Source organism: Camelus bactrianus, chromosome 13 (assembly GCF_048773025.1).
Source record: "Camelus bactrianus isolate YW-2024 breed Bactrian camel chromosome 13, ASM4877302v1, whole genome shotgun sequence".
Lineage (NCBI taxonomy): Eukaryota > Metazoa > Chordata > Mammalia > Artiodactyla > Camelidae > Camelus > Camelus bactrianus.
The window spans coordinates 60,760,450-60,818,818 of NC_133551.1; the positions used below are offsets into that span (position 1 = coordinate 60,760,450).

Below are 58,369 nucleotides of genomic sequence, written 5' to 3' on the forward strand. Positions count from 1 at the left end.
GAGTTGCTAGGAGTTGAACCCAGGCCTTGTGCATGCTAAGCACTGCACTGTACCCCTGAGCTATACCCAACCCCAGCCCACCACTGCAATGGTAGTTTTTTAGCTTTCCAATTATTCCAGTATACAGCCATGACCTCTTGAATCTTACCAATTCCAACCAATACCATATGTTCAAATCTTGGTTCCACAGAATATTGTCATTATTCTGCTGTGGGTTGAATTGTGTCATCCTCAAAGATGTTGAAGTTCTGTCAGTATCTGTGAATGTAGCCTTATTTGGAAATAGAGTTATTGAAGACGATCAGGTTAAGATGAGATCACTAGGGTGGGCCCTTAATCCAGTGTGACTAGTGACCTTATAAAAAGGGGAAATCTGGACCCAGAGACAGAGAAACTGGGAAATCACCACGTGAAGATTGGAATTACGCAGTCACAATCAAGGAACACCAAAGATCGTTGGCAAACCACCAGAAGCTAGGAGAGAAGCATGGAATAGATTCTTCCTCACAGCCCTCAGAAGGAACCAAATCTGATGATACCTTGATTTCAGACCTCTAGCCTCCAGAATATGAGACAATAAATTTCTGTTCTTTAAGTCATCCAGTTTGTGATTCTTTGTTACAGTAGCCCTAGCAAACTAATACAACTATTTACATACTAGCTAAGGAACTCTAGCTGTTTCCTCATCTGCAAAACTGGAACCATAATAATGGTCTATGTTTTGGGCTCCATTCTAAACACTTTAGATAGGTTATCTCATTTAATCATCACATATACTACACTACAATATATGAGCTAACGAGTACTTATATGTATTCTTGTTACCTCCACTTTTTCAGTTGAGAAGGCTGTGGAACAGAGAGGTTAAGTAATTTGCTCAAGGTCATATGGTAACTAAATATATAAGATAGTACATCCTCCACAAGAATATTAGGAAGTCTCCATGAGACTGTGGGTGGATGTGAAAGCCCTTTGTAAATAGCAGAGCATTTTACCCGTGTTATTAGAATCTTTGTAGATTCAGGGCTTTTTTGCCATCTCTGACTCTCCCTCCTCTTTCAACGCGATACTTCCTCCCCTCTGAGACAGGGGTCGCTGCACCGCGCGGGCGCTGACAGATCCTTCTAGCCCGCTGCACTGTCTGCTCGCTGGTGCCTATAAGTGGCAGCGCCGGGCTCAGCAAGGCATCAGTCAGCTGCCGCCGGTACTGGGGCCGGGGCTGGAGTTGGAGCTGGGGCTGGAGTTGGAGCTGGGGCTGGGGCTGGAGCTGGAGCTGGAGCTGGACGCGGAGGAGCTGAAGCTGGGCCAGGGCGCAACGCAGCGCCGCGCCGGGGCCGCAAGGAGGGGCGTTTTGCTGCTGGCCCACTGTGAGCCGCCCCCAGCCCGCGCCGAGGCATCCTCTCGCCAGGCCGCCTGCCTCCGCCTTCCGCCTCCCTCCATTTCCCCGGAATCTCAGCCCGGCGCGCCTGCACCCAGGTCCTTCTCTGGGTGGGGAAGCTCCCGGCCGCTTTCCGGCTTCACTCCTTCCTCGCAGCCTGGGCTCTCAGCCCCCTTTCTTCTTCTCCTAGACTGGATCCCACCTGCTTTGATCCCCTTCCTTTAGCTCAGGCTCCGTGAGTCCCAGCTCCTCAGTCACTTTCCTCAGCCGAGGGTCGCCGCCTTCCCTTTTCCTTTTCCTTGCCTGGGGTCCAACCCATCCTGTCCCTTCCTCTGTCCCTAGGGCGCAGTCTCTCCCCTCCCCCCACTCCCATTCCCAGGCCTGGAGTTCCAGATCTTTTAATCTCCTCCTATGATCCTGACAGGGTTCTTGTCCCTCTTCCCCAGTTTGGAGTTCTAGATCGTGAACCCCCAGCCTTCCTCCACCTCCAGAGGACTGCTTCCACAAAAACACATCTCTAAAACATGAACTTTGCCTAGAGACTACCCCAGTCTCTTCCTCCCTACTGACCCATTGCTACCTATGTCCCAGGTCTTATTCTCACTTTGCTAAGGGTTGAGGGAGCAGCAGGATGCTTCTGTGGTCTGGCGTCTGTGGCCTCTCTCCGCCGCGAATCTTCCCTTCGTTGCTCATGGTGGTAGCCTTGGTGGGGCTGCTACCCGTTCTCAGAAGCCATGGCCTCCAGCCCAGCCCTACTGCCAGCACCATCAGAGGCTCAGAGCCGCCACGGGAACGCTCTATTGGGGATGTCACCACTGCCCCACCGGAGGTTGCCCCTGAGAGCCGCCCTGTTAACCATTCTGTCACTGAACACAGCATGAAAGATCGAAAGGCCTTTCCAGTCCTGGGCATCGACTATACACATGTGCGCACACCCTTCGAAATCTCCCTCTGGATCCTGCTGGCCTGCCTCATGAAGATAGGTAAGTCCAGTCTCCCCTATGCTTCCGCTGCCCACAAACGGATGAGCTTCGTGCCCCATCCTCACCATTTGAGGCTGCCCAGGAATAAGGGTCTGGACTGCTTCCGTAACATAGGCAGCCCCCATCCTGCCATCTTGGTCCTTCTTAGACTTGAGCTCTGTGGCCTCTGTGGTCTGAGGCTTCCTAAGACTGGAGCCAGCATCGTTCTTGGGAGAGAGCAGGACTGGAGAATGGGATGCTTCTGATACTAGGTATCTTCAGCTAGGCTTCCAGGCCTGGCAAGTCTCCCCTGGCTGGGCCAGACCCCAAGGGGAGCCAGGCACCCAGCTGTGTGAGGCAGAAAGTGTCTTCAGTAAGTGGCATAATCTGCTCTGTCAACAGCGACCAGTGCAATTACACGCTTCATGGGAGGGTGTTCCAGAATGGAGTATATTTCTACTTGATCTGTCTAAGGAGTTTGAGTATAGTGAGGGACCTGTGTGCTGGAGACTTAGAAGTGTAGTAGAAGATGAGGCATCCCCATAGTCTCACCTTCCTTCTTTCCCAGAATGTTATCTGTCAGCTCTGCCTGTCCAGACTGGCCGGGAGCCCCTGAGTCAGTTTCCTGCCCGGGAATGCCATTCCTTATACAGTTTATGGGCCGGGGGCCTTGGAAATTTCTGAAGTCTGGTTTGGGGATGGAGGAAGAGTGGAGGAGGTCCAAGCTCGGTCGGGCCGCAGCTTACCTCCAGGTTGGCACCTAGCTGTGTCTCAAGGTGCTATCTGGGCCAGCCAGTCATGTTGGCCTGCTGGCTGCTCAACCAAGTGAGAGAGGGACAGGTAGAGGGGCTCAGGGAATGTTCTGGTCTGAAGAGACTTTGACACGTTCTTTTTGGGAGAAGGAAGCAGCAAAGTTGTTCCCTTCCAGAGTATCTTCCTGCTAGGCCTGAGCACTCTGTTCTGCTCGGTGATGGATGGGGCTCACCAGAGCCTGCACAGCCCAGAAGTCCCTGGAAGTGGTATCCAAGGGGGCTTTGAAAGCTGCCTTTGCTTTTTTAGTCCCCAGCTAGCTGTGGATGGTACAAGGGCCTGGGACTCTGCTGGTTTGGGTTTGGAGAGTTTGTGACTCTTGGCAGGAAGCCTTGCAGCTTTCCCAAGGACATGCAGGAGCTGAGTGGCGATGCCAGGCTGGTATGAGGCAGGCTCTGGGACATGCTGCAGGAGGGCACTGGTGACTCTGTTTTAACACATCCAGGAGGTGGTTTCCTGATATGGGGCTTTGGTGCTATGACAGTAGCAGGCCTGTGCATGGAGCTGGACTACCAGCACCTATCCCCTGGTGGCAGCCAGCTTCCTGGAAAAAATCAAGGACTGGGCAAGGGGAGCCAGGTGTAATGATTCTGACAAATACATGACCTTGAACAAGCCAGGGCCTTTTTCTGCAGGTCTTACCCACCTGTGAAACTGGCAAGAATCTCTAAATTTGACCAGATCAGTTGAATCATGAACCCTTGTGTCTTAATTTATTGTAAGAAGCTGAAGTGACTGATGTGTCATTTGTCTGTATGAGACCAGGAAGAGGCTTCACAAGCACTATTTATAAATTGCCCTTCTCTCTCTAACCCCCTCACCTCCCAGCCACACCTGGCATTGTGTTAGGGCACTGCAAGCACTATGGGTCTCAGTACCTACTGGTAGGTGGATAGCATAACCACCAAGATCTACAGTGGACAGTCAGTAGTGGGTCACTGCAGGCCTAATTATCTCTAATCCTAATGGGGTCAGGCTTGGCCTGCTTTGTCCCCACCAAAACCTGTGCCCGGGCCCCTGGGCAGCTGGAGAGCAGAGGTGGTGCCATAGCAAGGGTATCATCTAGAAGTTAGGAAACTTGGCCTCTTGTCCCACCTCCCTCTGTGACCTTGGGCCATTCACGCCTTTCCACTTGTCAGTTGATCTTTGTGGCCTCTTCCAAGTCTGACATTTCTGCCATTCCACTGACTTGGGTAACCCTGGCAAGTCACTCAGCCTTGGGCCACTATTTTCCCATCATAGAATGAGGAAGCTGGATATGGTCTCTGAGGGCCTTTGCAGTTCCAAAAGACTGTCTCTGGCATGATGGGGCATTTTTCTGCCTCTGAAACAGAGGTGCCCTAGCATCTGGCCTTCCTGGGGAAGAGAATAGAGAGAAAGGTGGCCAAAAGATCTTGAGGGTCCCTGTTCGGATAGGAAAAAGTGAAAGCCCACTATCCCCTTTACCTTTGCAGTGTTGGATCAAGGTTGGCCCCACTCTGCCATTTATCTTTCCTGAGCCTCAGTTTCCCCAAGTATAAAAAGGGGGAAATAATAGTATTTAGCTACAGTGCTGCTGATGTTATGATGACATAAATTCATGCACATAAAGCTGACTTTGTACCTACAGGAAACACTCAATGAGTTGCAGGTGCCCCTGTTGGGTATGTTAACCAGCTAAGGTAAATTCATCCATCCCTACATCAGCCTCCTACGGTTTTCCTCTGAGCCTGGAGGATTACAAATCTCTCAACTTAGGCTGCCACTGGGTGTCCTTCCTTAAGATTTCAGGGTGGAGGGTGTGTCCTACTGCCTTTGCTCTTCCTTTCACTTAAGCTGCCTCCAGAGCAGGTCCTGGGGGGAGGGGACATGGCACCAACCGACTTGGGGGAAAGGGGTGGGGGGCTGAGGCCATGCTCCCTTTGCACTATGAGATACTCAGGTGCCTGGGAGCTCATTTTAGGGTCTTGCCTCTTCTCTCAGCGCCCCAGCGTGGGTAGGAGCTGTGTTGGAGGCCTCATTCTGTCATCTGTGGCAGCTGCTTCCCTTTCAAGGTTCCCCTCCTTTAAGAATAGAAAGTGCTGTGTGCAATTCTCAATCCTGTCCTCATGGTTGAGCAGAGCCTCAGGTAGACTCTGTCAGAGATGGGTGTGGGAGGGGTGGGGTTACAGCTGAAGTTCTAGGGTAGATGCTTCTGGGTCCTTTTCTAACTGATTCAGTGGGTGACATTAGGCAAGTCACTTCCCTTCTCTGGGCCTTTTTTCTCTCTTCAACAGGCAGGGATTCTTGCCTTTTCCTTGGTAGGGAGGGGCCAGTGGCATGAGTGGGGGTCAGACTGTTGGGAGAAGTGTGAGAGTGACCCCAAGCCTTAGGTAATCCCATGCCCCCGCCCACATTGTGGTTTGGACGCTGCATGAATTCTGCTTTGTCCCTGTTCACCTGGCTCCTGGTCCAGAGCTTGTTTCAAGGAAGAGCCTCACCTTAACCCAGCTCACTACTGGCACCCCTGTGTTTGTTTACCCACATTCTTGACCCGGAACTCCTGGCGGCCCACGAAGCAGGTATTCATCTCTCCTCCTGACCAGAGACCAAAAAAGCCTTCCTTTGTCCCTTCACATCTTTTAGCTTTTTTTGGTTTTGGTCTTTGCAAGGTGTGTCCTGCCGTTTCCCCTTAGAAGAAGCCTGTGAGGAGGGGAGGTGGGGATGGTTACTGCCCACTTCACACCTGTGGAAATCAGACCCAGCAACTGGTTTCCTGTATCAGATTAGAACTCGCCTCTCTCACTTCTCAAAAGGAGAGAGGAACAACTTAAAGGTCACCTTGAAACTATCTCAAGAATCCCAGATGGGACTCTCTTAAAAAAAAAAAAGGTGACCTTTTTCTCTTTGAGAAAACAGCTAAGTGACTGCAGAATGAGAGGGGAGGTCAGCTGGGGACTGGGAGGAAGCTGCAGGTAGGACAGATGTGTCCTGAGGTGCCAGGGCACTTAGAGGGCCTCTGTTGGTCACATTGCTCAGACTTCACTCAGCTGAGCACCCACGAGGCACACCTTTCCTCTGCTTCCTGTCCCACCCAGCTCCTCCAGCTCTGGTGGAAAGGATAGACCTGGTTACAAAGCCTGGGCCCTGCCCCTGCCTCTCAGTACTTGGGTGGCCAGGCGTCTGGTTTCTCTGAGCCTGACTTGCCTCATCCGGAAGCTAAGGATGCTGCCTCTACCGTCCAGGATCGACATAGAACCCGAACATGGGAATGCCCAGCATGGTGCCCCTATCGCTGTGGCAGCTTTCAGGTCCTGTTCAGATTCCTCCCCTTTGGGCGGTCTTCCCAGGCCACTCCAGCCCACAGCCATTGCTTTCATTTCTCCCCCAAAGCCGTATCCCTTATTGTTTATCCACTACTTTGGCATTACGCCTAGCCTGCCCTATGACATCGCTTCTGTTGCGGAGGAGGGGGGTGTTTTAATAAGAATTACCATTTATTGAGTATCTACAGAGTCATGTCAGGCACTTTATAAAAGTAATCTCATTTAACTCCTACTAAGATCATATGAGATAAAGGCTATCTCTGTTTCACAGACGAGGAAACAGCTCAGAGGGGTTATCTGCTGTGATGCTGAATTGCCATTTATTTTCGTTTGAGTCTTGGCATAACCTCCTCGAGAGGTGCAGCTGCATCTCCTGTCCCCCATGTTCCCCCCAGCAGATGCTCAGGACCCTGCACGGAGGCGGGGCCCAGCTCACTGCACCTGCATTCAGGAATTTTAGGAGTCCCTCTGGGGGCTGGCAGGTGTCAGTGGGAGCTCTCCTTGCCTTGAAAAGCTGTAGAGGTTCTGTGCTGGCTTTGCCCACCCTCTGTCCCTGTGAGTCTGCATGTGTGCCCCTGAATCCCACAGCCAGGCTGGACCTATCCCTGTCCTCTGGTGGTGACCTTGCCTGTCATCTTTTTGCTCTCTCAGTGGTCTGACCAAGCTTGCTTCTTCCCTGCTTCGGCAGGGGAGTGCCAATTAAATGGTAGTTTCCTTTAGCCAGCAGAGGGTGGCTAACCTGTGATTGCCATCTCCTGCCTCTGGGCTGGAAGGGGCCTGGGCTGCTTTTGGTTACCCTCGGGGCCCAGCAGGATCCCCTGAGGGGCAGCCTCTGTGTTGGGAGCAGATGGCACAACTTTTTTTAGCCCTATAAGGCAGGTGGAATTTTATTCGTAATTCTCATTAGTATTATAACTTATTTCCAAAGCACTTGTATATACAGTATTTAAAGCTGATCTTCTCAATGGTCCTGTGGGCCAGAATAGCAGGTGGTACTGATGTACCCATTTTGCATCTAAGGAAGCTGAGTCTCAGGTTGAGACCTGCCTGAGGTCACTTAGCAAGTAGTGGCAAACGACACAATCCCTGGACTTCTAACCCAAGGTCCTGTCCTGTTTCCTGCCTGGCTGACATGTTGGGTCATTGTGATGATCAAGGGGACCCGAGGTCCCAAGGGGCTTTAACTAGAGTAAATGACCAGGCATGTCCACATTGGTAACCTGAGTGGTTGACAGGTGGGACACTCCTCCTGGAGCAGGGAAGGACTGAAGGAGCAGGGTGGTTTGGGGTGGTCTGGAGCCCAGTTCTTAAACCCTCAAGTACGTGTGTATTTATATGAAGAAAGAATATGAAGGCTGACTCGGACTTGGGATCTGTCATTCTCATGGTCTATGGTACAGGAAACTTTTGAAATGGAGGGCTTTTCCTTTCCCTTGATGTGTTGCAGGACCTCTGGGAGGAGAAAGGAGAGGCAGAGAAGTGAATTACAACAGAAAACATGCCTGATGGGGCGGGAGGGGGAAGGTCAAGAGGCCTGAGATCTGGTCTGAGCTCTCTGCTGCCTAGCTGTGTGACTCAGGCAAGGCACTACTTCTCTGAGCCCTCGTTTCCTAATTTGTAGTATTTGTGTTAAATATTTGTTAATTATATTAGCTGTCATTGCTAAGCTCCTGTTTCAGAGGCTGTGTCAGGTCCTTGCACAGCCGGAAAACACTGGGGTTGAAGCCCAGATCTGTCTGACTCTGGAGCTCATATTTTCATCATCATGCCCTGATCCCCTTTCAGTTCAGAAGTTTTATTTTTCCCATAATCCTTTTGAACAGGGAAGGTTTAAAAGTTTTAGTATTTCAAGTCTTGGCTGCTCTCTGTTCCTCATTTCTTGGGTTTGGGGGGAAAACTGCGACCCTCTCCAAGTCCTACCATGAAGCAAATAGCCCTTCTCAGAGTTGGTGGCATTCAGAAACACAGGAGGGACAGGGAACTGGAGCTCAGGGGCCCTGGGCTCCCTTTGGGAATGCCACCCTGTCCACAGCCAGCAGGCCTGCTTCCCTCCCTCCCTCCTCCTGTCACCCCACTTCCCGACCTGCCCCCCTTTCCTTCTGTGGTGGGGAGAGAAGGCGCACTCAGCAAACCCAGGACCTGGGTTATTCCTGAGTCATCCATCGCCTGTGTGGGCCTCTTTCTGCAGCACTCACTCCCCCTGCAAATGTCTGAGTCAGACATGTCTCCCCAAGGTTGTCTGCACACACCGCTCTGGGCCAAACCGTCTCTTTGGATGCCGACAAGCATCAACTGATGCTTTCGGGCAGCCCGTGATTATATGTGGGTATTTTTAATCTTACGGGCTAATCTAATTTTAACTGAACTAAGTTTTGAGTTGGGCCGGTATCAGTGAGCTGTCCCTCTTCCCTGGGATCATGCTGACTTCATTTCCTTTCCCCTAAAGCTCTTTCCATACACTGGGCCGGTTTTGGGGTCTGTTGGGCCAGACATGACCCCCGAGTTCTGACACTGACTTTCTGAGAATCTGGATTTCCCCCAAATTACCCAGGCAAACTCTTGTCTGAAAACATATTTCCTTAAGCAGCTGTGAGTGAGGTCCAGGATGAGAAGTCTTGTTTCTTCCCAAGTCCCTTTTCCGGTCATTCCCTTGGGGGGCATTTACCCCTAAGTCCAGACTGGCCCTTCCACAGTACTCAGCCGGTTTGAGACCAGGCTGCTGAAGGCAGAGATGACATCACAGCTGTGTGTCAGGCAGAGCCCATAAGCTCACCAAAATAATAAGTAGCTAACACTTAACATAGCATTTACTGTGTGCCTGGCACACTCACAGAGGCTGTGGCTTTGGGCTGGCCAACCAGGACTGAGGGCAGCTAATTAATTTGCCTGTCTAGGGTCAAAGAGGCAGGTCAGCTGAAACTGGCCAGCAGGCTTTGCGCTTGTGGCACAGCAAGGAACCAAGAGTGAGACCCAGGCCTGGCTCACCAGGAGCTTCCAGTCTGCTTCAATCCCTGCTGAGGGCTGGGCAGACTTCTGGCAGAGGCAGTGTTCAGAGAGAGCAAGAGGTCCCTGAGGGCACCGGTGGTCAGGGACGGTTTCTCAGAGGAGGTAGAACTTGAGCCAGTCTTGAAGATGGAGAGAAATTAGGCACACAGGCAGGACAGAGAGAGCTATTCTTAGTACTTGATTCCTACAAGAATATAATCCCCTTGAGGGCAGAACCATTGTTTGCTTTCCTCTCTGTGCCAGCACAGATATTTGGGGAACAAATGCGTGCATGACTGATTTCCATGTAGAGACAGGGTCCCTGTGAAGCCTTTGAGGCAGACGAGAAACCAGCTGGACACAGAGCGATGCTCCAGGCATCAGCCAGCCCGTGGGTACATGCTGCTGCCGCTCCCTCTCCCACTGCCTCCCTCGGTTTGGCTCTAATGGAGTGCCTGCAAGGGCATCCTCTCTGGGCTGGGTGGGGTCTTTCTGGGAAAGTCTGAGTCTGTTTGGTCTGCTCTCAATTTGTATAAGTAAAAGCAAGATATCAGAGCTTCCTCACGGAGCTGCCGAGAGCCCTAATTGAATTAAGCTTTTCCCGGGAAGATTCCTCAAGCCATCAACTGCACCGTGACTGTGAATTAATGAGACCAGTGGCCATAAACTATGCAAAAAAGCAATCTCATTAATTTTGTAGTTGTACCTGGACAAGTTGACTTATGGCTTCTCTTTGTTTTAATGTGTGTGTTGGGAGTGGGCTGGGGCCAGAATCTTCTTTCTGTGGCAGATTTATTTTTATAATTTGAATAAATAAAACAAGTTCGTGGTAAAAGAAAACAAACAAAAATAAAACCCAGCAGTACAGAGGGTGTTAAGGTAAAAAAGTTTCCCTTGTCACTTCGCTGACCATCTCTGCCGTCATACTCCCTGGACTGTTAACTTTCTCGTACATCTTTTCAGAAATTCTCTCGTGCATATATGAATGTGGGAGTGTGAGGACAGAGTTAGTTTTCATAAGGCCACTTGTGTAAAGGAAGAGAGCTCTAGGCTGGGAATTAGGGACCAGGGACCTGGGTCCTGGTCCTGGCTCTGCCTCTTTCTGGAATATTGACCTATGGCAAGTCATTTTGCCTCCCTGGGCCTAGTTTCCCTATTTGTTGATTTCAGTTGTTGAAAGTCTCTCTGGAACTTCCTCGCAGGAAAGGCAGTCTCCCAAAGGAGCCCCTACTCTGGTGAGGCCTGGGCAGAGATCTCTACAACCCCATCCTTTGGGGGAATGGGCCACTGCTGTCATGAACCCTGGCCTCAAAACACAGAATTCTCAAGTTCATGATCATGGGTCATCTCCAACCCCAGCTCAGGTTTATGGGGAGCTCAGGGTTATGGGGTTAAATGAATGAGTCTGCAGAGAGCCAGCTCTCTTGCTGGGGAAGTCAGACAACACACAGTAGAGAAAGCTCAAGTGGGAAATTGTGTGGCTCAGGCTGCTGAGGGGCTCAGAGAGGAGCAGGAGAGGTGTGGGAAGGCTCCCTGAGGGAGGTGATCCTGAGCAGTGGGTCAGGTGAAAAGGAGCATCACTGGATGAGGGGCTTGCTCTTAGAAGGGATTTTGGCTTAGGAGGGAGAATGGACTGGGTGACCTGCTGTTCTTCTAGGATCTAGGTTCCTAAGGGTCTTCCCTGAGTCCTTGATGAAGTTCAGGGGACCCATAGGATCCCCCCCGCCAAATAGTCTGCAGACGTGTATATTTTTATTAGAGGAAGAAAGCCCATAGTAGCCACAGATTCTCAGCAGGGTCTGTGCCCCTCCTCCCCCCGCTGCCACACACACACACAAAGGTTAAGAGCTTTAGCCCTTTCTCTTGTGGGAATTTGAAGAAGGGTAAAAGACTTTCCTTGGACGAAGTGGGATGAGTGGGGTTTGCCTGGGGAACTGCAGAACTCCTTCTAGGCAAGGAGATTGAACTCACTCTGCATGAATAAGCTGTGTCCTAGGGGAAGAGAACGGAAAATGACTCCATAAAGTAGAGAAGAGCTTTTCTGGATTGAGGATCAAAGCAGACAAAGCAGGCTCGCCCTGCCCAGTGTAGACAGGGAAGGTACTGGGTTCATTCTGCCCCCTGGGTCTGCTGGGTTTCCAAGGCAAGCCAAGCTGACACCCCAGGAGGTAACTCAGGCCTCTCGCCCTTTTTCCTAAAGTGGCTCCGCCCTACACATACCTCTGAGACTTGTTAGGGGAAGCAGCTGCCTTGGAGGCAGCAGAAACAAGGGGTGATTGCCTCTGAAGGAGACAGACTTTGAGGGTGCAATGCTAGGTAGCCCTAAGTAGCCTCTGGTGTTTTCTGGATTGAGGACCCCTATCTCCTACTCCTTGCTTCTGGGAGTAAAAGTAGAGAATATCATTCTACCTCTAGAATTTTGGAGATAGAAAGGACCTTATCATAGCTATGGTCCCAGGGCCCAAAGGGGGAATGGAGATGTTTTGATCCAGTTCTCTCACCTTCCCATTAAGGCCTAGAGAGGATGTGCCCAGAGCTGCACATGAATTAATGGCAGAGGGAGAGCCTTCCCTGCTCTGCTAACTAACCCAGGGGTCTCTAGGCAGTAAGAGCTGGACCAAGAGGTGGGGCCGTGGTCTTTGGCCTGGGTGTTGGTATCTAAGCGTTGGTAGCTCTCAAGTGGGCCCTAAAAGCTTGAGGAAGGGCAGATTCCTGCTGGAGTATCCATCAGAAAGCTGTTTCTGGCAGGGAAGCCATTTGGCTTTGGCCACACAGGTCTCTGCAGGACAACCGAGTGCAAGGCTCAGGACCCAGAGGCTTCTACCCTCACCCATCAAATTCCTCAGGCCTTTGTACTCCATCACAAGCCAATATTGAGCCTGGGTGCTCTGCTTTTATAACATCTTTGCCATCATACCAGGGAATGAGATCTTACCTCCTGAGTCCTGGGCCAGGGCCCATAGGAATCTCGATGCTGTACCAGGTAGGCAGCATGAGGCAGGGCCAGCTCACCTAGCTGAGTCCAGCCCAAGACTCAGGTTACAGTTCAGAGGGGAAGGGAGCTGGCACCCTACAGCACCCTTCTGGGCCTGCCTGGCTGGTGGAACAAACAGATGCACAAGAATTGCTTCTCTCAAGGAACTCAGGGACTGGTCTGAGAAATTTAATACAGATGCACAGGAATCAGGCAGTAGAAAGTGAGTGTGATTCCAGGTACAGATGGAATCCTTTTAGGGTTTAGAGGAGGCAGGAAGACCTTCCCACCTGGGAAGTCTGGGGAGGCTTTATGGAGGTGACTGGTGAACTAGCCCCTGAAGGATAGGTAGGATTTAGATGAGATGCTTGTGTGAAATGGCTCACTGGGCACTGCCAGAAGCTTCCACTTAGGGCAGGACCTTTGGATTGCAGAGGAGTGTCTCCAAGCAGTTACCTTTGGAAACATGATGACTTTGCAGCTTGACAGACCTGGATTCAAATTTCAGCTCTACTACTTTGTAGCACTGTGACTTTGGGTAAGTCACTTCCCGCTATTTGAGTCTCAATATGATCATCTTGCAACATGGAGTGACACTGGCAGGGATGTTGGGAGCATTCAGGGAGAGCACCCGTGTAAGATGCGTGGCATAGAGTTTGACACGTTCCGAACACATGATAAATGGTGGCACTTAGGAGTACCTCTAGGGTCAGGAGGAGGAGAAGTACTGACTTGTTTTTTCTGACTCCTGAATCTCCCAGCAACTGAAAAATCATTCAGCGAGACTTACTGATGGCCTGCTGTGTGTCTAGTGCTGTGCTAAAGGCAAGGGTGAGGTGGCTATGGATAAATAATATTCATCCTTTTAATGAGGTTGGTAGAACATTTTCTAGCATGTATCAGGAAGCCTTTTGGGGAGATACTGTCATTCTCCTTTATACAATTGAGGAAACTGAGGCCCAGCAAGGTTAGGTGACTTGCCTAGGGTCATACATCCTGACTGCGGCACAGCTGAAACCAGACCCAGGGCTTACATTCCAAGTCCTGTGCTGTTTCTCGTACATAACAGTCATTTCACCACCTTAAGCAAGACTTATCACTTGAAACATTTAATGAGCAAAGCGCGATTTTCTATGACAAGTTGATGTGTAACTATAAAAGCACTAAATTTTGCAGAACAGATGATGGGTTTTAAAATAGGCCCAGCTATGATGAGGTGCCAGGTGATCTGTGCCCATGTTAAGGGCAGAAGATTTTTCACTTCCTAACTCCATCACCTTGTCTGAGCCTCAGTTTCCCCAATCAAATGGGGTAATGTCTGTAAAGCCCCGAGCACATCATAAGCTCTCAGAAATGGGAGTTGCCACTGTCCTGTAGCATTAAAGGAAGAGATGAGAGTGAAGTCTAGCAGTGGAGGATGATTTTAGGTATGTAGGCCAGAGGGTATTGGGGTAGGGCTGAATGTCTCCAGGACTGGGGTGGGCATGCAGATGAGACCGTGAACAGAAATATCTAAGTTTGGTCTTCAGTTGGAAGAGGGGGAGACACATACTCAGTAAACACTGATTCGTGCCTGATAAATGCTATGCTGAAGATGGAATGATGAATAAACATAATGCCAGCCTCCCAGGAGAGGCTGGCTGTAAATAGGCACTTGTGATGTGCCTGTGTGAAGTGCCACACACAGCAGGGGCCCATGGGCTGTGGGGGCATGGGAGGAGTGGGGCTGGGGGTGGATTAGGAAGATTTCCGAGACCTTGAAGGTTATGAGGAGTTTGCTTATCTCACATGGAAGGAGGAGCTGGAGAAAGGCAGAAATGTGGATAATGCAAAGCCATAGATAATGCAGAGCCATTGATCTTTGCTTTGGGAACCTACTGGGGCATTCGTCACCCCCATCTCACCCCCACCTCACCCCCACCTCACCCCCACACATACTTAACCCACCTGCCTGGCTGGGCAGAGAAGCTGAGCCTCCCTGTAGGACAGTGAGCACCAGGGATGGGTGCCCTCGTAGATAAGTGGTGAGGAGGGAGCTACCATTGATTGAGGACTGAGACCTATTGGCAGCCTGGCCTGGTGGTGGGGGCTCTCTGTGGCACATCATTGTCTGAGTGTCCTGACAACCCCGAAGGGTGCGAGTTGTGGTGTCTGCCTTTATCCAGCTTACAGCTACCTTGGGAAAGTAAAAGAGGGATAATTAAGTACTTGATGACTGCTGGGCCGCTGCCTCAAACCCAAAGCCCAGAAGGACTTCAGGGAGGGGAGGAATGTGGCTGGAATGAGCAGGGAACAGGGGCCTTTATGCAGGCCCTCAGATAGGGAGGGGAAGTGGCGGGGGAGGTAGAAGTTCAGGCGAGGGTCGCCGCACAGCTCAGGCTCTGAGCAGCCAGTGTATGGGTGGGCACCTGAGAAGGAGGCCCAGCCAGCCTGGGGGAAGTCTGGGCTGGGTCAGTGAGAAATAGGATTGGGTAGGTGGGCTGGGCTGGGCTGGATTCCTGAGCATCTAGAACTCCAGCCAGAGGGATGTGAACTCGACCAGGCCTCTTGGGCTGGTGGAAAGCATGGCTCCATGGATTGAATGCCTGCCCCTTCCCTCCATTTCCACTTCTGCTCTCGCTGTCCAAGCCATGAGCATCTCTAACCTGGGTGACTCCAAAGGCCTCCAGCATGATCTCCTGGTTCCACTCCCCTCTGCCTGTAATCAGCTCTCCATAAAGCAGCCAGAGGAATGGTTTAGAAATGTAACCCAGAACGTGGTGTTCTCCTGCTAAAACCTTTAAATTGCTTCCTGATGAACTTGGGGTAAAAATCCCAAGGAAATGTATGCCCTATACCTCTCTCTCCTTCACTCCCCACTGCTCTTTCCTCTACTCCACTCACACCAGCTTCCCTGGGTTCCTCAAACACCAAACCTTGCCAGGCCTGTTCCTCCATACAGAACCCAGAGCCTGGAAGGCTGCCTGGAGACCACTGCAGGCCGACTGCCTCATTCAGGCTCTGGATCAGATGCCGTCTCCTCAGAGGCCTCTCTGGCCACCTGGTCTAATATGTAGCACACCCCACCCCATCCCACCCATGTCAGACACTCTTCTGGGTGCTGAGGACACAGCCAGGAGCAAGAAGAGGAGGTTCCTGATGTCAGGGGCTCCCAGGCCAGTGTGGGATGTTGGACAGTGGACACAATGTCAGGCTGCAATAAGTGTCCTGAATAAGATAAATATGAGAAAGACGTGCTACTTTGGATGGCCAGTGAAAGCCTCTCCAAGGAGATGGCTTTTGAGCTGAGCAAATGATAAGAAGGAGCCTGCCTTTCAAAGATCAGGGTCCCTAAGGAGAGTGTGTTTGAGGAAACTGGAGTGGAGTAAGAGGGAGGCGTGGTGTGAGGACAGAGAGGAAGGTAGGAGTCAAACCATTTACTGCCTGGGGGCCTTGGGTTAGGCTCAGGATTGGACCCGGTGCTGTGCAGTGCCACTGAGCAGGGCGCTGTGGTCTGACATAGTGAGGGATGTACAGAGCAGCCTGGGGGGCCAGAGGTGGCTCCCAGCATTGGTTCCATCTTTGGGTTGGCTGCAGCAAGCTTAGCAAAGCAGATCCCTGGCCCACGGCTACTTGACCAGGAAGTATGAAAGAACAAGAGCCAAACTTCCAAACAGGCACCCCTGGCTGGGCCAGAAGTGAGATGGAGGGCCGTGTCCAGAAAGAAGTGGACAGGGAGCGGAGCAGAGCAGGAGAGGGTGAGAGCGTGTGGGGAGGGGAGGGGCTGAGTGAGGTGCCAGGTTCTGCTGCACTCCTGCCGCCTCCCCTGCCCAGCCCAGCGCCCGCAGGCAGGATGTCACCAGACCTGTCATGTGGGAGGGCCCTGACATGCCTGCTCCTGGCTGAACCTTGTGGTCTCACGTGGTCTGGGGAGTTATCAGGCCCAGAGGGGCAGGTCTGGAATCAGAGAGTCAGACTTTATTATTGGGAGGGAGCCTAGAGACAGAGTTAGGACCAGGAGGTGTAATGGAAAAAGATAAGGGAGTTGGGGACTAAAAGGCCTGGACTCCAATCCTGGCTCCTGCTCTTGCAGCTGTGCGGTGACTGACGTGCACAGTGTGGAGTTTCAGTGATAAAGCTGTGGAGGGCATCTAGCAGTGAGGGCTTGGCCAGCAGTGACAGAGCCTGACCCTCATCTCACAGAGAAGGAAGCAGAGGCCAGAGCGGAAGTGACTTGCCCACAGGCCACGGTGGGTGGTGGCAGAGCTGGGGTTGGTTCAGGCCTTCCAACCCCCAGTCCAGAGCTCTTCTGTGGTAGCGTAAGTGGTTCTTCTCTCCTGCACTGTTCCCTCTGGGACAGTGCCCTGTTCCTTCTGCAGGGGCAAGGTGGTGGTCCCAGGCATCTCACCTCCTCTTCAACTTGCCTCTGAGCACCTACTGCATATCCACACGGCTGTGTGGGAGGTGGTTCCCACCCTTGCAGCGGTGACAGTTTTGTGTGGGAGATAGACATGTAAACAGCTTAAATACGAGGCAGGCTGAAGTGACACAGGGAGGCAGCACAATGCAGCGTGGGCCCTGGTGGCAGACGGTCTCAGTTCTGGCACTGCCACTTAGAATGGAGCAGTGATGAGGCCTGAACCGAAGTTGGGACAGATCAGGAAGGCTTCTGATTCACTACAGAGTAGTGTGGACTCTCCTGTAGTGGCAGGAACTGCAGAGGTTCGGGAGGGAGGCGTGGCCATGACTGTGTTTAGGAAGAAGGCTCTCCTGGCAGGTGGAGAATGAACTAGATGAAGTTTTTCCTAATATTCTTGGCTCTGGGAATTTTCCGCCTCCTCTCTCTATGGATAATTATCCTTCCTAAGAAATTGATCAGATGGGAAGCTGCAGGAAATTGTTCAGGACCAGGATTGTGTAGGAGTTGGGGGGAGAGTGGAAAGGATGCTGCAGGAGACGGGGACTCCATGCCAAGCAGCAGGAGGTGGCTCCCTTTGGAGGGGGAGGGGGAGCTTAGGCAGGCTGGGAATTTAAAGCAGAGTGTGGGTGGCTCTGGAGAAGCCAAGTTCCTCAAAGTTCTTCTCCTCTTGGTGGGGAAGAATGGTGAGGTTGACCTGCAGGATCCAGCTTTTCTGAGTCAACAGGAGCTGGGGTCCTAATGGGAGAAAGTGGGTCAGTGAAGCCTAGCACTTGGAGCGCTAGGCCAGGTGTCAGAGCCAAGCCCAGGTCCAGCTCTGCTGCTCGGCTATCATTCCACATCTGAAATTCCCATTGTGAGCCAGGGCCTGTCATGGCAGGTAGGTGTGCACCAGGCACCCTCTCCTGGCACAGAGCACTCCTCCTGTCCCAGCTCCCAGCAGGCTCAAAGCTTTTTGTGGGCCGAGCCTCTGCTTCCTTCTTGCCTCACTGGTTAAACAGCAGCTCTCAGTGAGCTGAGCCTGAGGGACCTGGCTCCACTTGGTGTGAGCAGGTGACTGAGCCACAGTGACCAGTGGTTAACAGTGAGGAGCAAGCTGGTCGTGAACCCATGGGCAAGGCTGCCTGTGCAGCGACACAGGGGCCCATTAGGAGACTCAAGGCATCCTTCAGGGCAGTCAAGGGTCAATATAGCCTGGTGGCTTAAGATCTTCAGAGTCCAACAAACCTGGCTTTGAATCCCAGCTCTACTACCTGCCAGGTGTATGACCTTGGGCTAAGTACTTGACCTGTGAGCATCATTTTTTTTCTGGAAATAATTTTCCCCTGCATGTTTTTTTTTAAATCTTTTCCTCCCTCTATTTATTTAATTGAGGAATAATATACATAGATACCCACAGTAGAGTGCACTGATCTTAAATTGTACAGCTCAGTGATTACTTGCAAATGTTCATGTCCATGTTAACCACCCAGATTGAGATATAGGACATCTGTGTGCCCTCCTGGAGTCCCCTCTGTCCTTCCCAGTCTGTACTCCCCTGAGGGAACCAACATTTTGACATCTGTCTTTGTCACTTGGTTATACCTTTTCTTCAACTCCGTATATCTGCAGTTAGACAGCAGGTACTCTTGTGTCTGGCTTCTTTTGCTCAGCATTTCTGTGAGGTTCCTCTCTATCGTCACATGTCCCAGAGTTATATTCTTTCTGTAGCTATGTGGCATTGCCTTGTGTGAATAAGCCACAGTTGCTTCATTCTCCTGTGGATGGGCATTTGCGTTGGTTCCCGCTTTTGACAATTATGCATAAAGCTGTTATGAACATCCTTATACTCCACTGGGGTTTTGTGGAAATCAGATGAGATAATCAAAGTTTAACATTGAGTTTTGACTTAGAGCCGGTGCTCAGAAATTTTCCCCCCAGATTTTTGTTGTTGTTGTTTGTAAAAAGGAAAAAACAAAAAACAAAAAACCAACAAATACTACACAAGTACTTAAGAAAAAAAATGCAAGTCATATCCCTTTCACTCCCCTGCTCCTCAGATCTGATTACTCCCCACAGTTCAGTGTATCTGGCTAAACTCTTCCCCACAGTTGTGTGAAGTTCTTTTTATTTCTTTTTTCAGTTTAAAAATTTTTTAAATATTTATTTATTTCCCATGAACAGAGGCATTGGGGATTGAACCCAGAACCTCATGCACACCAAGCATGGGCTCTACCACTGAGCTACACCCCCCAACCCCCCGTGAAGTTCTTTTTAATAAAAATTGTTTCACCATAACGATCATGCTGTCCATATCTCTTGCAGCTTACTTTTGTCATTAAATCTGAGCTTTTAAAAGAGTCCCCTTATCTGCATCGTAGAAGCAACTTCAAGAGAGACAGGTAGGGTGAGCTCCTGAACTCGTCACTCAGGCCTTCCACCCTGGCCTGGTCGGGCCGCTCTCAGTGTTCCTCTATGTGGAGCCCAGGGTTTTGCTTCTGGAGCCCAGGGTGCAAGCCTTGGCTCTGTTGTGCCCTATCTGGGTATGTTCTTGGGTTTAAATGCCCTGAGCTTTGGTTTGTTCACCTTTAACCTAGGAGGTTACTTGCCTCAGAAAGATGTCATGAGGTTTCAGTGCAACAAAGTATGGGAAAATACAAAGCAAAATGGAGAGTGATGCATGTGTGCCAGTTATTATATAAAATCCTAGGCTGTCAGAGCTAGAGGAGGCCTCTGAGAGGCTAACTCAGCCCATCATATTACACGTGAGTAAACAGTGGCCTGGGGAAGGTCACAGAGCCAGCAAATGATGGAGCCAGAGCCAAGGGAGTCGTTGGAGCTACAGCTTCCCAGGGTGCCCCACTCCTCCCTCCTCAATTCCCACTCTCTCTGGATGAGAACTCGACCCCTCACTTATCTATGGGGACTCTCTGCTAGGGAGAAGGCACTACAGAAAATTTGCCAGACCTGATCTCCTCCTTGGTCCCTGGCTAAGACTACTGGAGTGATTAGGCAGTGATCTGTACCCACCCTCCCCGCGTCCAAGAGAGCAGAAAAGCAGGAAGGTGGAGCAGAAGAGTGGGGATTTGGATGGGAATGAGATCCAGCCCTGGTCTAGGCTCAGTGCCTTCCCTGTCCTAACCGGACCCCCAAACCTGGGGTTCTGTGAGCTCACTTCCTCCCCTCCAAGATGCCAAGCTAGCACCCCTGCCCTGTCCTCTCAGGCAGATGAAGGCCTGGATCTGCGTAGACTCTCAGATGTCTTCTAGCTCAGTGTTTAGAGCCCCTAAGCCTTCACCCTCACAGCTTCTGCAAGAGAGTTGAGGGGTCCCCCAGGCCTGTGAGATTACACCTGGGCTGAGGTCAAGAATCCGGAAACGAAACCCTGACCAGCATGGGCTGGGCCTTTGCCTCACTACTCTGCTCCTCCCAGGGAAGAATGTGGTGAGATAAGATTTGCTCGGTACCAGGCCAGGTGGGCCCCGCTTTCCTCGGTATTTGGCTACCACGTGTGGTGCCAGGCACATAGCGGCGGATGTGGCTCCCCGCGCTCTGACTCCTGCTTGTCTTGGAGCCATAGCTCCGCTCATTATGAAAGCACCTGTGGTGATATCCTGGAGCTGGGCAGGCTGCACCTGGGAGTGCCCTGTTGGTCCAGGGTAGGGCTTGGGGAGGGGCTCTTAGCCCTGGTATCTGCTTTCAGGGTGAGGTTGTGGAGTGACACGTGTTCTAATGGCAGTGAATGGTGTCACAGGAGTTCTGCACGAAGAATAGGCACAACCACCTCATGCTCCAGCTTTTGCTCGTGTGACTCCATGTTCAGCCCTCTGCCTTCATTGTCTCTGTGGGCCTCACCTGACCCTGTGTGTGAGGTGGGTGGAGGTGTCCCCATTTATAAATGAGGGCCCTGCAGTCTGGAGAGGTTAACTAGCTTACCCAGGGTCACACGCACCAGAAAGTGGTGGAACTTGAATCCTAGGATGCCAGGGTGAAAGCTATTTTGAGGTTACCCCATCCTCTCCCCTCACAGAGGAGCAAACCCAAGGCCTAGAGTTAGGGCAGTGTGGGGACAAGCATTAGGGATAGTGTTCTTTCCATTCCACTGATAACAGCACTAGTTATTCCATACTGAGGCCCCCAGCCTCCTCCTTTGAACATCCTGAGACAGTTGTAGTCAGGTCCATCCTTTGGAGAATAGAGAAAAAAGTTATCCAGATCATGTTCTCTGTGGCTCAGATGAGGAACCCAGCTCAGAAACGCCCTGGAGGATGAGTACCTGTCAGCTCCAGAGTCAGCCTCCTGGGCTTGAGTCCTGTTTGGCCCTGCCACTTTCCAGCTAAGAGGCCTTGGGCAGACAACCTACCTCTCTGACCCTCAGGCTCCTCATCTGTGATGTGGGTATGATAGGGCCTCCCTCACCGGGTACTTGTGAGGACTCAGGAGCCCTCTGTGAGTGCTATCAGCATCAACAGCCCCGTCTCATGAGGATCAGTGAATTGATTAGAGCAAGGACTCCAGCTGGAGTTCCAGGCCCTCCGTGTCCTGCCCTGCGGGGACTGCTTCCCCAGCTCCTGCTGCCACAGCCATCCCCGCCTTTGTGCCATGTGCAGGCTCATATGACGGTGGGCCCTGCCCAGGGGGAAGCAGGTGCCGATGGAGGCTTTCTTTATTCAGCCTGCCTGGGACCTTGCTCGTCACTGATGGGCTCCCGGCCTCCAGCCAGGCTCTCACCGCACAGCTCCACTGGAGCCAGAGGCCGGCACCTGTGCCCTGAGGATGAGAGCGACAGCAGGAAGCTGTTACATATCGTTTCCTATCGAGAAACCTGGCGTGATGGCAGAGCTTGCCCTCTGGGATCAGGCAGTCCTGGAATCGAATACCAGTTGTGTTGCTTGCTGGCTGTGTGCCATTTGGGCAAGTTCTTTAGGCTCTGAGCCTCAGTTTCTCCCCCCAGAATTGAAACTGTACCTACCTCGTGGCATTACTGAGGCAAAATGAGAAAGCACAGGGCTTGGTGTGATTCTCCCTTCCCACGCTGGTTGCAGGTAGATGGCTGCACTGTGTCCCCCAAGGCAGTGTGTGCAGACATTAAGAAGGGGCCGTGCAGGCTGGACCCGGGCCTGGGAGGTGCCTCTAGAAGAGTTCCAGAAGGTGGGAGTAGGATGAAGGGTAGTACTGTATTCCAAGCAAGGACTGGCTTTGGAGTATGAGTTCTGGGTGTGACTCCTGGCTCTGCCACCACTTTGCAGTGTGACCTTGGCCAAGTCCCTCCCTGTCTCTGGGCATCATTCCTTGCATCTGTGAAGTGGAGGGGTCAGATTGAAATGGTCTGGGGAGGCCCTGCCTCTTCTAACCTCCTGTGGCTTTTTGCTGCCCCTCTTCTTCCCCAGGAGAGGCTGACTTCCCTTTGCTGTTTCTGGAGTGCTGGGCCTTCCTGGCACCAGGACCAAGGCCTGCAGCTGGCTGTGTCCTCATCTCTTCTCTGCAGTGTCCTCTAAAGGGCAGCCTCCTCTGAGCATGCTCAGCTCTCCCATCTACTCCACGCATCTCCTGGCTCCTGGAGGCCTGAGGTGGCAAACTGTCCTAAGTGGACAGGGAGAGGAGGCAGGGAGAGGCCTACTGGTCCCCCTCCGTCTTGACGCTCAGCTAGGTGGGCTGTTTTTAGGAGAAGTGTTTGGGGACTCAGGGCAGACCCTGAGACGGATGCCTCGGGCACCTGCTTAGGGGGAACTTGGCCTCCCCACGCCAGCAGCCTGCCTCAGGGACCCCGCTGCTGAGGTTGCAGGAAACCTGCGTCTGCAAGGCCCAGCCACATCCGTGAGCCACATCCTCTTCACATCCGTGTTCAGGGACCCTGGAAGGAAGTTTTTTACAGATTTTACAGGGGACTAGAAGCAGGTTCAGTGGGGCTCCAGAGGGCTCCTGCCTCTCTTCAGCCTCCCCTCTGCCTTCCCTCAGCACCTCTAGGGACTTCTGCCAGCCAGGCTCAGCCTGGATCCAATGATGACAGGGACAGGGCACCAAGCTCTGCTTCGGAGGGGCTGCCTCAGAGTGTGCTGTGTGGCTGTGCTCTGGGGCCATCGGGCCCTCTCTGGCCTGGGACTTGGGGGCAGTGATGGGACCATGTCCATCATCTCATTGGAGCAGCTCTCTGAGATAGAAATGATTATGAGACCTGCTTTTCAGATGAAGAAATCAAGACTCTGAAGTTGAGTACCTACCTGTGAGTAGATGGCAGAGCCAGGAAACCTGGTGCTGGGTTCTCAAGACCATGCTGTGTCTTAATCGCAGGCTCCCTGCCTTCCCTGACTGATAGCTGAATTTGAGTTGAAACTTTGGACTGAACCTTGAGGCAACACCCTGTTTGTTTTTCCAATGTCTCCCTTCCCAGCCATCTCACTCGGGACCTCGCAGCCTGCACGTGGACTGCCTCCCTTGGCCCAGACCTCTACCTCAGTTCCCCAGAGTGCTGGCTGCCCACCCCCAAGAGGAGCTGCCCCTAGTGCAGACCCCCACATGACTGGTGGGTCCTCCTCTCACTGGGGCCTGTCTGTGGGGCTCGGCCTGGGTTCCAGAATGAGCCTCTGCTCCGATGGAGGGCGCAGGCCTCTGGTGTCACGATATTCTTGCTGTGCTCTTGTGGAAGCCAAGTCAGGTGGCGGCCACACTGGGCCACAGAGGAGGCCAAGTCCTGGAGGGCAGATGTACCCTGCTCCCCAGCAGCAGAGAGGCATCTTGCCATCCCACCCCTTCATCCAAGGTGTGTCCTCCACCCTCTTCGTGTCTTCCTTGGAAGTGGAGTTGTCACAATGATTGCTGCAGCAATCTGAATGTTTCTTTTATTTTCCTCTCAGTGTTTTTACCTCCATCCCCTCTTCTCTGTCAGAACCACCCTGTGCCACAGTATCGCTCATCCCCATGCTAGAGAGGAAGGAAGTGAGGTTCAGGGCAATACTATGATTTGCCAGAGATCACAGGTAAGTTCAGGTTTAGAACTGGGACAGAAGCCAGCTCCCTTGTTAGCAGACCAGGGCTCTTTACACTGCCCCATGCTGCCGCACGCAGCCTTGCTCTGCATGCGGACTGTTCTGGGCCCAGACACTGTGCTTGTTGACCTGGACAGAGATGGTGGGTATTACAGAGCCCTGGCTTTGTCTATCAGCAGAGCTCATTGGTCAGATGTCAGAGCTGGAAAGGCTCTCACCATGCCTCTTAGGATGGGGAGGCTGAGGCCAGAGAAAGGCAAGGGCTTGTTCAAAGCACCTGGTGAGGTGATGGCAGGGTCTAGACTGGAACCCAGGTCTCCTGATCCCCAGCCTGAGGTTGGCTCCGGCCCCTTCTCTCTCCAGTTGTAGCTTTCTAGTCTCTGCAGATATGTGGAAGTGAGATGGAGAGGGGGGCTTATCCACCTGCTGAAATATGCAGGAGGCAGTGCCAGCTGCCCCTGGAGCCCAGACTTAATGGCTAGGCAGTTGGAGAGCTCTGCTTCACCCCAGGGTGCTGAGCCTGGGAACCAGCACCATCTCCCTGACTCCCTCCCCCAGGTACTTTCCGGCAAGACTTTCACCATCCTCTGTCAAAGCCCTGCAGCAGCTCTGCCTGCTTCACCAGGTTGACCCAGTATTCCCTCTCCAGGATATTTAAGGCTTTTCACAATCTGGCCCTGGTTGAGCACTGGACTGGGAGTCAGCTGTCTCAGCTTTGTGACCTAGCTCTGCTGCTAACTGTGTGACCTTGAGTGAATGTACGGACCTCTCTGAACTTCTGTTTCCTCATCTGTTGTCTTTTGCTCTGGGTTTTAGTGAGGACCAGAGGAAAAGCTGTTTTATAACTGCCTGAGAAATTATTTCCTCTTCAGCCTTCACTGTCATCTGTACCCAGTAGAAGTCCTCCAGCTACACCAGCGTCTTGCCTTTCCAGATGCTGGGACTTTGCGCTTCCTTCAGGCTTAGGCCAGTTCAGGTAGCTTTTAGTGTACACAAGCTTCACGCCAACACTGGAGGTTAAGTTAAATCCAACGAATAGTCATGCAAACTCAACAAACAAGTCTTATCCTTGCCATGTGCCAGATTCTGTGCTAAGTGCTGGAGAGTTGGCAGTGAATAGGACAGGGTCCCTGCCCTTGAGGAGTGGTCTGGAGAGGACACAGCCAACCAACCACACAGTGTGGGAAGACTCTCGGAGGAGGGCCGTGTGTCCCAGGCCCTGAAGGATCACAGCCCTGGGTGTGACTAGTTCTGCCCTGGGGGGTATTTGGGGAGAGCCGCTGAAGGAGCTAGTGTGAGCAGCACCTGGGAGGACGGCTCTGCAGTAACCCACCCCGACAGGATCTCGTAGTCTGCTCAGTGCTCCCATGTCTAGGTCTCATGTGGTCCTCACAGCAACCTTGTTAGGTCATTGAGGCAGGAGACAGTCATCCACTGAGCTAGTCCTGATTGAGAGCCTACTGTGTGCCAGGCACAGCCTACTGTGTGCCAGGCACAGCTCCAGGCACATGACAGCAGTTGCGACAGCCTGCCCTGACGGAGCTCACATTCTGGGTCAGGGAAACCATCAGTGAGCACAGACAGACTGTCAGGAAGTGGTATGTGCTCTAAAGAATGATAAAGCAGGGAAGGCAGATAGGAGGGTAGGGGAAGACCCCCACTGAGGAGGCGGCATTCGAGCAGGGACCTAGTAAGAAGGGAGGGAATCTGCCATCCACCTATGCAGTGCAGAATGTTTCAGGCAGAGGAGCCAGCAAATGCAAAGTTCCTGGGGTGGAATCATATTTGCACTCAAGGAAAAGCAAGGAGGCCAGTAGAGCCAGAGGGGAGTGAGTAGAGCCAAATGCAGGGCTTGCCGCTGGTTTGGATGTGGGGTGTGAGAGAAAGAAAGGAGTCAGGATGATCCCAGTGTTTGGGGCCTGAGCAACTGAGGGATGCTGGGGAGACAGGGACCACTGGAGGAGGAGCAGGTTTGGGGGTGGGGAGATGAGAGCGTAGCTCCTGTGTCCTTGCCACTCTGCAGGTCCACCCCATCCCTACCCCTCCAGAAGTCTCCCCCTTCTCGGGCCCACTCCAAGCTCTGTCCTCTGCAAGTCATTTTCTTTCATCAGTGTCATTTTGACGTTTCTGAGAGGTCACCAAAATGCTCAGGTTGAAGGGTTCCAGGCACCCCCTCTTCATCATCACCCCTAGGTGCTGTCAAGCACATAACAGACTCTGTAGTGATTGAGCTGGGAGGGGTCTAAGGGGCCCCAGATGCCTCCCTGGGCCGCTGCTCCCTCTCCCTCACCTGGCCATTGCCACCTTAGTCATGCTGTCCCTTTGCAGCGTCCCCTCCCTCCCCTGCAGCAGCTGAAAATGGGGGTGCCAGGACTTGCTTTCTTTTCTGCAAGGCTGTTGTCCTGGAAATGGTAGAATTTCTTGTGTTGCTTTCCAACAGCCACCTCTCTGTACTCCACCTCTCTTTATCTAAGTGTGATGATCTTGTGAGAAGTTCAAGTTATATATGATGGATTTAATTCATTGTTGTGCTTCTAACCTAAGTGACTTTCAACTAGGGCATGAAGAACAGCAGGTATTTGATATACTCAATTCCAGTTTTCTCTTAAATTTGCATTTTGCAAACTACACCCTACCCCCAGCAAAAATAAAAGAAATGAAACATCCAGCTTTCCCAGGGCTCTAAAGTTTCTGGAAATGGAACCTCGCTTATCGAGCCTCTTGTTTCTTCCTTACGCCAGGTGTGGGGCAGACTGGTGCTTGGAACTCCTGCTGCTGCCTGCAAGTCCTGAGGGGCAGTCTGGCAGGAGTCAGGACAGGGCCAGGGACAGGGATGGGCCAGAAAGGGGAGAGCCCGTGCAGGGGAGCTGCACACCTTGGGGCACCAGGAAAGGAGGGAGACCTTGGCTTGAAACCAGACTCATCCCAGGTTCTTTTCCAGCTCAAGCATTTGGTGCTTTCCTCTCCTCCACACTCCATGGCTGAAATCTGGGGAGCCCAGAAGGGCCTCCTTTGCAAAAGATGTGATTTAGATTTGTTTTGACGCCAGTGGTACCTCTGGGTCAGGAGAAAGCAGAAGCCAAGGCCTCCTGGTTTCACTCCCAGACACAGAGGGAGGGCCTGTCTGGGGCTCTTAGTGGAGGATCTCAGAGTTTAAGAAACTAGCCTTCAGCCCAAAGCCACCGTGGAGGGACCATCCAGTACATGATGGCACAGGCAAGGCCATACACACAGTGAAGGGGGCAGGGGTGGGGGGGGAGGGGCAGGTCGGCCTGGGTCTGAAACACTGCTCTGTAGCCCTGGCTCTGTGATCTTAGGGCATGTAAGTGGTCATCCCTCTGACCTCTTTGCTTACCTTAAAATGAGGACAATAATAGTATCTACTGCAGTAGGGTTGTTTAGAGAATTAAACCAGACGCTGCAGTGAAGTGCTTAGCATGGTCTCTGCCCCACAGAAGCAGTTACAGCACAGTATGTGGAATATACCACTGAAACACAAAATCTAAAATTATAGGTGCAGAAAAATTTGGAAGTTTGTGTATCAAACTGTTAACAGTGTGGATTGGGGGTTGGGAGGGTGTGTGGTGGGCACAGGAAAGGGAGAATCATTGATAAATTACTCTCCTTTGACTTAGTGCACTTATATATTGTTGAGGAAAAGTTTTAAATGACCATGGGATTCGTTTAAAATCACAAAACTAATATATATTTTGAAAAAGATAAAAAGAAACCAGTGTATATCACATGGTCACCAAACCAGCCACGGGAGTCTTTGGAGCCTGAGGTCCTACCCCACCCCCCTGAGCTGCCACCCTGACTGGCTGCGTGGACACCTCTCCCTGCCAGGCCCTGCCGTTGGCTGCTGGAGCTCTGTATCTTGTCAACACACATAGACTGTTTACTGCCAGTCCCTGGTCTGTGTCCCTCCCTCCCCTCCCCTGTGAGTCATCCTCCATCTCTACTGCATGGGGACTCTCCATCCAACACCTTTCCTGTGGGGGCTGGGGAGAATCTGCCGGAGTGAAATTCATTCAACAAATGTTTATGGAGAGCTTAGATGAGTGGGGAGGCTGTGCTGGGTGCCTAGAGGTGCCACCCCAGCACGATCTTCCTACTCCAGCCGTGTGCCAGCACTTCCCTCACTTTCAGTCTCATTTCAGGCTGGGGCCTCGGGGTTCTTGGAAGGCTTTTGAGATGCCTTCCCTGTTCATTTGTTCACTATTCTCCCAGCCCCCCAGCCCCCCACCCCCAACCTCTGCGAGCCAGACCCAACTTCAATCCTATGTCCTTTAGGAAGCTTCCATCATTCCTTTAACCCTCTTATCCTGAATGTCACCTCTGTGGGGTCCTGGGCTGTGCCTGGGCTGCCAAGCCAACTAGAACACCAGCTATAGAGCTGAGCTCCCGTTCCTCAGTTTGCAGCAACATGTGACTCAGCCTAGGAGTTCAGGGAAGACCTCCCAGAAGAGGTAACACCTGCACTGGGTTTTGAAAGGTGGATAGAAGTTCAAGGTGAAGAATTCCCCTCTGTGTGCACAGAGATGGGGTTTGGGTACTTCTAGCAACTGGAGTAAAGGAATTGGTTTAGTGCTAAGGGGTAACCTTGAGCTCGGCTAGCTCCCGAAACCCAGAATCCTGATCACAGCCTCTCCTGCCTGGTCTCCGAGAGGGCTGGCAGTCGCAGCACCACTCTGCCTATTGCTCTCAAGTCGCCAGCACCACTCTGCCTATTGCTCTCAAGTCTCCTTGGTCCCCGGACCCATGTGGCATTTCTGTCCTTATCTCTCTCTGAAGTTTGTCTGCCACTTCACAATGTACAGGGTGCTTCTGTGTCAGGTCCTTTGATTCTCACTTGTCTGCACATGAGGAAACTGAGGTCCGTCTGTAGTGTAATGATTTGCTCAACGCCTCCTGGTTACTCAAGGGAAGAACTGGGCCTCAAACCTGAGTTTTGGCCTCCTGGCCCAGTCCTTGTTTTCCCATGCCTCAGGTGGTCCAGCATACGGTACTGTGTTCTCAACTAGCTTATTAGCTAATTTCCCACCCAGACTTGAGTTCCCAGAGAGTAGGGCCCTATCTCCCTGAGATGTGGATTGAAACAGGCAGGAGAAACAGGTGCCATTTGGAAGAATGATGGGGGAAGGCCCAGAGAGAGACTGACTCCCCTGGCATAGAGAACGATTCCACCCCATGTACTTGAATCAGAGTTATTTATGGCTGTTTTTCAGGGGAGGCATATTGCAGACTTGAATTCTCTTCCTGATGATGCCGACAGGCTTAGTTAGCAGCCTGGCACAAAGAAATGGCAATTAGGAGACTCAGGTTCTAATTTTGACTCTGCCCCTTCCTACCTAGGTAGCCTTGGGCAAGTCACTTCATCTCTCTGAGCCTCAGTTTCTTCATCTGTCAAATGGGGGTCAGGATATGAGATGAAATGAGAGGAAATACGTAAAAGCTTCAGCATAGCACCTTGCATCAGACACTCTAAGTGTCCAGTATGTGTTTTTCTCCTTCTCTGTGCTGGAGATTGTATCTTAAAGTGAATCAAGATCAAATACAGTCTTACTGAGTGGGCACTGTTGGTTTACATTTTTTAAAAAATTGTCATTTATTGGGTGACTCCTTTGGCCCAGGAGCTCTAAATAAATGATCTCAGTGACACAGACACCCTGGCAGTGGCATCTTCATCCCAGTTACAGAAGAGGGACCAACTCAGAGACACGTGTCACAGGTATTGTGCTAAGTGTTTTACAGACATCATCTCATTTAATCTTCCCAGCAGCACTCATATTTGGATATTGGCAAAGGCCTGGTGAGGTCAGCCTGCCTTTCTGTTGTCTTTTTCTTTCCTTGTTTTTCATTCATTCATTACCCATACATCCATTTGCTACGTGCAGAATACTTGTGCTGGGCTCTTTAGAGAATACAGACCCTAGAATGGTTTTTTCCTGCTTCTCTTTCTGGTAAACTTCTATTGATCCTTCAAAGCCCAGTTCAGATGGTCTCTACTCTGGGAGCGTCACCTACTCTTGAAACTTCAGAGCCTTCCCGACCATCTCCTTTCTCTTTCCCACACTTCATATCTGAAAGTCAGTTTTATCTCAGTTCACAAATAGTTAATGCCTGTTCTGTGCTGAAAGCTGGAGACCCAGATGACTCTGAAAAGTTCCCACCCTTAGGGAGCTTAAAACCCAGTGATGAGCAAGTGCTCACCAGTAGGTCATGATATTGTAGACTGATCCATGTTATACCTGGGTTTTGAAGAAGGTTATAATAATAGCAGTCACCACTTTTGCTAATGTTGAGTGCCAGCATTATTTGGCATTCTTCAGCCTTAAATGTCCTCTTTTGCTCCAGAAACCTTCTGAAGTAGGCTCTTCCACAGATGGGAGAACTAAGGGTGGGAGATATAACTTGCCCAAGGCCACCAGGCTATTCAGTAGCTGCACCCTGGTTAGAACCCAGGGCAGAGTGGCGAGTGCTCTGCTGGTCTGGCTGCAAACCTACTGAGGCAGCGGCTGCATCTGGTTTATCTTTCTCCCTGGTCCTTGGAGCTGACGTTGATGGTGGGAACCATCAACACTGAGAAGAATCTGACTCAAGAAAAATCAGAGCCCCTCCTGCCCCAAAGGACCCTCCAGCCCCAGTGGAAACGAGGCAGGCAGGGGCTGTGCAGTCTGAGAATTCCACCTCCTGCCCTAGGAGTTTAGGGGAAGACTGACCCCTTCTGGCCGAGTTGACTGGGGAGAGAAGAGGCTGGCAGAAAAGGTAGGAAAGATTCCTCCAAGGTCTCTGCGAGGCCTCTAGGGTGGAAAGCAGCCATGAGACTTCCCTGGAGAAGAGCTCATGGAAAGAAATACCACGTCTGGCTCAGGGAACCACTTTGGAGCTCTTCAGTTTTGGGTTCTGATGCTCCCCTTAGGAATAAAATAAGAATAAAGCCAGGGGTAATGGAAGTGACTAGGAACATAGCCTGGAGCCAGAGACTGCCTGGATTTGAATTGGTTCCCAGCTACTTGACTTTGAGCAAATTGCTTCCCCTTTCTGTGCCTCAGTTTCTTCATTTCTAAAATGAAGGGATGGTAATTGTGACGTCCCAGAGCTTGGCGAGATGCAGACGAGTTACTCAGAGCACACTGCTATAAACTGTAGAGTGCCAGGCTTTCGTCAGGAGGTTATTACCTTTCATTACTATAGTTGAGACTGGTTGCTGGGGCAGTTGAAGAGGGAGTTAAAGAAATGGAATCGTTGTGTAACCAGGAATCCCTTGGGACCTGGCCAAGTTGCAGCCCCAGAGCAGTCCTCAGGCCTGGAACTAGGGCGGCAGAGCCCCTCACATGCACCGGGGTCCCTGGTGACCCGGCACTGGAGGGCCAGGGAGGCCCCTCTTCCCAGCACTCCCCTCTGACCGCCCAGGCCAGGGAACAGATGTGGGAAGTGGGATCAGGGGTGTCTAGTCACCCTGGCAACCAAGGGAGACATGGGACTGCCTTGCCTGCCTGCTCCACTGTGCCAGTCCCAGCAGATGGGGACAGTCGGAGGAGATGTAAGTAAAATGTCCTCACGGTGACGATCAGGGAGGCTGCAGAGGACCAGGAGCCCCTCACCAATTTGAAGTTTGGTCAAGAGTCTGTTCAATTTGAGTACATGTGAGTGTGTGTAAGGAAGTGAGAGTGTGGGTGAGAGTGAGAGAGAGCAAGAATGTAGGCTATTGTGTGCATAGGGGAGTGAGTGTGAGAGGGTGAGTGTGTCAGAGAGTTGAGAGTGCAGGGAATGTGTGTGTGTGTTCCCCAGTGCCCCCAGTTGCCCCACTGCCACCTGTACTGGACAGAGTGAGAAACACTTCTCCCTTCCCTCAGCCTCTTCATTTAAAAGGGAGGCCAGCCCCCAACTGTGTCGGCAGGTTTGCCCTGTGGCGGGGAGCTGTTGAATTCCACACCTTCTCCATCCTCCGTGCTCTGGGAGGACTGGGTGCTCCAGCAGGAGGCCATATGGCCTGAGTGATCACTGGCCTTGGAGCTTTGTGGGTTCTTGTGGTGGGACTGGTCGTGACCACTGATGGGTCACCGCTTCTCTTGGAGTCACAGTTTCTCTAACCCTGTAATGGAGGATTTGGATGCTCTCCAAATTCTGTTTCAGCTCTCAGGGCTCTGGATCTAACTGCCTCTGCCCCACCCCCTGATTCCATCCTGGTGACATCACCTCTGCCACAGGTTCGGGCCCTGGAAGCTTTGCCTTGTTTCTTGGCATTTTGGGGTCCCACCTCAATGCTGGGCCTTTGTCAGGGGACCAGGGGCCCCAGCTGCACCCCTTTCACCACACTCAGGGTAAGCAAGCTTCCTGCACTTCGAAGGGACTCTCCAGAGATACAGGGTGGGGATGACCGGTAGAGTCAGGGCCTTGGGAGAGGACAAGCCAGAACAGGCCCACAGGCCCCCCTACCCCGCCCTGAGCCACTGCGCCTGATGACAGAATCCACCCCTCCCCCTGAAGCTGCTTTCCAGTAACGTGCCGCCTACCCGTGGGCGAGGAGCCAAAGTGGATCCCAGACCTTCTTCCTCCTCAGCCTGGACCTGCCCTCCCCTTCCTCATTAGGGCCCGGAGTTCCTTCTGCACCGTGAGAGGCAGGGCCAACACAGGAAGACCTGGGGGGATCCGCTCCCGGAATGAGGCCCCAGCCCAGGTACTCTGAGAGCTGGCTTATTTGGAAGAAAGTGCACTACACCCGTGTCTGGAGGCCTGGGACCTAGTCCTGGGTGACCTGGGCACGTCCTGCCTCCTCTGAGCACCAGGTTTTCATCTGTCAAGTAGCTGTCTCTTCATCTAGGGATGGAGGCCTGCTAGCCTGAAGGTCCCCAGGTAGGGAAAAGCATGGCCGTCCTCACAAGCTCCGCACAGAGGTTCTGACCCTGGGCAACCTCAGTGCTCCGAGTGCACAGCGCTGCCTGGCTCAGAGAACACACCCGCGCCTGCGTAAAGGGTTACTTAGCTCTCTCTGCCACAGGTTTGAGATGTTCTGAGCTAGAGGGGAACTCCTACTTTAGACTCTGGGGAAGCTACTGAATGTTGCCAAGCCTCAGCTTCCTCTTCTGCAAAATGGGGACAATATCTATCCAACAGGGCTTTTGTGAGGACTGAAGAGGTGACGTGCCAGGTTCCCAGCACAAGGCCTGGCATCTGGTGCACCTTCAGGAGTAATGAACATTCTTCATGTTATTGCTCTCGGCTCGTTTCACACACACAACCCCCAGTACCCCCACCCCAGGGGACTGTGGCTTACTTGTCTCTGGGTCTCCAGTGCATGCCTGGCACTTCCTGGGGCCAGAAAGCTCTGTGGATTGGACCAATGGCAAGAGAGCAGGGAGACAGTTTCAGAGCCTAACTTGCTAGGTGGAGGTGGAAGCCATCCTCCACCTGCCCTGGGCTGTCTCTTTAGATTCTGCCTTCTCCTGCAGCAGCTATTGGTGCTCAACTCCCGGGCAGTGGGGAAGGGAGGGTGTTGAGAAGGTCAGCTGGCAGAAGCCGGTCTATGCCTGCAGGAGTTCTACTCCCTGGACCCTCCATGCTATCCTGTCTCCCCTCCAGGGCAGTGCAGATCTCAGCTATAGTGCCCTTGTCCTGTCCCTGCTGCTTCTGCCTCTGTTGTCTGACCTTGCTGGGTGCCAAGAAGAGAGAGGAGTCTGGGCGATGACTGTGGATAGAAGGTTATGATAGGGGAGACACCAGAGAAGGACTTTTGCCCTAACCTGGGCAGACAAGGGTGGTCAGGGAATGCTTCCTGGAGGAGGAGGCAGGCAGAAGGATATGGTATCAGCCACACACGGTTGGGGTAGAGGTACAGAAGTGGTATTCTGGAGAGGCAAACTAGACTAGGCAAAGTTCTACCGCCAAAAGAGGATAAAGCTCATTTGGGGGAATTACAAGGAATTTGTCAAAGTTGAAACATAAGGATTGAGAGTGGGCAGCATGGGAAGCGAGCAAGACCTGATGACAGAGGCAGTGCTGGAAGTTTGGACTTTACAGCAGAGAAACTTGGAGTCAGTATGATCTCTCCCCTGTGCACCAGCCAAGTCAACACTGGGAGTTACTGGTGAACACTACAAAGATGGAGGGACTTTTCATCAAAAGAGGTGACTTTTGGTCAGGTCTGTTTGAAGTCTCCTGGCCTAGGATGGAGATATATTTTTTGCCAACATGTTTTGAGTGTCTCCTAGGTGCTTGGCTCTGTGACAAGGTTCTGGGCCAAGACGGTGTATTGAGTCTTGACTTGTAGCTTCACTGGCACTACCCAGATCAGCCCCGGAGAGTAGGAGGGGCTTTGGGCATGAGGAAGGATGTTCCTCTCCCTTCCCAGGGATCTCCGGGGCGAGGAGAGGAGAGGCCTGGCCAGGTAGGTTATCTGGAATCACGTGGGTCCTGGCCCAGCCCTTTGCATTTTCAAATCCATAGATACTTGTTGAGCAGCTACTGTGTCCCCAGCCCTGGGGGTATATAATCATAAACTATATGGAATGTACCTGCACAAAGCTTACAGGCTAGGGAGAGGAGAGTGAGAGCTTTCACCATGAGCACAGCATCATGCCCTCTTAACCACGTGGAACCTGGGGGTTATATGCCCAACATGTAGCTAGATGCTCAGGTCTTCACCCGCCTCCCTACCCAAAACAAACCAAAAACCCATAAGGAGCTTGGGGCCAAACCTGATATTAAGAGGGGACCTCTCCGAAGGAGATTTTTGCTACCTCTCAGCTCTGGATTTGAAGCCCCAAGGGGTCCTGCTGCAGAGGGTGACCTGCTGCTGCTGCAGCTGCTGGTCAGGACGTGGCTTGGGGAGATGGTTGGCGGGTCTCAGGCAAAAGGGCATTTTATGCTTTAATGGGAAGGAAGGAGGGGTTGACTTACAGAACTGCAGAGTTTGATGGGAGCTAGTGGGTCAGACCTGGATTCTGTCCTGGTTCTGCTACTGATTTGCTGTGTGGCCTCGGGCAAGTCCCTTCCCCTTTCTGAGCTTCAGTTGCCCCATCTTTAAAGTGCGTGTGATTGGGTTCAGGAAACAGGGTGGCAAATAGGTTTTGTCTCACATGCAAAACTGACTGATGGCCGTTGGCTTCCTGAGCAGCTCTCTGGGCTCAGCAGGAAAGCATGTGGCTCCGGGGTTGGAGGTCGCTGCGTGTGTTCTGCATGTTTGCAAACCCTGGGCAGTATGAGCCCCAGGTTCCCTCCTGCGCTGATATTCTTTGATTCCTCTGCTTTCTCCTGTCTCCTGTGTCACTTCATCAGCCAGTTGCCTGCCTTCTGCTTAAACACCTCCATGATGGGGTACTTGCTGTCTTCCCTTGGACAGAATTATTAGATTGTTATGCCCAGTCTTGAGCTCATAGCTGCCTCCCTGAACACGTGCCTGGAAAGATGACTTGGGTTCAGGTGTAGGTAATGCCCTTTGGATTGTGGATTGAAGTTGTGAGAAGGGAAGGCACCAGAGTAGGACTCCTGTGCTCACCTGGGCTGACAGGGTGATCAGGGAACTTGGAGGTACTTGGAGGCTCGGTAATGAATGGATAATTTCTGCTTTCTAGAGGCATACAGAGCTGCTGCTTTCTACTACTTTATGACAGTGACAGAGATCACATCTGTATGTCCTTTGATAAAAGCGCTTTAACAACATCGTCACTTTGTTTGTACAGCAACCCTGTGAAGCTGTGATTATCACCTCCATTTTACAGGTGAGGAAGATGAGGTTCAGAGAGTTAACAGAGCAGCCCTCTGAAACCAAACCTGTGCCCCTCTCACCAGCTGCCCCTGTCCCCAGCCCTGTCCGCAGCCTGCCCTCCTGGCTCCCCACAAGCCTATGGCCTCCCATTCTCTCACCTCCACAGGTTTCCATGTGATCCCCACTATCTCCAGCATTGTCCCGGAGAGCTGCCTGCTGATCGTGGTGGGGCTGCTGGTAGGGGGCCTCATCAAGGGCGTGGGCGAGACCCCCCCCTTCCTGCAGTCAGATGTCTTCTTCCTCTTCCTGCTGCCGCCCATCATCCTGGATGCGGGCTATTTCCTGCCACTGAGGCAGTTCACAGAGAACCTGGGCACCATCCTCATCTTCGCCGTGGTGGGCACGCTGTGGAACGCCTTCTTCCTGGGTGGCCTCATGTACGCCGTGTGCCTGGTGGGCGGTGAGCAGATTAACAACATCGGCCTCCTGGATAACCTGCTCTTTGGCAGCATCATCTCAGCCGTGGACCCCGTGGCCGTGCTAGCCGTCTTCGAGGAAATTCACATCAACGAGCTGCTACATATCCTTGTCTTCGGGGAGTCCCTACTCAACGATGCCGTCACTGTGGTGAGGGGGCAGGGACCACACCCACCTGCACACAAGACAGACCCGAATCCAGGTCCAGAGTGAATCCCACATCCACCTGCTAAGAATAGTAATAAGATAGCAAATGTCCGTTCCTGCTTACTGTGGGCCAGCCATTGTACTGGGCACTGGACGTGGGTTATCTCATTTCATCCTCGTGACCACTTTAAGAGGTGCTTATTATTCTCACTTTACAGAGGATTTGTCAGGCCCAAAGACATTAGGTAGCTTGCTAGAATATGATAGAAACAAATTTAGAAACCAGGTCTGTCTGACACCAGAGCCTGAGCTCTTTGCCTTACCAGGTCGTATGTCCGTCTCTGGCGGATTGTGAGATGGTCTTGGTTAAGTTACTTATCCTCTTTGTACCTCAGTTTACACTTTATAGCCCATTTAGTCTCTGAGGGGCATTTCAGCTTTCGTGTTGACTGTGTCTTAAGTTAAAGTTTATTTTGTGCCAAGTTTTGGGGCAGCAATTGTGGAAGGGTACCTTGCCTCTAAAACCTCCAGAAAGTGATAAGTAAAATGGGTTGATCTGGGTTGGCCCCCTTACTTACTGTGTGACCTTAAGCAAGTGACTGTACCTCTCTGGGCCTCACCCATGATAGCTGCAAAGTGGCAGAGTATTTAGTGCTTTCCTCCTGGGTCTAGCAAGTACAGACACCCGCACTGCAGGGTCTGCACATGGCAACACTGTGTATGTTTACAAATGCCCTTCCTCCCAGCCGGCTTCCTCAGGAAACAGATATGTGTATGTGCACACATCGTATTGTGAAAACACCTCCATCCCCCTCATAGCTGGACCCCTCAGAGAGCAGCTGCGCACACAGGAAAATGAAGGGACACGTGTGCACGCCTCATGCACGCTCACACCCACACTCCCACTTCACCCCCAGCCCCTCAGGAAGCTGCACCTCAAAGAAGAGACAGGCAGTGGTGGTCGGCTGCCGACAGCCTCGCTTCCTCTCCCATTTCCTCCTCTGCCGCCCTCGTCAGCTCCTCTTGAGGCCAGTAACACAGCGGCCTGGCCTGAGCAGGCCGGCCTCCATCCTGTGTCTTCTAGCACCAGCTCTTGCCCAGGGTTACCACACCAGCCGTTTCCCCACCTGTAACAGGGATTGCAGTTCTTAGCCTGCATCTGGGGTTCTTACGGATGTCACACTCACTGATGTCTGCAAAACCAGAGACAAAGCCCTCCCCAGAGGATCTGTGTGTTGGGGTTCAGGTTGGCACTATTGGGGAGCAGTGGGGCACAGTTGCAAGAGTGGATACCTCAGTCCGGCCACCTGGGGCGCATGGCCTTGCCTCCCTGGGATGGTGGCAGTGGTGGTAGTAATCGGTGTTCATTGAACCCTTCCTGTCTGAATGTGTATTGCCTCATTTAGTCCTCACAGAAACTCCATGAAGTTGGCACTGTAATTATTCCCAGTTTTTCTAGGTGAGGGAACTGAGGCACTGAGAGATTAAGAAACTTGTCCAAGGTCAGATTAGCTGATAGGTGATGTAGCTGGGGTTCAGATCTGTACAGTCTGAGGCCAGAGCTCAGATGCTTACCACTATGCTACTCTGCCTCTCCAGTCCCAGTGATAATGGAACCAGGCTGGAAAGGAGGTCCTTTGCCCTGGAGCAGGTCACCTCCCCGACCCCTGCTTCTACATGCTGCCCAGGTACTGCGGGCTTTGGACGGCTCCCTCTCAGGGATCCTCAGGTCCCCTCTCCCTCAGCAACCCCCAGGCCTGGACACTCCCCAGCTGGTTTCCTGGCAGAGCTATGTAGGCGCAGACCTGACAGCCAGCACCTAGGAGGTGGCAGAACCTCAAAGTGGACCCCAAGGAGGCCCCACCCACTGCTGTCTAGGAGCAAGTTCTTAGCTCAGTTCTGCTGCTGCTGGGCTGGGGGCCCTCTGACAAGTCACTTCATCACTCTGAGCCTCAGTTTAGCAAGGGAGCAAGCATCCTTAGCTCGCCCACCTCACGAGGCTGTGGTATGCCAAGCAGGATAACCATAATCAAAGTGCTTTACAGTGTATGGAGTGCCACTTAAATGTCTGATGATAGTGTTACAATGACCGTTTATTGCCCCGTCCCAGAGGTGGGGAAGCAGTAGAGAGCCTCTAGTTCCATAGCGTCTGAACTGGGTTCATTGCAACCACCTGGGGAGCTTATTGAGCAGAGATTTCTGGGCCCCACTTCCGGACAGTCTACGTGGGGTCTGGCCTGGCTGTATGTCTTTTCAGAGAGTTTCCACAGTTAAGAAGTCCTGTTCTGTTTCATTGTCTGAACTTCCCCTGCTTTGTGCTGAAGGAGAAACCGAAATTCAGACAGGGACACGAGAGACAAACTGGTGCAGTGGGAGCTAACGCTGGGATAGGCACTTTACCTTCATTACTAATTTAATCTCACAGTAGCCCTGTAAGGTTGGTACTGTTACCCCCTTTTTATGGAAAGGAAAACTGAAGCATGGGGAGATTTGAGTAACTTGCCCATGTATACAGCTGGGGAGCGGCAGAGCCAGAATCCAAGCCCAGGCAGTTTGGCCACAGAGCTATGTTCTTAACCACAGAGCAGGCTGCAGGCCTGAAGACCCCCTGGCCCCCAGACCAGTGGTTTTGAGCACCGGCTTGGCACCAGGGTTTCTCTACTATCATGTAGCGGTGGTCACTGGAGGGGATGGGCTCATCCTGGGTGGACCTCAGGGAGCCATGGAGCAGGGCCCCACTCTCCTGCCAAACAGCCTGCACACCCTCCCCAGGTCCTGTATCACCTCTTTGAGGAGTTTGCCAACTACGACCGCGTGGGCATCGTGGACATCGTCCTCGGCTTCCTGAGCTTCTTTGTGGTGTCCCTGGGCGGGGTGTTTGTGGGCGTGGTCTACGGAGTCATCGCGGCCTTCACGTCCCGGTTCACCTCCCACATCCGTGTCATCGAGCCGCTGTTCGTCTTCCTCTACAGCTACATGGCCTACCTGTCAGCCGAGCTCTTCCACCTGTCGGGCATCATGGCGTGAGTCCGGGCGCGATGGGGGCCACCAGCTTGGATTCCCCAGGCTCATAGGAGCACAACAGAGCTCTGCAGGCCTAGCCTCCAGCTAATTCTTCCCTTCATTTGTTTCATGGGAGCCCCTTGGTTGTAGCTGGATACAGGCACTCACACTCACTGCTCCCCTCAGCAGTCAGGCAAGGAGGCTCCCCTGGGGCTTCCCTTGGGGCCTCCCTTGAAATGAGAAGTCCTGGAGATCCTGAGGTTTCATTGGGGTCTTGAAGTTGGGAATGTGGAGAGGCAGTGAGGTGCAAAGGTGTTTCCAGTAGGGGAGGACATTGAAAGTACAGAGGCTGGATTAGGGGGTAACAGTGAGGAGGCTGGGCCAGCAGGAGTGGAACCCAGCTGTAGGTGCCAGGCTAGGAGGGCTTGGGCTGCTGCTTGGAATAGAGCTCCCTATGGGGACCCCCATATGTTAAGGGGACCTCACACTCAAGGGGATAAACCTGAGGCCACAGACTTGACTCCTGTTAGGTAGAGAGGCAGTGTGACTTTGGGAGGAGACTCAGGCTTAGGAGTTGGGCAGACAGACCTTCATTTGTGTCCTAGCTCTGCCACTTGCTGACAGTATGACAGCGGATGGACAACTTTATTTCTCCAAGTCTCAGATCTCTCGTCTGGAAAATGCAAGAATACACTCATGTCTGCAGGGTTGGGTGAGAGGATTGAGTGAGAACAGGCGTGTGAAGCCCGCAGGGGCATCTGACCTGTAGGAGGAGCTCTGGAGATGGGCCCCTGTCTGCCTCCCTGGCAATGGAGGTGCTCAGGGATGGTGCAGCTCAACTCTGAATCCTAAACCCCACTCTTCCATGACCCCAGACTCATTGCCTCAGGAGTAGTGATGCGCCCCTACGTGGAGGCCAACATCTCCCACAAGTCCCACACGACCATCAAATATTTCCTGAAGATGTGGAGCAGTGTCAGCGAGACCCTCATCTTCATCTTCCTCGGTGTCTCCACGGTGGCCGGCTCCCACCACTGGAACTGGACCTTTGTCATCAGCACCCTACTCTTCTGCCTCATCGCCCGAGTGTTAGGTGAGGTCGCGGGCCCAAGTCAGGGGAACTGCACTGTGTGGAGGGCCGGGGGTGGCTCCTGGCTGCTCCCAGCACAGCAGGATGGGGGCTTCCCCACGCCTGCTCTCCACAATGCTGAGGCTGTGATGGGCCCTTGAGGGGAGAGACGGCCAGAATCTCTGGGGAGACTGTCGTGGTGTGCCAGTGGAGGGGCCTTAGGAACCCTGCAGTTCTAAGCCTGTCAGTGTCTGAGGAGGGGACTAAGGCCCACAGAGCCAGGTCTGTGTCTCTGCACCATTTTGTGGCACCGGTGGCTTTAGCACTTGCCAAGCTGTGGCGGCTCCTCCAAACCTCTGCTGCCAGCCACAGGGTGCACACACAGACCCAGGCCTTGGGCCCTTGGGTTCTGCTTGTACCTTCCAGACGTATGTTACCTCAGTGACTGTGTGGCTTCTCCCCTCTGGATCTCACCTCCTCTCTGAGATTAGGCCTGAGCGTCACATTTACTTGCTGCACTGTCTTAAAACCCCTTTAATCCTGGGCCTCATCCTCCGGAGAGTCTGGTTCTATGCATTGGGGTTGAACTCTGACCTCTGCTTTTTTTTTTTTTGGCCGAAGTATGGGAGATGGAACCCAGGATCTCGTGCATGCTAAAATCTCAAACACGTAGAAAAGTAGACCCCACATACCCATCATATTTAAAATATATCAGTTTGTGGCCACTCCTGTTCATCTCTTTTCCCATCCCCCTCCTGACCTTCTGCCACTGGAGGCCTCTATGATGTCTCTAAAGTACATTCAGGTTGGGGGACCCCCTTAAAGATCCATCTAGCTCTTGGATTGAGGGATTTGGAGCGCCTTGGGCCAAGGGACCCAAGAAATGAATGCGCTGGGTGGGCTTACTGATGGAGGCTTCCTCCAGACAGAGGAAGCAGAAGCCAGGAGAGGTGGGGACAGCCTGACCCTTCTCTATCCCCTCCCTGGCAGGTGTGCTGGGCCTGACCTGGTTCATCAACAAGTTCCGCATCGTGAAGCTGACCCCCAAGGACCAATTCATCATCGCCTACGGGGGCCTGCGTGGGGCCATTGCCTTCTCCCTGGGCTACCTCCTGGACAAGAAGCACTTCCCCATGTGTGACCTGTTCCTCACGGCCATCATCACCGTCATCTTCTTCACCGTCTTTGTGCAGGTGCTGGACAGGGTGGAGCAGCCCTGCCTGGGGACCCTGACTCTGCCAGTGAAAAGAGGAAGCACGTGACCTGAGAGGGGGCCACGGGTTCTAGTCCCAGCTCCACTGATAACTTGCACCAACCTTCGACAAGCCACTGCCCCTTTCTGGGCCTCAGTGTCCTCCATTGTAAAGGGAGAGTTATGATAATGAGTCATTGTAAAGTGACCAATCAGAATGTAAAGTAACCAGAATGCTGCCTCGCTTAGTTAGGAACCCAGACAGCATTAGAGAAGTGGGTTCAGTCAGCAGTCCCAGGGCGCTCATTGTAGGGCTTTAGGGAAGTGATTTAATATCTTAGGATCTTAGTTTTTGCATCTGTAAAATGCACTATAACACAACAGGAGGAACTGGAAAGGTCAGTTCCAGAAGGCGGTCTGGAGTCAGACGAAGCTCTGCTGCCGTCAGGGTGACCCCAAGAAAGATTCTCCTCCCATCTCTGGGTCTCAGATCTCTATCTGTGAAGGGAGGGGACTGGACTAGAGGATCCTGAAGAATCCTTCCAGCCTGCTGGTCATGATTTCTGTGCATTTAAATGACCCAGGCTTAGTTGAGAGCCCACCCCCACCCCTCACCTCCCCTCAGAGGCCCCAAGGAAGCCCAGCCTGGGATGATGTAAATTGCTCCTCCTTACCTGACCTGTGACCTTGAGCAAGTGAGAAACACTGTGTGGGCCTCTGTTTCTCTACCATCCCCTCCATCTTTCCTGGACACTAATCCTGGCGAAGTCCTAGATGGGAAACTTCATTCTTCTCGGGAGAAAACAAGGTAGAGGAAACCTCCTGGGGCTGGACTTGTTTTCTGTCATTTAAAAGGAGAGGAGGCTGCCTCTTTTGTCATCTTGTCCTGCTTCCATCTTCAGAAATATTTTATTACCTTGACTTTGCAGTTGTATACACTGATGGTTTACCAAGGCCACTTTCAATAAGGCAGCATTGAGGTAGGGAACCTCCCTGCCTGGATTTGAATCCAGCTTTATTACTTCTGTGAGACCTTAGAAAGTTCTTAACCTCTCCATGTATCAGTTGCCTCATCTGTAAAATGGGGACAGTGAAAGGGCCTACCTCTTAGGGCCGTCATGGATGTTGTAGAGCTAATACTAGTAAAGCACAGGGGCTTTGGCACATGGCAAGTGTGCAGTTAAATCAGCTGCTGCTGCTCTTTCTAGGTCCTTGCTCGCAGGCCTGCAAGGGGGCAGAGGAGATGGTCCTCCCTGCTAGCCAGGCCTGACTTCCCTGGGGTTACAGAACACGTCTGTGGTAGAGCTCACACTTGAACCCGGGCCCTCTAAGCCCTGGCCTGGGCTAGATAACCTGTGTGTGTCACTTGGCTAGATGGACTGTGAAACCTCTGGCTGTGTCTTCAGGAAGATGTGGGCCTTAAGGACCTGCCTTTATATAAGTGCTGGCATGGAGCTTGGGAGATTGAAAACCTCAGAGCAGAGGGCACCCCAGACTCAGGGACCCTGGGGGTTGGGGGAAGTGGGTTCTATGGCCTCCCTGCCAGGGTAGCAGAACTAGAGTGCCTGACACTCACCTGCCCCCCAGGGCATGACCATTCGGCCCCTGGTAGATCTGCTGGCTGTGAAGAAAAAGCAAGAAACGAAGCGCTCCATCAACGAGGAGATCCACACGCAGGTATGGAAGATGGGCCCGGACCCTCCAATGCAGGAGGGGGCTCAGGGAGCTGGGGAGCAGCTAGGCCTTGAGCCCGTGCCCTCAGTCAGCCCTTCCTCTCTCATCCCAGTGCTGGGTGGTCCTTCAGGCTCCTGAGGTCACCAGGGTACACCATAGGGAGGTTTGGTATGAACAGCTAAGAGCCTGAGGAGGGGGCTTCATGCCACCACTGCCTCTGCAGGAGCCTGTCCCAAGTGTGGGGCACAAGTGGGTTCAGAGGGGGCTCAGCCAGCCCTGCGGAGGGTCCACTGGGGTTCAGGATGAGTGGTGTATTGGCGCCACCTCCTGGCTGCTCTTGGAACTACAGGGCTGGGCTGAGCAGAGCTGCCCTGGGTTGGAAGATGGGGGGGCCCGTGCAGAAGTCTTGGTAGGGGAGGAGCCCAGTAGCGAGGCTTGACCTGGCCCTGGGCCTGTTTCAGTTCCTGGACCACCTTCTGACAGGCATTGAAGACATCTGTGGCCACTACGGCCACCACCATTGGAAGGACAAGTAGGTGGCAGGCCTGGTGGGTAGGAGGGCGGGGAGGGGCAGGTAAGGGTCTTCCGGGGCCTGGGCATCACCGCACCCCTAGAGGCTGGCTCCATCCGTCTCCTTCCTCCTTCCACCAGGCTCAACCGGTTTAATAAGAAGTACGTGAAGAAGTGTCTGATAGCTGGCGAGCGCTCCAAGGAGCCCCAGCTCATCGCTTTCTACCACAAGATGGAGATGAAGCAGGCTATTGAGCTGGTGGAAAGTGGGGGCATGGGCAAGATCCCCTCCGCCGTCTCCACTGTTTCCATGCAGTGAGTGCTAGGGGCCAACCCGGCAGCTTCTGCAGCCACATACTGACCTCTGGGCACCCACGTGGAGCAGACCACTTTGGTGGGTGGTGTGTAGGGGTGGCAGTGAGCACAGCCCCTCTGTCATCCTATCAGGACGGGCATGAGAGCTGCAGGGCCACACTGAGTACCTGAGCCTTGGCCCACCCACCTGAGCCATCCCCAGGGGACCCTTCTGGCCCAGCCCTGCAGGCTCCAGGGTCCTAGGAATTTTCTTGGAGCCCTAATCTGTGCCTTGTTGTTCCAGGAACATCCACCCCAAGTCCCTGCCTGCTGAGCGCATCCTGCCAGCACTGTCCAAGGACAAGGAAGAGGAGATCCGCAAAATCCTGAGGAACAACTTGCAGAAGACCAGGCAGCGGGTGAGGCTGCTCCCTGCCCACTCCCCACCCCAGCAGAGGAGCCCCTCCACCCCCTTTCTGCTCCAGCCCTGCCCCACACACACCCCAAGCCACCCCGGCCCCTCCAGGCCCAGCTTCTGGACCTGACAGCAGTTCCTCCCACAGCTGCGGTCTTACAACAGACACACGCTGGTGGCTGACCCCTACGAGGAAGCCTGGAACCAGATGCTGCTCCGCAGACAGAAGGCCCGGCAACTGGAGCAGAAGGTGTGTCCGGGACTGGAGCTGGCTTCCACCTTTCTCCAGGAACCTGGCTTCTTCTCCTTCCCGCATCCCCACTACCAAGCCCTTTTGGGGACTGAGCCACTCTGAGCTGGGTTTTGACCTCCTCTGCTGTTTTCAAGGCCAAGACCCAGGGCAGGTTCCAGAAAGCTGCCTCCTCCACCTCCTCCCCACTCAGAGCAGCGAAGAGGCCAGGGCCCCCTCTTGTATCCTCTGGCAGCTGAACTAGAAGAGTCTATCTACGTGCTCTAATCCTTAATTTTCTAGTGAGAAAACTCAGGCCCGGGGGGAAAGGGACCTGTCACAAAGCAAAGCACACACGCATTCGTTCATTTGTTCAGGAAGCACTTGAGGAGCAGTTCCTAAGTGCCAGGCAGCAGAGTAGCCTCTGAATCCGCGGTGAGTCAGCTCAGTCCTTCCTTCCCTTACAGAGTTTCTCACGCAGTAACCCGTGCAGGACAGGAAGTGCAAGGGGCCCTACGCACCTTGAACAGGGAGGTGGTCAGGGCAAGCTTAGGAGTGAGAGCCAGGGGGAGGGAGTGTGGGCAGAGGAAGGTCAGGCAGAAGGAAGAAGCTGTGCATAATTCCTGACCGCAGACTGAGGGGCCTCAGCTTTCAAGGAAGCTTGTTAATTAGTAAGGGTTTGGGCTATATGCCAAGGGTTCTAAGCAAGGGAGTGACATGGAGAGGGGAGGAGGTGGCCCAGATTAGGGCGGTGGTGGGGGAAATGGAAAGGAGCGGGTAGACTCAAGGGACACTTAGGAGGTGGAAGTAGCAAGACTCAGTCACCAGTTTGAGGGGGTGCTAAGAGAAGAGGAAAGGAGTCAGGGGTCAGGTCTAGCCTTCTGATTGGGGTAGCGGGAGTGGCCGCTGAGATAGGGGACGCTAAGGGAGGAACAGGTTTTGAAGGAGCTGAGTTCAGCGTCTTGGGCTGCTTTGAGATCCCTGGGAGCTGTCCGGGGCCCAGGTGTCCTCTCCTCAATGGACTCCATGGGTCTGTACCTCAGGGGCAGGGGTGGGCTGGAGCTGGAGGCCAGGGCAGTGTCACCGTGGGAGAGGCAGGGCAGTGTGGGGTGTTCATGGCTGCCCTGGAGACAGCATAGCTTGCTGAGAGCCTCGGCCAAGCCCTGGAGAACCCCTGAGGTGCCAGCCCGGCTCCAGTGCTGGCACAGGCGGACAAAGAGCCTGATGAGGACCTGCCAGAGAGGGAGTGGGCACTGCAGCACACCAAAGGAGGGTGTAGACACCGGTCTTGGGCACTGTCCAGGAGCTGCCCATGCTCAGCCCGTCTGCTCTTTCTCTGGCAGATCAACAACTACTTGACGGTGCCAGCCCACAAGCTGGACTCGCCCACCATGTCTCGGGCCCGCATCGGCTCAGGTAAGGCAGGGCATAGAGTGCCTGGTGAGGGACCTCAAGGCTGGGCGCTCAGTGACCCTTTCGCCTGAGGATGAGGCTCCAACAGGAACAGGCCCCAGGGAGCTAGAAGGGAGGATGCCTTCTCCCTCCCTGACCTCCTCCCAAGCCGTAAGTTTCTCCTACATCAGGTAGAGGAGGGCGTTCACCCAGTGGGGCAGAAGAGTGGTCCTGCTGTCCTCCCCAAGGACAGAGTGTTCCACGGGGGCTCTAGCTGAGGTGCCTGGCAGGGAGGCCGCTGCACCTTTGGGATTTCCAACATGAGGGGGAAACAAGGGCAGGCCTTCTCCCAGGACAGGGTGACTCAGGAGGGAGCCTGAATTCTTGGTCTGAGGAGGGACTCCTATGGGAACCCCAGGTCTGAGGAGGGGAACACGATCCTACCTTTGAGAACCCAGTCCGAGAGGAAGAGAACCTACCTGACTTCTGATGAGGGCTCATAAAGGCCCACGTGGAGTGATTTGAATGTACCAGGATTGGTACTGTCATAGGAAAGTTCTCTAGGAGTTGCTGGCATGGGCTGAGGTGGGGCGCACGCTGGGCAGGGCTCTGGGGCAAAAGCCAGCTTGTATCTTGCTCTTGATCCCCAGACCCGCTAGCCTATGAGCCAAAGGCCGACTTGCCTGTGATCACCATCGACCCAGCCTCCCCACAGTCGCCTGAGTCTGTGGACCTGGTGAACGAGGATCTGAAGGGCAAGGTCTTGGGGCTGAGCCGGGATCCAGCGAGGATGACTGAGGACGATGATGACGATGGGGGCATCGTGATGCGGACCAAGGAGCCCTCATCCCCGGGCACCGACGACGTCTTCACTCCTGCACCAAGTGACAGCCCCAGTTCCCAGAGGATACAGCGCTGCCTCAGTGACCCAGGCCCCCACCCTGAGCCTGGGGAGGGAGAGCCTTTCATCCCCAAGGGCCAGTAGCACTGGGGCCAGCGGGCAGTGCCCGTCTCACCACAGACTCTCCTACCAGAGCAGGGGCTGCTGGGGGGGCTCCCCTCGTCCTTCCCGACCTGGATTGGCCCCGCCCCTCCCCCACGCATGGCAGCTGGGCCCACAGCCCCACCGCAGCACGGCTCCCCCTGCCTCCCGGGAAGCGTCCTCCCTCCCACCAGAACTGCCTTCCCAATCCATTTGGCAGACCTGCTGGGCTGTGAGGCAAACCCTGCCCCTTCTCAGTCTAGGCTCTCCCACACCTGGACCAAGGTCTCTGAGTTTCCCAGACCCCAGAGGACCCCCTCCCATTCTGTCACCCTCCACATTCAGATCGATCTTAGTTTCTAACCAAAGAGCCTCTGGCTCGGCCTTGGTCCCTCCTGGGAAGGGAAGGAGCCAAGGAGTCCTTTGGCGTAGGCCAGGCCCTCCGTTAACAGGGGGAAGACTAGCGGACCAGGCATCTGACTGGGGGAGGAATTGGTGACCCATGGCAGTCCCACCCTCCCCCTGCTGGCACTGTCACCCTGGCCAGCCACCTGACCTGCCCTTACTCAGAGCTGCAGGCTGAGGGCATCTCTGAGCTTCTCTGTCTGGAGCTGGGGCCCTTTGGATGATGGTATGACTCAGCTTTCCAGACTGCTCCAGCGGGGACCACTGGGCCCTTCAGGGGCTGCTGTCAGGGGTTCCAGAAAGTGCTGCCTTTTTATCTGTTTTGTTTGTTCACACTTCCATGTATGATTCTATTTGCACAGAGGGCATTCCTGTTTTTAAAACATTTTGAAAACCTCTTTCTGAACAGAGGTCTGGCCATGATACTCCAGAGAATTACCTGTCCTCATTTGTGCCTGTCTGCCCAACACTTTATCCCAAATCAGTCCTCCATCTCCTGGGCTCTTAACCATGGCCCCAAGGTTCTGATTTCAGAAGTGACCCCCCTTCCCCAAACCCTAATCAGTTTTTCTCTAATTCACAGATGCTGGGCCTCTTGGCACCTCCTTTTTCTTGGGCCTGACTCAGTTCCTGTTGGTCTCTCTTCTTTCATCACTCCCCCTGCCCCTACTGGCTCCTGGAACCTCTCTTACAAGCACTGTACCCAGCTTTCTGTGGAGCTGAGTCCTCAGGGGAGGAGGCCTCCCCTGAGCATCTCCCACCTGCCAGGGCTGGTGGGTGGGCAGGTCCTGGGCCCCCAGAGGCCTTTGCTCACAGGCACACACTCCTACCCCCACTGCCACCATGGGCCAGGCCCAGGCCTGCTGGTGTCTGTCCTCCTCCCTAGGGTACGCCCTTCCCCAAGGTTGTGCAATAGTCAGAGTGTTCCCCTTCCCAGTGGACTGGGCAGTGGGCACTCATCTGTCCCCCACTCCTCTCCATGTAAGTGCTGTTTTGGGCAGGAGTCACCATGCAAGGGTGACGTTGACAACCATGTTCAAAGCCACCACAGCTACTGCTGCTCTGCCGCCTGTACAGAAGAAACCGAATCTTTTTCATATTCTAATAAATCCATGTGAATTTTTGATAGGGTCGAGGGCTGCTTCCTGGGGACCAGGGACTTTGGGGAGAAGGGTGACCCAGGGGCCTGAAGGACTTAGCTCAGTGGCTGGCACAGAGAAACACTTAGTCCACGTCAGGAGCTGGTATGGTTATTGCCATGGGCCAGGCACCAGCAAAGCACGTGAGCAAAGCACGATGTTCCTTCAGCCCCTGGGGAAGAGCAGCATTAATCAGTCACACCAGGAAAACCCTGTGTGTGTGTGAGTGACCGTGAGGGAAGAGAGGGGATGGCGAGGAGGACTTTCCTAAGTGATATTCTAGAAGAGGACTATAGAATGAGCTGAGGTTTCAGAGTTTCCAGATATTTTAATTGAGAGCTGCACCTGGGAGAACCCTGGGATCTGCGGAAGGGCTGGGAGCTGAGCCAGAGTGATAGGAGGGGAAGTGAAGATGGGACCTTGCAGCCCGCGGTCAAATTTTGGTTTGTACTAAGGGCAATGGGGAGACTCTCCCTTGTAAAGTGGGGACAACAACCCCTGGCTGAAATGTATTCGGGTGTGTAATGGGCTCAGCACAGTGTCCTGTGGGTTTAGTTCAACTGAGGTTGGATCCCTAAGGTGCATTTTCAGGATCTGACCACCAGAGGGCAGTGGGGCCTTGGCATACACCCCAGGCACCTTTGGCACCTGGGCTGTTGAGGAGAGCAGCTCCTTTGTGCAGACCAGGACCTGTGAATGGAGCTGGTTTCACCCACAAAACCCAAAGTGGCCAATGCCAAAAAGACCATGGGGAGGGACCACACCATCTACTCCTGTATCGGTGTCCCTGCAAGAAACATGGTATGCTCAAAGGGTTACTGAAGTGCTTTCATTAAGGGGGTCTTTGCAGTGTGGGCAGGGTTAAGGGAACCTACCAGGAATGCTCACACTTCAGGAAGCCATTATGACCTAGACCTGAAGCAAACCTAGACCTGAAGGGCAAGAGGAGGGAGCTGTTCCTGTGGAAGAGGAGGCCACCCTGCTGGAGCTGCAGCCACCAGGCAGGGAGCCAGGGGATGGAGATTCTGACTTGGACCCTGCTGGTGCCTCCCTTTGGTCAAACCCACCTGAAAACCAAAAGGGAAGGCACCTGAGTGACTTCACTGAGCGCAGTCCACACAGGCCAGCTTTCCAGTAATGGAGCAAGGTGAGAGTGGGTTTAGAAGGGAGATGGGATATCCCAGCGGAGCCGTTCCTTTTGCCCCCTCCCCCACCACCCACTCTTGTCCTTCAGATGAAGAACTCACATCCCTATTGCTTAAAGGTTACAAAATTTCTGTCTGAGGTAATGAAAAGGCTTTGGAAATAGATCACGGTGATGGTTGAACAGCATCTCGAAGCTACTAAGTGCCATTGATTGTTCACTTTAAAATGGTTTGTTTTATGTTATGTGAATTTCACCTCAAGTCTTCAGAAATTAAGGGGTTAAAAAAAGCTCATCCCTAACAGGGAAACCACAGTCTCATCAACCACAATATCCTTGTCATACCCACCATGTCCTTGACATCCTTCAGTCATACTCACGTGGAGCCCAACAGTCATCATCAAGGGTCTTTGAACAAGACAGGAGAGGGGATAATGCAGAAACCTGCTTCAGCGCCCCTGCTGTATCTGGTCCCAAGGCCTGAGTTAGCAGGCATGCCTTCCTCCTTCCATCCCTTGCACATTCCTCTTACTAGCTACCGGCCTTTGGCTGATCGGGCTCTTTACCGGGTATGTGCGCGCGCACATGCGTGTGTGCGCGTCCTAAGTCTATATTCCTATGCAGTTCAGGTTCTTATTGATCTTTGGTTTGTCAGGTTGCCAAGTTTTCCACTTACAGTCATTATTGGACATGTGAGATCCGAGAGGCACCTAGGCAATCCTTCGGATTCCAGACGTGGCCTTCCTGCTCACCCTCCACTTTCTGGATCCATTGGTCTCTCTGGTACCATTAATTCCCTCTCTGCCTTCTGGTTAAGCACCATACAGAGCTCAGGATGACCAGAAAGAAGGCTCTATTTCAATTTAAAGGAGCCACATCTGTGTTCCCTGGAGGAGGTATTCCTCCCTTGGGCACTAAGGACTCCAGACCCACTGAACACAAAGGTGAGGGGATGGAAGGCAAAAATTCCTCCAGGAGATTATTTGGAATAACAGTGAGAGGAGCCACCCTCATTTCCACCTCTGGGTCCCTGGGCCTCTGGATTCTGGCTGTGTGAGAGGTGGAGCCATATATCAGCCGCTTGATTTCAAACTTCTACTGCGTCCTACGGGTCAATAGCCTGATCTCGCAGATTGCTGTCTTCCAGCTCCCAGCTGGTTTCTGTCTGCAGTCAGCTGCTTCTGAATGATGGGGCACATTGTACGTCTAGTGCATTGCATGGGCAAGACCATTGCTGTGCACTTTCACTATAAAATGAAGACAGGCAATGTATCGGATAGCACAGTGATGAACGAACAAGTCCAGAAGTGACGGGGCTGCCAGAAGCATTGCAGACAGGGAAAGCAAGTCCATAGCAGGAACATATAGTCATTACCATGAGGTAATAGATAACTGTCCCCTTTTTGAAGGAAGGGGACAAAGCAATCAACCTGCCAATAGGCAGCTGGCTGGTCCCCCTAAGGCTGTGCTTCTCAAGTGTTTTGTGCTCAGGATCCCTTTACACTCTTTTTTTTTTTTTTTTTTTTGAAGGGGGAGGTAATTGGGTTTATTTATTTATTTATAGGATCCCTTTACACTCTTGAAAAAAATATTTTTATACTTTTAAGAATTACTGAAAAATTATACTCTTAAAAATTGCAAAGTGTTTTTGTGAATGTAGGTTATATCTATTTTACTGGATTAGAAATTGAAGTTTTAAGCTATGTATGTATGTATTTAAAACTAATAAGCCCATTACAAATAATCTAAATATAATATTTTGATGAAAAATAACCTTTTCAAAACAAAAATTGTGAGAAGAGTGGCATTATTTGACATTTTTGCAAGTCTCTTTAGAGTCTAGCTTAATAAAAGACAGCTAGATTCTCGGGTCTGCCTCAGCATTCAATATGTTGTATACACGTCGTGAAGGCTCTGAAAAATTCCACAAAGCACTCATAAAAGAATGACAATGAAAAAGGCACATACTGTCTTAGTATTAATAAAACAAGTTTGACCTCCTAGAACCCCTGAAAAAGTCTTGGGAACCAGTAGGGGTTCCTGGTTCACACTTAGAGAACCATTCCCTGGGGGAATGGTGTCATGTAGGAAACTCAGCTTTGTCTTTGCTGCTGGCAGCTCGGGCACTCAGCAGTGCCAACTCCCTGATCAGATGTGTGGAGTCTGTGTATTTGTTTGGTGTGGCCGCTGTATTGGATTTACCACAAACCTAGTGGCTTAAAATCACACAAATTTATTATCTTATAGTTCGGGAGGTCAGAAGCCTGAAATGAGTCTAACTGGGCTAAACTCAAGCTGCCACAAGACTGCAGTCCTTTCTGGAGTTTCCAGAAGAGAATCCGTTTTCTTGCCTTTTCCAGCTTCTAGAGGCTGCCTGCATTCCTTGGCTTGCTCCCTCTTTCCATCTTCAAAACAGTCGTGACCAATAGAATCTTTCTCACATCACACCAGCATGACACTAACTCTCCCTCCTGCTTTCACATTTAAAGATGCTTGTGATTACACTGGGCCCACCCAGATAATTCAGCTGATTGGCAACCTGAATTCTATCTGCTACCTTAATTTACCCTTTGCCATAAAAAATATAACATACCCACAGGTCCCAAAGATTAGGACAAAGACATCTTTGGGAGGTCATTATTCATCTACCACACTATGCACACCCCCTATCCTTGCCACACAGCCATCTGTATTTGGGCCCATTGAGCAAGAATCAGGGTTGCCAGGGAAAGAAGTTGACATCAACAGAATAGGTCATTGTGTCCACCTGATCACTGAGACCCTCCATCACAGTGGAGGCCCTTTCAGGGCGTTTGCGTGGGACAAAAATAGCTTCACCACCTGTGCCCATTTCAAGCAGTTCATCCATATAGCTTTCCCTTAGACTTCTTCATCACCAGTCTCTCAATCTTTTTATTTTCAAGTTTTATTTTCAAGTCAACTTGTTAGCCACTGCTCATGAATCAGAGTAGAACTGTACCTCCGGTCATTTCTCCTTCCTCTGAAAATGGACCATCAGTATAACGAGAAGTTCTGCCTACAGAGGATATCTCTTCATCATTGTCTTTTACAGACCCTCTGCATGTGGCTTTAATGCTACAGTTATCCATTTGTGACTGGCGCTAATACACCATGCAGATTCATTTAAAATTCATGTCTGTGCTTTTTCCTCCATGATAACTGGTCATAGCAACATTCCCAACTGTGGGCTGAGAGAGAAGCAGTGAAGCAGTAAGAGTACCTACCATGGGAATTTGAGCCACCTGTTCATGCAATTTCTTTGTGCCTTCTGGACTTGCTCAGACCTGATCTCATATATATTATTTAATAATAGAATGTTGCCATGCATGTCCAATTTTATGATTAGATGGATCAGATAATACCCAGTTCCAGTTGCATGGGTCACTTGGTGTCTCACAGTCAGGCATTCAGTCTCCACCGTGCCCAGCTGTGAGCCAGGAGCTGTTTTTAAATGGAGAATTGTTATTGGCAGAAAAGGACATGAATTAATCCAAAACCCTGAGGGTCTGTAACTGTACTGCAGCTCTCCTATTGGAGCTTGTTCATACGGCATCTTTTTCTGCCATAGTCACATCCAAATCCTAAAGCTCATGTGACAGGGCAGCTTGCTCTGCAGTCTGGATCTGCTGCAGAGTCTCATCTTGCTGCAGGCCTCACTTGAAACTTGCGGTATGATGGGGTTTTCCAGTAAGTGGGTAGAACAGCATGACCAAATGTAGTATACATGGCCTCAAAAATCCAGGGTCCCATCAAACATTTTGCCTCTTTTTTGTAGTGGGCAGTACAAGGTTCAGTAACTTGTCTCTCATTTTGGAGGAGATGTCCTGACGTGCCCCAGACTGCTGGATAGACTAGAAACTTCACTGACAAGCTATTCCCCTCAATTTTTGTGGGATTTCTCACCCTTCCGTTGGCATACATACATTCTACTAAGAATGTAGAGTGCTTGCAATTTCTTGCTCAGTAGGCCCAACTACCATGCTGTCATCAATAAAATGGACCAGCATAATATTAGGACAAAAATCATGAGCGCAAACAAAGCCCTGAGCTAGTAAAGTGAAGACGTACTGTTGTCCCTGCTACACAAAGGCAAACTGTTTCTGCTGATCTTCACTTAGTGGACTAGAAAAGAAAGCATTTGGGGGTCAAAGATGTACACAAGGCCAGGAGCTGTGTTGATTTGTTCTAGTAAAAGTTTCATGTCTAGAACCACAGTTACAATCGGCATCCCACCTAATTAACTATAGTAATTAGAGTAATCTATAATTAATACAGTAATCTATAGTCATTCCTCAAGATTCAGCTGGTTTTTGCACCAGCCAAAAAGGTGAGACCCTTGATAGGAATGACCACATCTACATATTTCAGATCTTTGATGGTGACAGTAATTTCTGGAATTTCCTTAGGGGTGTACTGTTGCCTTTGGTTTACTATTTTGCTGGTGGGGATGTTGCAGTTCAGGGGCTTCCATTTGGTCCTTTCACCCCTAAGAGCTTTTACTCCCTGAGTCAGGAAATCAGTGGCAGGATTCTGCCAATTAATTTATAGACACAGGATCAGTCTGAGGTCTCACTGGGTTCACTCTAGCTAAGAACTAACTGAAATCCTTGAACTCATGACTTGACTCAAGGGTGGACATTCAGGAAGCCTCTAGAATGGCTCTGAAGGAATCTTTGATCTCTGGTAGCCACAGAGCAGATATAGAAGAGGACCAAGCTCAGGCCTTGACTGTCAGGGTCCCAGGGTTGCAGAGCCAGTTAAAGGTGCCACCCCACCAAGTCTTTCACACTAACGGGAGGGCACTGGTTAGAAAGGAATGGGATGCCAAGGCAAGGGCTGAGGACATTTGGATAGAACTTGGAACCCCCCCAAAACCCCTGAATCTTCCTTGTTGGTGAAGGCAGCATTCCCCTGCCTTCAGTCTGAGAAAACCAGACTTCTTAGCATAAAAATCCTTCAGTGACTTCGCTTGGGGTAATTTCCTCACAGGAGACGGATGCTGATTTTCCCCAGGACACTCCATCACCTCTCATTGCCTCTAGGCCCATAATGAGAATTATATCCCATATAGCCCAGCTCAAGGCTCTCAGTCTGTTTTTTTTTTTTTCTTTGCATATGTTTTCGAGGGCGATCAGAGTCAGAAGGCCACTCCAGTCTTTGAAATCACCAGTGTCACCATAGTGACTAAGTGTCTTAGCTACTTGATCTCCCCACATCTTACCAGTCCCTCTCATGCCACCACTGGCCATAAAGTCAGTAACTGTGATGCCACTGCCTGCAGGGATTACCACTGTCCGTTCCCCCCTGACGAGGAGATTATTCCCACACTAATCAAGATGTGTGAGCAACCCAACCCCAGAATCCCAGCCAAGAATCTGTTTCCCAGGGCTATTCTGGTACCAATTATTGTAGCAGTCAGGGCGCTGGATGGAAACAGATGGCACATTTAAAGGGGTAATTGAAAAGGGTTTGATGAAGGGATTATTACAAAGTGGTGGGAATTACAGAGTTAAAGGAGCAAGGAAAGGCCAGTGTGGTACTCGGGGGCAGCAGCACAGGAAGCTTTATCACCTGGGGAGCCAGGGATGCTGATGAGAGCTGCGGACTTGGGAAAGGTCAGCCTCCGTTGACCAGTGCAGAATGGAGAGAAGTAAAGAGTGGGCCTGTTCTGGCAAGTGGAGAGCATCAGACACAATGCCTCAGTTTACAGATAAGGAAACTGAGGTTTGGCTGCCCCCCGTGCTATTCAGCAAACAGGCCCAGAGCGGGGGTGTGTGTTGGTGTGAAGAGAGGGAAGCACATAGAGCCCTGTCCTCATCTGAAACAAGGGATTCCTAATTTCTGCCCACATCACAAATGCAGTAAAAGGATCATGCCAGTGAGAACCAGGAAAAAAATTTTCCATCAAGGAATATTTTTTGAGGGTTCACTGGGTGCTGTACTCTGTGCTCAGGGAAAGGATGGGGGTGGGAAGGGACAGTTGTAGGGAGTTGAAGCCCAGCTTCCTAGCCCCCAGGGTGTCCCAGAGAGGGATTCGAGGAAGGAGAGCCAGGGGGGTCGAACCCAGGAGCAGGACTCCCTGAGTCCCAGGTGGAAAATCTGGGAGCCGCAAAGAGAGAGAAGAGGATGGCTGTTTCTCCTTTTGCATCCCAAAGGAGCCCCAGGTACCAGCCTGCATCGTGGAAGGCGAGGGGAGGCCGGGGTGACTCAAACTAAGTGGCCGGTCTTCAGAGAAGACTGTGTTCTGATACGATCTATGTCTGCTGGGCTCGGCATGTGCCCTGGAGGACACATCAACCAGACCCACTGTTTCAGCAGCCCTGGGTCCACTGGCTGCCTTTCCAGGTCCACCATCCAGCTCCCCAAGGTCCCTTTTGCTTAGCCTGTTCCACTGGTTCCACTTTGCTGTAGTATCTGAATTTGAGCATAAACAGTGTGATGTTAGATGTGCGTTAGTTTAAGCTCTGCTCCAGGGAGCAGACAGTTGCTCTGACTGGGAATTCACACTGAGAGGGAAGAGGATGGAAGTTATCAGCCCTCATTTAGCCAGAAGGGCTGTTCTCCAGTCCTGGCCGCTACCAGAGCTTCAGTTTATTTTATTTCCCATCAACCCGGAAGCTGTGCCAGTTAGAACACTGAATATTAGAAATGGGTCTCATTGGTTAAAAAAAAAGTGGTGTCAAGATATGTGAATTGGCTGGAATATTATAGAAACACTCATTGCCCTTGCCTGAACAAGGAATAAAAATCCAGCTACCAACAGTGGTTGCCTATGGGGTTTAGGGATTGACTGGAAGAGGGCAAGTAGGAATTTGAGGGGCGTGGGTAGGTGATTGATAGAAGTGTTGTATATCTTGATCAGAGTGTTACCAAAACTCATTTAATTGTACACTTAGGATGTATGCATTTTACTATGTGTAAATTTTTTAAATGATATTTAAAAAAAAAATCTAGCCACCAGCCCTGACGTCACATCCTGAATAATTCATCTGTGCAGCATGCAGTGTTCTGCTGCTACTTGGGAGGCTTCTAGGAGCCTGGCTGGTTAGCTGTCAGCCCAGCCCCACAGCTAGAATAGGTCCCCTTCTCCACAGGTTCACCATCCGTGCCAAGGTGAAACAGTCCGTGGGCTGGTGGGGCAGATGGACAATAAACAAGTACACACATCGATCTGTTTGTGCTCAGCGCACTAAAGGAGATGAGGGAACAATGGGAGGGAAGCCTTTAGATTCAGTGGTGAGTGAAGGGCTCTCTGCGAAGGTGCTAAGTGACAGCTGAAAGAAAGAGAGAACCCACCAGGATGAGAAGTAGAGATCCTTGGGTCAGAGGGATGGGCAGGATGGGACATTTTTGAGAGCTTGAAAAAAGGCAATGGTCAAATTACACAGACTTCATAGGCCAGAGAGGAAAATGAATTTTATTTGAAGTGCATTGGGAAATTATTCACTTGATTTAAGCAGGAAAGTTATATTACCTCATCTGTTCTTTTAAAGGATGACTTTGGGCCGTATGGAGAATTGACTGAAGAGTGTCTGGAATGGAAGTAGGAAGTAAGGAGACTGGAGCAGTGGTCCAGGCAGGTGATGGAGGCCAGGACTAGGGCGCAGACGGTGCTGCTGCAGATGTGTGTAATGTAGCGGTATAATGACAGACCCTGACAGGCTGCATATGAGAAGTGAGGAAAAGACGGGAATCAGGGAAAACTCCAGGTTCCTGGTGCTCTGACTGGGTGGGGGATGGTGCGGCCACTCAGAGGAAGAACAGGTTTAGGAGCAGGAAATCCGGAGTTGGCTGTAGGACATGTTTAGTTAGAGATGCCAATGAGAAAGCTGGATGGAGCTATCACGTTAAGTCTCCACATAAATGAGTCTGGAGCCTGGGGGAGAGGTTTGGGCTACAAATAATGTGGTGAGTCTTTCAGTATCTAAATGGCATTTAAAGCCACAAGACCAGATGAACTAACACTAATCTAGGGAGAGGATCTGGACAGAGAAGCTGAGTTCTGCCACCACCTAGTGAGCTTGGAGAGGAACCTGAGCCTCAGAGGAGATCACAGCCTTGGCCAGCATCTTGCTCTCAGCCTGGTGAGACCCTGGGCAGAGAACCCAGCGAAAACTTGCTGGACTTCTGACCCACAGAAACTGTGATGCAATAAATCTGGGTTGTTTTAAGGACTAAGTTTGTGGTTGTGTATTATACAGACTATAAAATGAATACAGATGTTGGTCTTGTCTTGTCGAGGGAGATGGGAGATATTAGACATATTTGTAAGCTGTTGGGAGATGACCCAGTTGAGAAGGAGACACTTTGAGAACATAAAAGGAGTAGAGATTCAGAGTCAGACACTCTTGAGAGAAGAGGAGACAGCTTCTCCAGAGCTTGCAGGAGCAGATGGGTTTGCAGATTTAGTGGGAGAAAGATGAAACATGTCGGTGCAACTGAAGGCTTTAAATCTCTCAGGGAAGAATTAGGCAAGGTCACCAGATGAAAATGGACCTGGAAAAGGAGGTAGGAAATTTGAGGAATGAGGCAAAGAGATGAAACAGTAATCTTGAGAGAGTAGAAAAGAAGGAAATTGTGCTTATTTCAATGTAGCATTTTCCCTGTTGAGTCCATCTGATGTTTGAGAACAGGAAACCAGTCAGCCTAACTGTATGATTTTATCAATGATCTTCAGATATTTGAGTACAGGCACCAGAAAGATGAGTTTTGCTAAGTAAGATAAAATGGAAGAGGGGCTAAGGAGTTAATATTTCAGAGGTGTGATTATCATAAGAAACCATAAGATCTAGAAGCTATCCCAAAAGAGTAA

General features: G+C 52.0%; 1 protein-coding gene and 1 non-coding gene across 2 annotated transcripts; one reads left to right on the forward strand and one right to left on the reverse strand.

The window, feature by feature from the left end:
- Positions 1-1,168: 1,168 nt before the first annotated feature.
- SLC9A1 (solute carrier family 9 member A1) lies at positions 1,169-48,377 on the forward strand. The gene is made up of 12 exons (XM_010947994.3): positions 1,169-2,361; positions 35,631-36,091; positions 38,861-39,111; positions 39,967-40,184; positions 41,151-41,353; positions 42,940-43,029; positions 43,488-43,558; positions 43,678-43,851; positions 44,135-44,249; positions 44,394-44,495; positions 45,818-45,890; positions 46,517-48,377. The coding sequence occupies exons 1-12, from the start codon at positions 2,010-2,012 to the stop codon at positions 46,849-46,851; spliced, it is 2,445 nt and encodes an 814-aa protein (XP_010946296.1). The 5' UTR covers positions 1,169-2,009; the 3' UTR covers positions 46,852-48,377.
- Positions 18,950-19,021, reverse strand: TRNAT-GGU (transfer RNA threonine (anticodon GGU)). The gene has a single exon. It is a non-coding gene; the product is annotated as a tRNA-Thr (tRNA).
- Positions 48,378-58,369: the final 9,992 nt, after the last annotated feature.

Excerpts from the sequence above, each read along its gene's own strand:
- SLC9A1 (XM_010947994.3), top strand. The coding sequence starts at position 2,010 with ATGCTTCTGTGGTCTGGCGTCTGTGGCCTCTCTCCGCCGCGAATCTTC. Across the intron at positions 43,852-44,134 it reads GTCTCCACTGTTTCCATGCA|GAACATCCACCCCAAGTCCC; the intron begins GTGAGTGCTAGG and ends TTGTTGTTCCAG. Across the intron at positions 45,891-46,516 it reads TCGGGCCCGCATCGGCTCAG|ACCCGCTAGCCTATGAGCCA; the intron begins GTAAGGCAGGGC and ends CTTGATCCCCAG.